At 33.7% G+C, this 72,089-nt stretch overlaps 4 protein-coding genes across 6 annotated transcripts in view; 1 reads left to right on the top strand and 3 right to left on the bottom strand.

Annotated features, from left to right (window-relative positions):
* LOC144571362 (sodium/calcium exchanger NCL2-like) overlaps positions 1–5,290 on the bottom strand; it is a 5,754-nt gene extending 464 nt beyond the window's left edge. Inside the window, exons 1-6 of the mRNA XM_078320637.1 lie at positions 4,784–5,290; positions 2,760–2,948; positions 2,451–2,632; positions 2,142–2,287; positions 1,404–1,671; positions 791–1,093 (exon numbers count right to left, since the gene is read on the bottom strand). Coding sequence (XP_078176763.1) covers positions 791–1,093; positions 1,404–1,671; positions 2,142–2,287; positions 2,451–2,632; positions 2,760–2,948; positions 4,784–5,177 — 1,482 coding nt within the window. The 5' untranslated portion in view covers positions 5,178–5,290. The remainder of the gene's footprint in view (positions 1–790; positions 1,094–1,403; positions 1,672–2,141; positions 2,288–2,450; positions 2,633–2,759; positions 2,949–4,783) is intronic.
* Positions 5,291–35,913: 30,623 nt separating this feature from the next.
* LOC144571473 (uncharacterized) lies at positions 35,914–38,556 on the top strand. Its single transcript, XM_078320763.1, has one exon. The coding sequence runs from the start codon at positions 36,056–36,058 to the stop codon at positions 38,210–38,212; it is 2,157 nt and encodes a 718-aa protein (XP_078176889.1). The 5' UTR covers positions 35,914–36,055; the 3' UTR covers positions 38,213–38,556.
* Positions 38,557–45,078: 6,522 nt separating this feature from the next.
* LOC144571906 (basic leucine zipper 6-like) lies at positions 45,079–47,903 on the bottom strand. Its single transcript, XM_078321302.1, has 4 exons — positions 47,302–47,903; positions 46,171–46,261; positions 45,714–45,840; positions 45,079–45,465 (listed from the first exon to the last, which is right to left on the bottom strand). The coding sequence occupies exons 1-4, from the start codon at positions 47,634–47,636 to the stop codon at positions 45,317–45,319; spliced, it is 702 nt and encodes a 233-aa protein (XP_078177428.1). The 5' UTR covers positions 47,637–47,903; the 3' UTR covers positions 45,079–45,316.
* Positions 47,904–51,751: 3,848 nt separating this feature from the next.
* On the bottom strand, positions 51,752–68,279 carry GSL04 (glucan synthase-like 4). Of its 3 annotated transcripts, XM_078321162.1 has the most exons (42): positions 67,905–68,279; positions 67,681–67,781; positions 67,506–67,576; positions 67,203–67,284; positions 67,011–67,112; positions 66,781–66,900; positions 65,908–66,000; positions 65,718–65,809; positions 65,499–65,625; positions 65,190–65,327; positions 65,004–65,080; positions 64,798–64,918; positions 64,010–64,117; positions 63,782–63,899; positions 62,757–63,076; positions 62,041–62,093; positions 61,891–61,951; positions 61,672–61,753; positions 61,329–61,378; positions 61,149–61,235; positions 60,495–60,629; positions 60,149–60,172; positions 60,078–60,118; positions 59,893–59,977; positions 59,642–59,802; positions 59,052–59,175; positions 58,851–58,945; positions 58,449–58,590; positions 58,111–58,262; positions 57,875–57,990; positions 57,273–57,371; positions 57,094–57,168; positions 56,537–56,726; positions 56,162–56,273; positions 55,931–56,050; positions 55,731–55,846; positions 55,553–55,636; positions 55,348–55,460; positions 54,649–54,878; positions 53,113–53,961; positions 52,478–52,663; positions 51,752–52,055 (listed from the first exon to the last, which is right to left on the bottom strand). In XM_078321162.1, exons 1-42 carry the CDS (start codon positions 68,140–68,142, stop codon positions 51,825–51,827), a joined length of 5,721 nt encoding a protein of 1,906 aa, XP_078177288.1. In that variant the 5' UTR covers positions 68,143–68,279; the 3' UTR covers positions 51,752–51,824. The 3 variants fall into 3 exon arrangements, with proteins under 3 accessions (XP_078177288.1, XP_078177287.1, XP_078177289.1); XM_078321161.1 differs by having other exon boundaries at positions 60,078–60,172; XM_078321163.1 differs by lacking the exons at positions 67,203–67,284; positions 67,506–67,576; positions 67,681–67,781; positions 67,905–68,279 and having other exon boundaries at positions 60,078–60,172; positions 65,908–65,996; positions 67,011–67,111.
* Positions 68,280–72,089: the final 3,810 nt, after the last annotated feature.

Genomic DNA, 72,089 nt, shown 5'->3' with positions numbered 1-72,089 from the left:
TGAGGTTTGAGGATAATGTGCACTATGTAATTCAGTCCAGATGAGGTCCACTCTCGGTCTGTAAGGCTTAAAGGTACCAGCTCGACAAAAAATCATAATAACTCATTATTTATATATGATTTACTTAATCAACTTACCGAGTCATTTATTCTTGAAAATACTTTATGTTTTATTCTTAATTTTTTTTACTTGGCTCAGCTTTTCCATAATTATACAAGGGTAGGATTCCAATCTACATTTTTGGTACCATCAGGTATCACATTCTCTATTTTGTATTTACATTTATAAATTTTAAACCAAAACATCAAATTAGAACTGTTGATCTTGCTCTTTTTTTTCACGAGATATGTGTCCAAATTTTTTTTTTTTTTCAGATCTCATTTTATACTTAGATCAATAAGCCAAAAGAAAACAGATTATTAATTAATCACTGTTAACTAGATTCATTCATTTTATGAACTCTTAAATCTTGTTCGCAACAAATTAAAAAAATTATAAAATTTTACATTGTTGCATTTCTCATGAAAAAGCACAAGCTAAACATTTTGGATTAAATTTATAGATATTAATTTTTATATATAAATGCTAAACAGAGGTCGTGGCATTTGGTGGCACCAAAACTTATGGCCCTCCTCATAAATATAAAGTATGAAAAATATGATTTTTAGTTGAAGATTAGAAGTGGAGATGGAATTGCGAAATTGGAGTCAAATGAGACAATTGGTACACTTTGACCATTAATTTAACAATTGAAAGTTGATTGAGGGTTATTGGCAGTGCATAATCATACCTCAGAGAAAGTCAAGGAAGAAGTCTTCTGTTTCTTCCTACTTGCAAAAATAATGGCAGAGACAGCCTCACTCGAATTCGTAGCCAACGGCATTGCAATAAAAGATATAAAAAAGGAAGGTATGCTTGTGGCTTGAGAAAAATTATGAACAGTGTCTACAAGTGGGTCTGCAAAAGCAGCTGCCATGACAGCGCCGATAATTAAAAATAGGACAGCTTTAATGGTGATCCATTTTTTGTTAATGACAATTTCCTCCTCTCCGTCTTCGTGGTCTATTAATCTGTTGTGCTCATCTCTAGTTCTCTGAAAATTTAAATTTGAATAAAGATAATTACACTATCAGAGAACTATTTTAAACTAATCAACAATCAGAGGATACTATATTTAATCAGGAATTCCTCGAAGCAATAAGAAACATAAGATTGAACTAACAAGACCACAATTCTACAAACAAATGGAAAATTGGTAAGGCATCTGTTATAGCACCGCAGTACTGATATGCAAGACTCAATTTGTTGAGAACATGTTTAAGAAAACTTATAAGTTGGTAGATTTTAGCTTTAAGTTACTATGAAGGGTGCAGAAAATTCATATTGAAAATTTCAACAATTACCTGGTGAAAATCACTTAGAAAATTTGATGAATTACTGCCGGATATTGAGACAGTGCGCCTAGCTTCTTTAAGCCATTTTGATATGCCTGCAATGAACTCTTTTTCTTCGATAAGGTTATTATCTGAAGTGTCAAAATCCTCCATTACTTGGTTGACAGCTCCTTGTTTTTCCCAGCCCATCTCCTCAAACTGGACTCCAACCAGAAATGCGTGCAACTCATCACGGGATATATGTTTGTCTTTGTCAGAATCTATTGCGTCAAATAATCTGTGGAAAGAATATAACGAGTTGATATTCTGTAATGAAAAAACAAATCTTTTTATGCCATTGAAGAAATTACTTAGGTCATCACACAAAAAAAGGAAATAGTTAAAACATTTAGACCATGGTTCCATTGCAATTGATAGAAGTACATAGTGGTTCTTAGTTGATACATACCATTCCCAGGTGCATCCAACATTGTACCAAGTACCAATACAGAGAGTAAATTTAAATTTGGAGCGAACAAAATTGGTAACCAAACCTAATCAATGATAGAAAAATAGTACTCAAATCTATAGCAAAGTTAGCTTAGAGATCCTCCACTATCCAGTTGTTTTTTCACCAAAACACAAAATAAAAAGGTAAAACCATGAAGTTCAGCTGCATCAAAATCAGAAGCAGTACTCGTATATGGTAAGTTATCCTTGATATGGAGATATGAACTTAAGTTGAGATTAAAATCTGAAGAGACCAACTTTGATATTGCAGGTTCATCTGGTGTGCCATCCTCTTTTGTGAGCTTAGTGACTAATTTACTCTCAAAGTGGTGCAGAATTCCAGACACCACAAGCTTAAGTCTCACATATTCTAATCTTCTCTTCTGGACCCACGGTTGAAATATCTGACCACAATATAAAAAAGGATAAACAGATGAGTTACATGTCCATTTTCTTGACATACTAGAGATGAGAACATAGAAAATTAACACACTCTTTATGATTTTTCATGAATAAATAGAAGTATTATTTGAAACCTTAAATAACAACTTGAGGCCATCTCTTTACCTGATAAAAAGCATAAACCAAGACTAGCAACACCGAGATTATTAAACATATCAATATAACCACACGCTGGGCAGAGTCAAACTTGAAAACTTTTGGCAGTTGGATAAGGATAAAAGGTAAAATAGAAATTGCCATAATCTTTGCCGCATCGCTTGTCTGCTTATCAGTGGACACGCCAGATTCTGTGATACATGATCATTGCCATAAATTTTCTAGTCAGAAAAAAGGAATTCCAAAGGGAAAAAAGATGATTTTGAGAATGTCACAGAATAACAGAAAAATTGATACGAGGCAAGAGAAAAAACATACTAGTTAGATTAAAACCCTTGGTATCTTGTGAATCAATGGAAGTAGAATTCTCCGAAAGGTCGGTCTTGGCAACAACAACACAAGTTCCCCAAAGAAGCGTCAAAAGAAAGACAGTCGACCCAGCAAGGAGACCCATTCCAATTAAAACCTGACTTTGTGCAGTTTCTTTGCTCCCAGATAGACCAGAAACTGTAGACAAACAGATCATTGATTATCTATCATATCAGTTATTGAGTGTTGAATTAGAAACATTCAAGATCACGATAAATAGTCTATCTATTAAAAGTTAAAACAGGTCTTTATGCATGTGTATGGAACCAAGGGCAAAGCCAGGATTTTTACCGGGGGTAAGCAAAAAAAAAAAATATTATGAATTCATTATTGATTGATTTTATTTAATTTAATACTCCTACCATAGTTCAGTTGTAATAGAACTATAGAAGAATCTGTATGTAGTATCTTCAACTGTATTCTTATTGGTAAATTGGAATGACAAATAATATATGCAGAAAGGATCAGACAGAAAGTGCCAAGTAGGCCCCCATTAGGCCCACATGACACTTGAAATCTTGTCTATCCATTTCCCAAGATCCAACTGATGATTGAGACTACGCTGGTACGAAGATCTAGGGTCAAAATATAGTATAATTTAGTCAACATTAAGCACAGTGCATAGAGAAAAACTTGCAGATGTGCAATTTCTTTTCCGATTAAAATAAAAATATTTGGTGGCTTTAGATCATTTTGAGGTTGTTTAATGAAAGCACTCTGATCCTTAAATTGTTCAAAAAGGATGGTACTTGGCGCGTTCAAAGATACATGCTTGCTTTTACAGAATAGGATTATGCATGTGACGTGTCCCCAAATAAGAAAAGCAGCTATATTAATTAATAAAAGTTAGCTAATTAAAAAAAGTAGAAAGTAGTTTCTGTTAGATTTGAAACTTTATTCCCTTCAAGCTTAGCTTTAACTTCTTTTGAGCTAGATTGCAAAAGGAATTTAAAAGGAGAAGGCAACTATTTTTCAAGTCAAAAGGTTTTGTACCTAGTTTACCCCTCAGCCCTTTACTAAGGCTTAGTATTAGCTTCTTTAGCTTACTTTTGGAACTTGGCTATTTCTAGGATTTGGTTAATATGTTGTTTGCTTGGTTGTTTTGTCAATGTGTTTTTGAGAAACGGCAAGACCAGGGGTTTCCCTGGCTGAACTGATGCTTGTAATTATACTATTTCAGCAATGAAATGGGCTTTTCAGCCTTTTTTTTTTTTTTAAGGTCAAAAGTAGGAGTGAGGGGGGTGTCCGATGGGCATCGGACCAAATAGGGTTCGATGAGGGGTTAAAACCGTCGGATCTGCTTTAAGATTCGCACTCGCAATTTCGCGTCTGCTTTAAAATCCGTACACACGAATCCTAAAGCAGATCCGACGGTTTAAACCCCTCATCGAACCCTATTTGTGTCCGATGCCCATCGGAAACCCCCCTCTCCCCAAAAGTAGAAGTGAACAAATAAAAAGATTTATCGGGACCCTGTGCACCATTTTCCTAAATTTGGGGACTGAAATAGAAAAGTTCCATTACTTTTGAAGTTAGTCCCACTGTACACGTTAGATGGAGAAGCTGAACTGGATAAGTGGAAGCTCCCAATAAATTCTATTAATTATAATCAATGTGACCCGACTAGAATTAATTTGGCGGTTGAAGAACAAGAAAGTTCAATCATGAAAAGCATTTACAGCAACCAATTGAGAATAGACAATCAATTATTTGGTCCCACCAAGCTGGCAATTCAGAGAAATGGGGCCAAAACTACCAAAAAAAATACTGATGCAAAACTTGTAATTTTTTCATGACAGCATTAACAGGCAAATTTCCTCGTTCTCAAGTCTCAACTGTAAAACGAAGTTACTAATGTGATCAAAGTACGAATTTTTCGTTTATACCCTTCCATGAATTTTAATGCTATTTCTGGTACCTGGAATTGGCATGCTAAGAAAAAATTTCACAAAAACATCAAATCCGAAACATACCAAGTATGAGCAGTGCATCAGGCAGAGCTCCAAGGATGGGAAGAAACAACCCGCCGACAATTCCGGGGCCGAGAATCTCGAGCAGCAACTCACTGCCAGAGGAGAGAAAAGTTGCGGCCTTGAACATGAGAAAACCATAAACCAGAATCAGGAAAAGGTTTCCTAATACCGTCTCAGTGCAGGGAAGAAAGCCATAGGTTTGTTCGCATCCAGCGGTTGAATTTCCACCGTCGGATTTGAGATGCCGGGCTATGTGGAGAGAGTGGGGCTGTTGGATGATTGGGTTGGGGGTAAAGCGAGAGTACACCGGAATGGCGAGCGCGCAAAAGAAGAGGAGAGAGAGGAGTTGGTGCTTTCTCCTAGCCATTGGTGGGGCTGAGAGAGATGAAACCATTATTCTCTGGGCCAAGAGGGAAGAGAGCTAAGAACTTCGGTGAAGAATGAATGAGAGGAGAAGAGAAATGGCGAGCTTTTAACTTACTGGGTCTGGGTTGATCACTTTATTGTGAGAACGGCTTTTTAATCGCACGCCTTTCCCGTTCTGTCGATTAATGGCTTTATTTCCTTTCCTAAAGTTTGTTTCTTAATTCCTTTCTTCTTGAAAATAATTTTGACCAATTTTGCCTCCAACTAGTGAAATATTATTTTTTTAATAACTATTACTGGACCACTCATTTTTTCACAAAAAAAATGTTAGAAGTAGGGTACATTTAAGGGCTGCTCGGTAGTCAGCACACATCAATTTCACCTTTTTAGGCTACTCGGTACATGTCAATTTCATCCAATCTCATTTGTACCGAGTGAATGCGTATCATCTGCATTAATTTAAAAAGGTAATATTTTGATTTAATAAATTTCAACCATCTTATTTTAAACGGAATTAATTTGATTTCTGCATATAATATATGAGGTCTATGTCTAATTTATACGAATTTTAAAACATATCAGATGGTTTGAGATTCATTAATTCAAAAGATTCATTTTTTAGTTAACATAGAGGATACGAATTTGTATCGAGTAGCCTATTCGGTGTCCTCTTTTATGTACCGAATAAGCCAATCTGTTCTTATAGTCTTTTTATAAGAAATCAATCACATATATTGGTTCAGTAAATTTTGCTTTCTTAATTATTAGAAAAAAAAATACCCAACTTGTACTGCGAGATTTGGGATATAAATTATGAATAAATTATTTGAACAAATATATGAACAATGTACAAATCAAATTATCACACAATATATACATACCTGCTTACCTAAATACCTAATCTAATATAGAAGATTTGGAATTAAAATCTGCTGCAATCCTTGACTCGTGAACAGTATTTCTGAAATCTCTAAAATTCTAAATCTAACCGTTCAATTTTTCCTTTGCACATATTTCAAAATAGCTGAATTTTATGTACACGCATCTCAAAATAGTTTAACAGCTAGATTCAGAAAAATAGAGATTTCAGTTCACATACCATAATTTCAGCAGATTCGTTTCCGAAAATTTGTGAATAGGCTTTTGTGACCCAATCTTTTTGTCAGGTTGTCAACTTGTCATAATCTTTCGTCTGCGTCAATATTTAAATGTTGGACTCAAGCAATCAACATGATTTTCTTAGCTAGCAATACTCTTTTTTTTTTTCTGAAATCTTGTCAGGGGCTGACAAGGCCACAAGGGTTTGCATTAATGAATAATGATAGCGTTTTACAATCCTGACCAAAGACATGGGCACATGGCCATATTCAATCCTATGTTTTTTTTTTTTTTTTTTTTTTGAGGAAAAGCCCGTAGGCGATATTCAATCCTATGTTGGAATGGTACCACATGCATGCACGGGATCCAAATCTACTGCTATTTTAAAGGTGCTGCTGTCCACTTTTCTCTCTATCTCTCTCTTAAAAAAAGGAGGAGAGAGGAGAGCACACATATATAGATAGAGGTGCTACTTTTACCCGATTACCCGGATCCGATCCGGAACCGACCCGGATCCGATTAATTTGGATAGGGTATAGTTTAAAAAATATAACCGATTAAATTATGGGTATGAATACAAAATTAATAATTTAATATCCGACCCGAATCCGATACTGTAATGGGTAGGATATAGGTATCATTTAATTATCCGATCCATAACCGGACCCGACCCGATACCCGTATAAATACCCGATAAAATATATATTAATAACTCTGCATCAAGTTTTTGTGTTAGATAATATATTTCAGCTGAGCTATAATTTGATAAAACTTAACCAAATTTATACTACTGTTTTACACTACCCTTTAATTACATCCTTAACTAGCCCTTTAATTTTTGTTCTATATTATACACATGTGACACATGACACATGATTGTCAAATTTATTCTTCCATATATAACCAGCTTATTTTATACCTTTTTTCTTCTATTACATTCAATTCATAGATTTTTTTGAATTATAGAAAAGGAAATCATCATCTCTAATATTTTACTTTCTAAAAATTATATCTCATCCATCCTCCTGAATTCAAAAGCTATTAACAAAAAACTGAATTCAATATTTTTTGTTACACCATGAGTACTCCAAACAACCAACAACCAACAACCAACTAATAATTTAGAGTTATTATTTTTATTTTGCTATGTAGCATGATATATTTTATTATTTATAAACATGATTAATAGTATAATTTTTATTTTGCAGTAGATTTTAATTTATATTGTAATGATTTATTATATGAGATGTTTAAGAAATTATAATTATATTTAAATGTAAATAATTTCTCGAATACTTTGGAGTTGTGACCTATACCCGCTCTGGATCCGGAACCGCCCCGTATCCGAACCGGACCCGATAATCCACAAACAAGTTACGGGTATCTATCTACCCGGAACCGAAAGACTGGACCCGAAATATCTACGGGTAGATAGGTATCCGGATCCGGACCCGACCCGATATGAAACAAATAAGTATATGGATCGAAATTTGTACCCGAACACTTTTAGGCTCCGGGTCCAAATATAATAGTACCCGGACCCGACCCGACCCGATAGCACCTCTATATATAGATTGGCAGCCTCTGTCAACATTCTCAAAAAAAAAAAAAAAAAAGAGGAGAGCAGAGATAGCGAATTTGTATCCTCTACATTAACTCACAAGGGAATATTTTGAGTTAATGTATCTGAACCGTTCATTTATTTTAAAATTTGTGCAAATTAGATCCACACTCATATTGAAGATCCAGGTGTTAAAATCAAACGGTCAGATTGGTTCCGTATAATATTAAACGGTCAATATGCATTAGCTCAAAAGATTCCTTTTTGAGTTAATGCAGAGGATACGCGTTCAGACTAGGGCTGTAAATGAGCCGAGTTTGAGCGAGTTACCCCCAACTCGAACTCGGCTCGTTTAATAAATGAGCGAGCCAACTCGAGTTGAGATGATAATAACGAGCTGTAGAGCCAACTCGAACTCAGCTCGTTATCAACTCGAGTTGGCTCACAACTCGTTTATAACTCGTTTAATCAATGATAGTATTACAACACAAGTTCAAACACATTTTACACAAATCTCAAAGCACAAATAACAGTCTAGAGATTCATGTTTGATTATTTTGAGATTTATTGTGACCAATACTATGTAACTTTATGTAAGTCGAGTTATAAATGAGCGAGTTGGGGCCAACTCGAACTCAGCTCATTTATTAAACGAGTTGGCCAACTCGAGTTGTAAATGAGCTGAGTTGTAAATGAGCCGAGTTAAACGAGCTGTAAATGAGCGAGTTACGAGTTCGAGCTTTTTTGCCCAGCCCTAGTTCAGACATCAAAGCGAATTCGTATCCTCTGAGATATCTCAAACTTTGCACGACTTTGTGGAAAATCCCATCCGTTTAAATATTTTCTGCATGAATCTCAAAGCACACATAATACTGACCCCCACAGCACCCAGGGCCGGTCCTGAAGATTTTGGGGCCCGGGGCGGAATAAATTTTTGGACCCTTTATATATACCCGTGTTGTAAAAAAACGGACTTAACGGCCTATTATATGCCTGTTTAATTGTTAATGACTGTCAAACAGTTATGAATACACTTATCGAAGGTCTATTAGTGAATTTTTCTAATTAATTGGCCGATTATTCTCGATTATTCCCAATTATTTCGTTTATTCTCTTTTGATCGTCCGTTTTTTTTCGTTTATTCCCATTTATTTTCGTTTATTCCAGTGATTATTTATGTTTACATTTTTTTTTTCCTGTAACTGTATGATAATAAATTTCATAAACATGTATTGCAATTTTATTTGTACTTGGCTATACATTCAATTTTTTTATATATGTTTTTTCTTCTTACTTATTTTGAATTAATTGATTAATTCCTTTATTATATATATATCATATATTTTTCTTACTTACTGATGTAATTTTTTCAATTAGTACATCATGTTCATATATTAAATTAAGTTGTTATTACAAACTAACTTTAATGATTTTATGTTGGAATGTTTCATGTCTTTCAAATAATATATTGTTAGTGTTTGAAAATGCTTAATTCTCGAATTTATTTTTTAATTGAATAAATGTGTTACTTACACATGTAAAGTGCGTGTGTATTGTTAAGCATAGTTTCATGTTATAATAATAGAACTAAGTTAAATTAAGTTTATTTGATAAGTTTGATGAGTTAAATAAATTATGAATATATACACATAATTTTAATGAAAATACAAAATTGTCCGCATAATTCTGATTAATCGACCGCATACCAATTAATTGCTTGATAGTATCCCGTTCATTCGACAAGCGCATACCGTTATTTACAATACTGATATACACAATTTTTATTGATATATAAATAGATCATACCTATTTATAGAAAAGTTTGAACCCTTTGAATATTCAAAGTTTGAGCTCTAATATTTTATTTATTTTTAATATATACAAATTAATTTTTTTTAATATATGCAAAATATTTTTGTTTCTTTTGGGACCCCATAAATCTTGGGGCCCGGGGCGGTCGCCCTGGCTGCCCAGCACCAGGGCCGGCCCTGACAGCACCGAGTGTGTATCCTCTGAGATATCTCAACTTTTGCGTGACCTACGTGTCCGGTGCCTATTCGGGGGTGAAGTAGGGGGTCCGTATTTTGTGTGCTTTGAGATTCGTGCAGAACGTCCTTAAACTGTTGGGATTTTCCATAAAATCAAGCAAAGTTTGAGATATCTCAGAGGATATGAATTCCACAGCACCCCAAATAGACACCTAACACGTCGGTCATGCAAAAGTTGAGATATCTCAGAGGATACGTACTCAGAGATAACAGAGATTTGGAATAGCAGCAGATCATGTTCCTCATGCACGTGTATCCCTACAAGTCTACAACTCAAAACTGACATTATATAATATACTACCTAATTGTAGTATATAAGGAAAAAAAATAGTGCAGAATTAAATTTAGCTAGCAATACTTGCACGTGAAAAAATTATAACTTTTAGATCATTTCATTGAAAACCAAAAAATATTTAGATTAAACTCGTTGTAATAGGAAGCGTCAATGTCTTGATTTTTAATTAAATATAATTGAGGAGGAATCTCATTACACTATTTTATGGCGATACATCTTGACACTATATTTTTATAAGTCATTTTTGTGATTTAAAAATTCAAATAGTCGATTTAAACCGTTCAACATAATGTCCATATTAAAATGTACTTGGAGACCAAATTTTACATTTTTTTTTAATTTATAACTATTTATTTAGAATTTTTTTAATTGTTGTTTTTCAATGGTCCAAAATTGCTTAAAAACAATAATTTTTTACACATCTTAATAAATACTAAAAAAATTCCAAAAAATGTAAAATTTGATCTCCAAGCACATTTTAATATGGAGATCATGTTGAACGGTTCGAATCATCTATTTGGATTTTAAAATCGTAAAATGACTTATAAAATATGGTATCAAGATATATCACCATAAAATAGTGTCATTGGATCCCTCCTCAATCATCTTATAAAAAGATCTCAAAAGTTTATAAATATTTTCGTGTGCCTGTATTAGTTATAAAAATATTCATATCAGCAATTTAAATTTATTATTCGAAATTTCTTGAAGAGATATCGGCCATATAAACAACCAAGTATTATGACAATTAAACCCTTGTTGATATTCATTTCTCACTCAAGAAAAAATTAGTTTCAACATTCCATCCATCAAGGATTCAGGATATTTCAGAACAAATCTAAACATCAATTAGAGAAAGAATCTACAGATATGAGAAAGATTGTGGGAAAAAATATTAAAAAATATATATCCGGTGAATATACTTTCCATGAAAATGTGTGATATTTCTAGGAATTTATGGAAAATTCTACTTACTAAACACGGGAATAAATTACTTTGAATTTGATTCGAAAAGTAGCATGGGAAAAATTGTCAAGTGATGCTTGAGAGATATTTTATATTGGATTGAAATTTTTCATATATTAAAATATGACACACTGAATACGCCCTACTTACGTTGGTAACTTGGTGTCTTACATGAATCTCAAGTAAAAACCGCTCAGGTAATTAATCTTTTTTTAAATGAGAAGTCATTTTTGTTTTTCATTGGCACGATTTTTTATTTATAGTTTAAGGGTTTTATGTAGATTTTTTAATTCGCCCAAGGGAAGTAATAAAGGGTAAAATGGATATTTAATAAATTTAAAATGAGTTTTGATATAAAAGATAATAAAATAGGTAAATTTGTGTGTTTGAGAGTTTAGAGGGAAAAATATGTAATTTTCAAGTTTAGAGGGATGAATACGTAATTTTGAAGCTTTTGAGAGGTATACGCGAAATTCCTCCTAATTAAAATGCGTCCCAGTTGTGACCTTGTCATTATAAATAATAAATTTTAACATTCATAAAAATTAAACTCTTAAAAATATATGAGAAATGTTCTGGTACCCCAAGCCATAAAACCTGAGCTCGTCCCCGAACTGGTTTAACTAGGTTTAACTGTCCGCTAATAACGAAAATTTGTTAATTTGCCATTAATTAACGCATCAATGTTTTAACGCATTGTTATTTTACATTAATTGCTTTAAATGTTAGCTTTGCACTGTTTTGTCTTGTGCTTTAATTTCGTGGACAGTCTGTTAGGAGGAGTTGTAATCACTAATCCCCGAGCTAGTCCCCCAGCTTATTAACAGTCATGTAATCATTAATTAACTACTTACTTGAAATTTAAATCCAGTTAGCTCGGGGACGCGATGGGGGATTGGTTCTAATTTTAATTATGCAAATTAACAGCTTTTGATATTTAATAACTAAAAATACAGTCTTCATTTTAAACAAGTAATCCATTAAATGAAGATTTTTCAATGTTTGTAAACACAGGTTTATATGCTTTAAAATGTGTTTGAAGAATAAGCTTTAAAATGTGTTTGTAAACACAGGTTTATATGTTTGTAACATAGATTTTTTAATTTGTGTAAACACAAGTTTATATGCTTTAAAATGTGTTTGTAAACACAGGTTTATATGTTTGTAACAAATTTTTCAATGTTTGTAAACACAGGTTTATATGCACAAATTTTCATTGCTTTATTTATGTTGTTTTCTTGCTAGTATATATTGGTTTACTTGCTTTACACACAAGTTTATATGTTTTAAAATGTGTTTGAAGAATAAGCTTTAAAATGTGTTTGTAAACACAGATTTATATGTTTGTAAACACATATTTTTCAATGTTTGTAAACACAGGTTTATATGCTTTAAAATGTATTTGTAAACACAGGTATATATGCACAAATTTTCAATATTTTGTTTATATTGTTTGCTTGCCAGTACATATTGGTTTACATGCTTTACTTGTTCACATGTACTGTTCCTGGCACATTCTGCATAAATGAAGAAAATTTGTACTGGGGGACGCCCTTGGGGATTAGTACAAATTTAGAGGTGTAAATTTCGTGCTCGGAGACGCACTTGGGGATTGGCTCCAATTTAGATCTGCAAATTTTTGCTCGGGGACGAATTCGGAGATTCGTTTTTGTTTTGAAAAATGAAAATTTAACTCATTTACAATGAAAGTTAAACACTTGAACGTAGTAAATTAAACGCTTTCATTTATATGTTTAACTTATACGATTGTTTTGCTGCATTTGGCGATGCTTTTGTTAAATTTATTTAACGGAGCATTTTTCTCTTCATGCAGCTAAATTCTATACAATAAAGAAAGATAGGTACTGTTATTGCGCTGTATGAAGTAAAACCTGATCTTTTTGTCGTTGATATTCTAGAATGTTGGAAGACGCGCACGAGTACTTTGTTTGAGGTACAATTATCAGCTTCCAAAATATATATATATATATATAGAGTTAGGCTGGGGTGCTAAGGATAGCATAGTGGCCTCTACGCTACGGCTCGATATTCGAGTTTTCAAAATCCAAACGGTCGATCCGAACCGTTCATCTTATTCTCCATATTAATATCTGCTTGGAGACCAAATTTTATAATTTTCTGAATTTTTTTACTATTTATTAAGCCACTTTGAAAATCGTTAATTCAACGGTTTTACTGTTTTGTGCAGCCACCGTTGGATCAACAATTTTGTAAAATACTTAATAAATAGTAAAAAAAATCAGAAAAATGTAAAATTTGGTCTCCAAGCAGATATTAATATGGAGAATAAGATGAACGGTTCGGATCGACCGTTTGGATTTTGAAAACTCGAATATTGAGCCGTAGCATAGAGGCCACTATGCTATCCATAGCACCCCAGCCTAACTCTCTCTCTCTCTATATATATATATATATATATATATATATATATATAGTCCGTTGAAGTCTGTACTTTTTCTTTTCTTTTCTTTTAACGCGGACTCGAGTTCACAGAATTGATTCAGTTTAACGCAAGATAAAGTGAAAAGTAGGAAGTTACAAAAAGAGCACAGGTTCTCTGCACATGATAATGAATTATTCTAACTGGAACATGGTTTTTCAGATACTGAAAAGTAGTGTATTTATATTCAGGCGGGTACGGGTACCCGGGTATACCCGTCTCGGGTACGGGTACAAGGGTATTCGGGTACGGGTATGGCGGGTATAATTTTCAAAACCCATACCCTACCCGTCCTATATCCTTACCCGTGTACCCTTGACGGGTAAGGCGGGTACGGGTACGGCGGGTACGGGTATTTTTTTTTTGCTGTTTTTTTTTTTCTGGTTTTCCTGGTTTTTGTTTTTTTGTTGGTTTTTTTCTGATTTTTTTGGGGGAAAAAAATACAAATTTTGAATTTTGAAATGGCATGAACAGTGGTCGGGTATACGGGTACGGGTAGTCGGGTACGGGTTTAGTCGGGTAGGGGTATAGTCGGGTAGGGTATGGTCGGGTATTGATAAAAAAACTGGGTCCGGTTCGGTTTTTGCCCTTACCCGCGTACCCGAGTACCCGACCCATACCCTGGCTCGGGCACGGGTACCCCGGGCGGCGGGCACGGGCGGGTAGGGTAGGGTATACCCGTTAAGGGTATTGTTAATACTCTACTGAAAAGTAAGCCTAAGGCATTTCACCTCAAAAAGATAGTGAATTATTCTAACTGGAGCATGGTTTTTTTTTTTTATAGAATGAATGTTGAATTTGACAATTTGGAGATAAAAATTTGATTCTATTCTATCTTATCTTTATAGGGATCCTAATCGCTATTTATATTACATTACTAAACTAACCGTTTATTGTACTGTTGGTACTGTATATATTATCAGTAATTTGTTGGTACTGATGCTGTACTTTTTTCTTTTCTTTTTCCTAAATATAAAAAAAAACATATGTTTTTTTATTTTATTTAATCCTAGCCGTTTGATCAACTATGAACAAACTGAGATCAATGCTTCGTTTCTTCATTATATCCCCGATGAAATTTACAACCATATACTTTAATTCCGTTAGAATCTACGGTTCATTAAAATATACGAAAATAAAAAATAACGTCGAATATATTATTTAAACTTTAAAGTGATCAATTGAGAGAGTCCGTGTCCCCCGGCATCTGAAGTGCAATTTTAGAAAATAGACGGTCCATATTAACTTAGCTGGGCCAAATTCAATCCGAAATCAGTTGAGACTTTAAGGGATCTGCTTTGAGATTTGTGCCACATGAAAAAGACGACTTCGAATCCTCTGTTCCTCTAGTTGCCCAGTCACTGCGTGTGAGCCAATCACTTTAAAGGAGCTAGTCACTTTTAATTTTTGAACTGGGGATCCACCTCAGATCCACACACAGTGACTTTGAAGACATAAATTTTCTACCCGCAAGTAGACAGAGGATTTGATTCCAAAAAGAACAGTCCAAATATATCACTTTTACCCAAAACAGAGGATTTAATTCCAAAAAAGACAGTCCAAATATATCACTTTTACCTCATGTATCTAGGATGATACGGATTCCAAGTGAGACCTGGTTACTCAATTTTTTTTTTTTATAAACTATAATTAGAGAAAATTTTTTTATGAAACTATTATGATTATTATTTTTTTTACAAAAAATATAAGAATCAAGATATCATTTTGGTTCTGAATTAAAATTTTTTTTGGACCGAAATGACAATTCGATCTCAGATATCTTTACAATTTTTTAACGTATTTTTTTCTCAAAATCTGTAAAAATAATTAGGATTAAAATGACAATTCAGTCTAAATTTTTTTTTTATCCTCCCTACTAAATAGAGCGTTGAAAAAATTAGGATCCAAAGCTCTATTTGTCCAGAGAAGATCTGAGCCGTTGATTGTATAAATCTCAGCCTCTCATCAAAAACACAACTCAATCACAGCCATTAACGAATACTTTTGATTTTATACACCTGTTTCATGTAGTCAAGCGTGTAGAAACCTAAATTTAATTAAAGAAGTATACACCACATGAAAAGTCACATAGTAATGGTTTCATTTATGTATGCTTTCCTTCCCTTCCCCACGCGTTTTCCTCTTCTCTCCACGCGTTTTCTTTCTGACGCATCTGTTTTTTTTTCTCTTCCCGACGACACCACACATCGAAGAACACCCTAAACTCTAAACAGCGCCGCGTCTCCTCTTTTTTCCTTCTGTTCTTCGAGATTTTGGGTTAAGGGTCTTGTGGCATGCTAATTTGTCTTCTTCTCGGCTTTTGTGTGCATGTTGCATGGAATTCATATCATCTAAGGTACCACAAATTTTGATCTTCGATCCCGACTGTCCCATATGCTTTGAGTTACTTCAGGGGATCCGGACTCTGTGTGCATGTGTGTGTGGATAGACAAAACACAAAAGACGGAGTACACATCTGTGAGAATTTTTTATTTATAGAAATTATAATAAAAAAATATAGGCTATTAGGCTGATTTCTCTGAAAAAAAAAATTAATTGTCCCGCCATTTGGTTCTTCGATTTTTGCTCTGTAAAAAATTGTAGAGATATCCCGCCATTGAAAGTTCAAACGACATTGGTGAAAACAAATTATTTACTGTGCTGCCTTCAAAAGACCAAGTTAATCCCGTTTTCTTTCTTATATTTATGGCTGCGATTTGATTTTGGTTAATGGTACTATGTTTGGTATTAGAGTGCGATTTCATTTACTTTTGCATTATGTTTTGATTTCTTAATTGAACAGTATAAAACATACGCCAATGAGGAAGTCAAGCAAGAAATAGTGTTGAGGTATATATATTATGTTAAATTTAGTACTTTCAATACTTTTGTTAAAACAAATTTCCATCTGATCTTTAAAACAAATTTCCATCTGATCTTTAAAATACATATCTTTGTATAATTGACTACAAAAATTCAAATAATTGCATTTACATTCATTTCATAAAAGTGAGCAAAGTTAAAAAGATGAAATAATTGTATAATTGATTTTTCAATCTCCATGGCAAATGAAAACATAATGAAGAAATTAATTAAAATTAATTATATTTAAAGAAAGTGATTAAAATAATATTTCACTCTCCGTTGCAACGCACGGACACTTAACCAATAGTTTTAAAAAGAATCCTGGTTACTCGGGTATTTTGTGTCAGCAGTGCTTGAGGTGTGAGTGTGACACGTTAGGAACAAGAGTCGCTTTCCCGCGGCGGTACAAAAGGGATGTACCGCGTCCGTGCCGCGGATTTGCACACAGAGCGACGTACCGACTTCTGGATAATGAAAGGACGCATTTTATATAGTAGTCACATCAAACACACCCTCCAGTGAAAGGAAAGAAAAATAATAAATAAAGAGATCATTAACCTTGGTACACGACTAGGGTTGGCAACGAATCAAACTTTATCGAATTTATTATAGTTTGAGTTTGATTTGACTTTGAGTTTGAATAAGATTTAAATTAAATTGAGTTTAATTTATTTTGAATTGAATTAATTTCAAACTATATATTTTTTAAATTGAAGTTAATCGAATTACGAACTACAATTTTTTTTGACAGCTCTAGTTATACACTTATACTGATAGTTTATGTATTAGTATTTTTCTCGTGAAACAAAATTCACATGATTTTCTTTTACATTTGACAAATTCACACTAATAAATTATGGACCAATTTAAGATTTTCTTACTTTTTACGCTGCTGGATTGATTAAAATCACAGCATAGGTCTAGTCAAATGGAACTTATTCCATTGTTAATTTGTTACGCTACTGAAATATTTTTCGATTATAAGTTACCATTATATTAATAATTTTGAGCTGTGATATAAGTTTGGTTCCTGCATTATTAAAGATTAATTGTTGAATCCATTAGTTGTATTATTAAAGACTTAAAACTATATAAATAATTAAATATTAATTTGCAGTGATAGGCCAATCAAAAATGTCCACTGCAGGAGATATCCAAATTCTTGGACTTGATTGCTTTTGGAAAATGCTTGTAAATCAGTTTTGTTGAGTGTTGCTAGTCTCCGAAATTATTAAACAATAATAATAGATTTGGAATGTTTATTTAGGATCAAAAAGTAAAAAATGATCATTTTTCTTTGTTCGCATCGTTGGATTCTAATAATAAGAGTTACGATCTGATTTGAACCGACCGATTTCAAATAGATGGTCTAGATATGATTAGATGTGTTTGAGATCTCATATTTTCCACGCAACCGTGAAGGAGAAAATACAGATTTTCTGTGGATGCAAACAAGTAACTTTATGCAAAAAAAACAATGAATATTGGGTAAAATTACTTCTATTATTATAAAGTTGTTGGTTGCTTACGATGTCAAATTAAGAATAATTCTTTTCTTGAACTCGCTTTTTATCTTAAAAAAAAGAAGTAAAAGGTGGAAACAATAACAAAACAACAAATCAACTATAAATATAAAATGATTACCTATCAACCCTCTAGAGCGGTAGGCATTTCCTTCGTTGAGAAGTTAAAGCACAATCTAACAAATATCTATCCAAAAGCCCAAAATTATTAAAAAGTTTAAGTTCCTTTTATATATAATTAATTATATGCTGGATACTTTGACTATTGTGCTTTCTTTTCTTTTATTTTTTTTTATTTTTTTTTACTTGAGATTATTGTGCTTTCATCTACGTTCAGTGCTGATTCGTACCAGTATCCCAAGCTACACAACCACGAAGAAAACTTGCAACGGACCAAAATCAATTTGGTACCCATTTGAAACTTAGAGACTTTGCTTTAAGATTCGTGCAAAATTAAAATGGACGGTTCTGATATCATCATACACGGTCAGGTATTTCACTGATCTGAATTCCATCCCTATTTTGTTGGAATATGATGTGTTCATACTTGTCGCTGTGAATCAGATTAGGGGTGTTGTATCGGGCCGAATTTTTTATAATGTCTAAAAAAATAATTAAATTTCAAAAAATAATTAAAGTTGGACAGAATTTCGAAATCTACTCAAACCGGAAAAGTTTTTTTTCTGATAATTCAGTCTAAAATCGGACAAAAAATTTCCGGTTTTAGAATTCTAAAACCAGCGGCTAAAAAAAAAAAAAACCGTAAATTTTTTTCTTTTTTCAGATTTGTTTAATTTAAATAGAAATATTTATAATTTATTTATTTTTGTATTGAAATATTAGAAATATTTAATATATTTATTTGAAAATAGATGTAATACTATATAATTTGATTTATTAGAATGATTGCTACAAATAACTCGGATTAACATTTTTCATGCTGGATTTTTTGCGACCGTAAGAAAAACTAATATATTTATTTATGTGTTATTGAAAAACAAAATAAAAATGTTTGGATTCTCGGTTATTGATCCCGGTTCAAAAGTCACTTCTAAGTAAATACAGAAAAATTTGTCAACTTTCTAGTACATTTAATTTTTAAAAAGTGGTATCTATTTTTGAAAAAAACCAAAAATTTAAGTTATTTAATTATTGTTATTAAAAAAAAATCTCAAAATAGATACAACTTTTTATAAATTAAATGTACTAGAAGGATCACAATATTTTTTGTATTACCTAGAAGTGACTTTTAAACCGGGATCAATAACTCAGAATCCAAGCATTTTTATTTTTTTCCAATAACTCAAAAAGAAATTGTTACATTCTGAAATTTTAAAAAACATGATTAAATTTCTAAATCGATCAATTGGCTTAAATAAAAAAGTTAATTAATTTAACGATCGTGCAGAAATTTTCTGACCGACTAAAACGAAACTAAAATTTTGAAATATAAAGGAAGTATGAAATTATGTATATTAAAATTTAGAGTTAAACATAAAATAAAATATAGCACTATAGATAAATTGTAACTATTCGGTAAATTCATAACTTAGAAAAATTTGTTACAAGTTCATGGAATTTTAGAAAAGGAAATAAATTGACTCGTTAAGTAAATGACCTAGTTGAAATCTAGATTTAAAATATAACAATACGAATTATTTGTACACATAAATTATGAAATTTATAAATCTTGTTTATTAATGAATTATAGAAGTTTAATTAAATAAATATATATATAAATAGAGATGTACAATTAATACCAAATGATTTGAATATTAGAATAGAGAAATAAAGTACAAAATATTCATACGAAATTAATTGCAAAATTTTACGAAACTTCAATTCGAATTTATAAAAGAAACAGACTTTAAAACCAATTAAAAGAAACAATGTTTAAATTATGAATTGTTTAGACCATTTGATTCATCTAGCACGGATCTTAAATGCTGCAATTTAAAGTTTGGAATTATATCAACCCCTCATCACAATCCAGCACGAATCTTGAAGCAGCCCATTTAAATCCCACCCCCCTCTCCCTTCTCTCTTTCTCTCCTCTCCCTCTACGTGACAGAACCGAACCCCCCCCACCCGTCCCCTTCCCCTGTCTACGCCAAACCCAGGAGGGTTCCGCCCTCCCCTCTCCCGTCGCCGGCGAACCCACCAAAACCCGCCGCCGTTCTCTCCTCTCTTCCTCTCTACCCGTGAGAGCCCAGGCCGCCCCCTCTCTCTCTCGGTTTCTGCCCCCCCTCCCCTCCCATGAAACCCTAGTTTCTAGGGTTGAGGTGGTGGTGCTGCCTCGGTGCTTGGCTCGGTGCTGACCCGGTGCTCGCTGGATGCCGTGCTGGTTCGGCTTGGTGCTGTTCTGGTGCCGCCTTGGTGCCGTGATGGTGGTGGCTTGGTGCTGCCTTGGTGTGCTTGGTGTTGTCTGGTGCTTAGTTGGAGCCGGCCGTTCTTTTCCCAATCCATCCCATGCGAGCTCAATCGGGTAGATTTCTGTAGTGCTCGTGTAAATTGATCGGATTTTGTCTTTGCACGAGTTGTTGATTTTCTCGGCAAGGATCTGACTTGGGTTGTATGCCTTATCCTCATGGCCCTTTTCCTTTTTCCCCCTTCCTTTTTCTGTTCTGGTTCACTCAGACCAGTATGTGTATGTGCTTGTGTTGCTACGGCTGGGTTGATGCTTGACTGGTACCGTACCAGTACCTGTTCTGGCCTGTTCTGTGGTGCTTGATTTCTTGTTGCCTTGCTCTCTGCTCTGTTCTGTTGTTACTGGTACGGCTGGTGCCTTGTTCTAATCTGAAATGAGTTATTTCTCTCATTTTTCTGGTGCTTGATGCCGTGCTGACATGGTGCAAATTTCCTCTTTGAATTGCTATGTTGTGGTTATGCTAATTACTCTTGTTTGTGTAAATAAATTAAGTAGAGGGGCCTCTATGCGAGTCTGAAAATTTTGAGTATATATACGGCCTTGAATTGTAAATGATAGTAAATTGGGACTTTGAATGTTTAATTGGGTAAATAAGGTGAATTGGGCTTGTAATTTCATAAGCCTTGAAATATTGAAATGAATATGACATGATGTGTATGTGTAAATAGAATTGGATTTGGGCTTTGAGAATTAAAATAATGGACTTGAAATGAATTGTGAATTGTTAATTAGAGGCTTAAACCTTTGCTAAATTATGGGCCTTTAATTAAATTGAATTGGAATAAAATAATTGATACGCCAGAAGGGCCAAAGTGTAATAAGGTGAAAGTTTATATAAGGGCCGACCATATATATATAATTTTGGAATTGGACTTGAATTAAAATGATTATAAATGAGCCGAAAGGTATAAAAGAATTGACGAATTGAAATACGGCTTTTGAAATTTAAGTTTTGATAATGTAACCGAATTAAACCAAGTATACGTATAATATAGGTGTAGGCTCGGCCGAGCAAGAATTAGCGAGGCAATTCGAGACGCCTGATCTTTAAATTAAGCGGTACGCTCGTCATAATAAGGTGCGGGATTCTTGGACTTGTTTGATACTTTATTTTCAGGAATTAAATTGTTATTCGTTTGTCATGTTGAATCTCATTGATTGCATTATTGAATTGTGTAAAGCATTTGCATAGCCCAATCAAATTAAACTCGAATTGATATGACTTGAGTGATTTGCATGCTGGTATGGTTGTAGGTTGTGTCGATCTATCATGATCTGATTTGATTGAAAGTCACCACGATTTGATTTGGATATGTATGTGAATGGATTTACGAAGTTAAGCACTTGGATCCAATGAATTTGCCAAGTCGGGCTGTATGCTGACTTGGATTCCCAGGATCCTAATGGCCTTAGGTGAACGGCCCTCGATATTCCCAGTACCGGTTGGGACGAGGGAGGGTGATTATGTGATGATATGAGATATGTTATGATATGTGATTGGAGATCGTGGGTGACATGTGTAACGTCTATGGTTCGGTGGCATTCTCGTACGTGTTAATGCATTTGAAAGGTCAATTGAATATTACGACTATTGGAATGATTCCAAAGTTGATTTTCTTTATATGATTCGAACCAGACCTAAATGAACTGTTAAGCCAAGCGATTGCAGATGAGTGTCAGATAAAGGGTCCAGCGGTTGGCCATCTGTAGGTGTCAGTAATCCTACAAATGTGGGTTTGATAAAGGTCCAGCTCGAAAGAACATCTGTAATTGCTACAAGCCCTAATGAACTGAGTTATGAATCGAGTTAAGCCAAAATATATATGTTGTGTTTGAAATTCATCTTGGAAATTCCGTAAACTGTGTTGCAGGTTGAATTAACTGTTGTCGTGCATTGGCATTCTGTTATTTATGATTATATGTATCTGTTTGCATTGTTTATTGTTTGGGTTTCATTTTTGAATATAGAGTTTGATTGCAAGTCCAATAGTCTGAACTGTGGCAAATTCGCACTGAGAATTTATTCTCACCCCCTCTCCCGATTATTTTCAGGTTTATTACACGGACGCAACAAATGAGGATATTGGTAATGCATATAAAAAGATCCACTGCCTTGCGTGTATATGTGACACTTGATAGATACACGCGGCAGGCTGTCACACCCGGTGGATTTGGGGTGTGACAGAAATATATTAATTTTTCTTACAACCGCAAAAAATCCGGCATGAAAAATATTGATCCGAGTTATTTGTAGCAGTCTTTCTAATAAATAAAATTATATAGTATTTCATCTATTTTCAAATAAATATATTAAATATTTCTAATATTTCAATAAATAAATAAATAAATGATAAATATTTCTATTTAAATAAAAAAATCTAAAAAAAAATTACGGTTTCTTTGTTTAGCCGCTGGTTTTGGAATTCTAAAACCGGAAAAAAAATTTCCGGTTTGGAACATTTCAAAATCCTGCCCAACCTTGGTTATTTTTTTAAATTTAATTATTTTTTTGGATATTTATAAAAAAAATCAAAGTATCGGGTGGTAGCATTTTTATATTCATTGTACCTGTTATGATAACAAAAAGAATATTTATTTTTATCTATTTTTTCAAATACAGTACAGTTCGGATAAACAGATATTAAAGTACCATTAATATTTTAATTTGCGATTTTGATAAAATATTTAAAAAAAAAGAAAACAAACAATAATAATGAATACAACTAATTTGTATTATGAAAATTTAGTAAAATACAAAAAAAATTATTATATTACATATATATATCTATGTATATTTTACTGTTAAAAATTATATTATAGGATAACATGTAAGCATGGCCGGTCCTGATGCTGGGCAGCTAGGGCGACCGCTCTGACCCCAAGATCCAAGGGGCCACAAAAAAGAAAATGTTTGTATATATATAAAAAAAAAATTTGTATATATTAAAAATAAATAAAATATTAAGGCTCAAATTTTGTATGTATAAAGGGCTCAAATTTTTCTTTAAATAGGTATGATTTATTGGCATATCAATAAAATATCAGAGCGGTTAATCGCTTCCATAAGTACTTCAACACAATATGTTTATAAGTTATTTTTGCATTTTAAAAGTCTAAATAGTCGATTCAAACTGTTCAACATGATGTCCATATTAAAACGTGCTTGGAGTCTTGGAGTCCAAATTTTACATTTTTTTACTATTTTTAAGGTAGGTAGAAAATCATTCTTTTTTATGGTTCAGAATCTTCTGAATCAATGAATTTTCTACCTATCTTAAAAAATAGTAAAAAGGTTCCAAAAAAATGTAAAATTTGATCTCCAAGCACGTTTTAATATGGATATGATATTGAACGGTTCGGATCGACTGATTGAACTTTGAAAATGCAAAAATAACTTAATAGGCATATGGTATTGAAGTACTTGTGAAAGTGTATTAGCTGGTTTCATAAAAAAAATTGTATATATAAAGGACTCAAAATTTTCTTTTGTCCCGAGCCTCAAAATCTTCAAGACCGGCTCTGCAGATAAGCTAACAAAAAAAAAATTCATTTTCCTTGTATTCAATAAGTTAACGAAATAATTTTTTTTAATTTTACCGATCTTTCCAGAGACAATATGAATCAGCTAAATAGATAAAAAGGTTGTCACCGACACTCCTGAATCAGATTGAATGATTAGAACATAATTATTCTCAGGGAATTTAACAACCCTTTGACAAACAAATGGCTAAACAAATAGCTAAAGCACCGCGTCTTTCTTTACGTAAAGAAGGTAGTACGTGTCGCGGCCTGGGATTTAAAAATTAAGCGCACCATTTGCTGATATGCAGGATATATTATAGAAAAAAATAAATGGCAGGCCCATTTGCTAATGAGAATTATATAGCAAAAGAACAAAACAAAACAAAAAAGCATATGCTTTTTCCTCCAAATTGCATGTTAGTTACAGGTGGGATGCTTTAATTTGTAGGTATGCATAAATTTCAAGTATGATGGCAACAGAAGCTAATGGCTTTTGAAAAATTGTCCAAGTTATAGCTACTGTAATAAAAAAAAAGATAAATGTGCAAGAAAAATTAAGGGCATGGAAAGTGATCTATACAACTTATAAATTGTCAAAAATGGTTCGTTGAAGAGTCCGTTGAAGCAAGCAGGGACGGATCTACGTATATGTCAGGAGATACTAAGTCACCTTATAATTTTAAAATTCTTAATTATGTATATTAAAATTTAATTAAACTTTTAAGTTTTTTTTTTTTTTTACTTTTATATAGTCTAGCTCCCTTCATAAAATAGCAAATCTATGTTTGACTTCTAATTATTTTGTGTGAGGTCATGGATTCAATTCACACTAATTTTGTCTTGTTCACATATTACATTTTATATATAGATTAGCCTTTCCTATTCAAATTTTTAGTTCTTCCCCCAAAAGCAAGAAGACAAAAATGTAATTATGTATATGACTGGAAACCAGATAACATTCTTCTAAGATCAACACGCTCACTAGTGGAGAACTTGGAATTAGTGTCGGCTGTTTATGGGTATTAGTGTCGGACATTAGGCGACACTAATCGGGCTGATACTAATACTTTGTAAATAGCCGACACTAAAAGTAAGGCATTAGTGTCGGCTGTTTATTAAATGGCCGACACTAATACTAACTTTTAGTGTGGGCTATTTATTAAAAAGCCGACACTAATACTTATTAGTGTCGGCCATTTAATAAATAGCCGACACTAATGTTTTTTTTTTTTTTTTAAAAATAAATTTCAAAAATTCACTATAAATCATAGAAAATTCTAAAAATGAAAATTTTTGTTCTAGAATGCTCATATATTTTTGCTAAACTATATATAAAACAAAGATATCAAATAATTCATCATAATTTACAAATAACACTCACTAAATAAAATATCATCCAAATTGCTCATTTATTGTAAAGAAAATGTAAAGAAAATTCGAAAAACTCTGAAATTGTAAAACCTAACCCTAAACCTAACCCTAAACTATCAATTCGAAAAACTCTGAAATTGTAAAACCTAACCCTAAATTATCATCCAAATTGCTCATCATAATTCATCATACAAACCCTAAAAACTCTGAAATTGTAAAGAAAATTCGAAAAATCTATATCCGACAGTCGGATCGGGCTGGAAAATAAGTTAGCTTGGATTTGGGGTTGTGGAGCTCATGTCAAAATTTCAGCCCGATCCGACGGACGGATCAAAAGTTACGCCCCTTTTCGTGAAGCATGCGCAGAAGAAGTGGCTGAGAAGATCAGATCAGAGAGAAGCGCTTTTCGTGAAGCATGCGCAGAAGAAGCGGCTGAGAAGATCAGATCGGAGAGAAGCGTGAAGCGAAGTGAATGTTTAAACCCTAGGCATGCGTTTGAAAGAGATGCGCGGGACTTAAAATGAAATTTTTTTAGCTTTAGTGTCGGCTGTTTATAAATAGGCGACACTAATAACTGAGAATTAGTGTCGGCTGTTTACAAAAAACCGACACTAATAATATTAGTGTCGGCTGTTTATAAATAGGCGACACTAATAACTGAGAATTAGTGTCGGTTGTTTATAAATAGCCGACACTAATACATTAGTGTCGGCTATTTATAAACAACCGACACTACTAGAATCTCGGTTTGTTGCATGGATAAAATTTGGTTTGTTGCATCGGCTTACCGTTGCAACAATCCCTAAAAATGTCAGTTGCATGGGTTACCCATGCAACAAGCCCCAAAAAATACCGTTGCAATAACCCCCGTTGCAACTACTCAATTTCGGACTTGTTGCATGGGTTTACCATGCAATAACTTCTGGAATACTTGTTGCAACGGTGTGTCCATGCAATAAGTACTCATGCAACAAATCAGATGCAAGAAGTAGTTGCAACGATATAGCATTGAGTAGTTGCATGGATGAAGTGTGTGGGTCCCATGGATTAGTTGCAACGATAGGGGAGTGAGTTGTTGCATGGATAAAGTGTGTGGGTCCCATGGATTAGTTGCAACGATAGGGGAGTGAGTAGTTGCATGGTTAAATGTCGTGGGCCCCACATGGTTTGTTGCATGGATAATTAACCTATTAGTTGCATGGACAAAGAAGGTTATTTGCTAAGATATTGTCTGATCCACATATTTGTATAGATTTTACGATGCAAAAAATTGTCATTATCAAAAAAAAAATCCAGACCCAATTCTATAATTTATCCCGTACCAATTTGGTACCTGTACCGATATGGTACCAACTCATAAGCAACCAAGAAATCTTTTACATTACACATTGAAACATAATAAAAACAACAACACAATAAAACATGGAGAGTAACATTTTAATTATCATTAATCATTATAGTAAAGTCAAGTTTTCCTTGAATCATCAAACCAAAAAGAATTGCAACCACATAACTATAAATAACTTGTTTCTATAACCAAAATATACACACAACCCATCTCCAAAAAATCCACAAATAGAGGCAACCTTTTATAGCTGCAATATACTATTTTTCTGTTGCCAATTATTTGAAACTTCTTCCCAAACCTGCTGCAAAATTAAATAGGTGAATCAATTAACAAAAGGAACACCAAAAGTCCTCTAGCATGACTACAATTGAAACTTTTCAAAATTTGGGGTTTTCCTTTTACTTTTCAAAATAGCTAAAAATTAAGTATGTAAGAATAAAAGTCTCAGATCAACAGGTTCTGGCAAAACTTACAACTAAAATATCAAAGTATCTTTCTATATTTTGATAGCAAATACTAAAAAAATTGAGTGAGACAGATTATATCAAATGCTTTATCTTTTTACATGCTTTGCGTAGTGCTTAAATCATGAACACCATACTAAAAAAATTGGGTGAGACATTTTTTTGTTCTAGAAACAGTAGGTTTCTGGTAAATGATGCTCCACTTTAAAAAAAAAAAAAAAAACTAAAACAGAAACCTAGAAACATTTATGGATAATGGTATTTACCAACCATTGGTGTTGCTTTCCACCAGTGCAATGGTTTCCTGTGGAAAGAGTTTCTCTTGATGCCTGCACATTTTGATTTTTATACCAGTGTGCATTAGCATGTTATCACCTTTAGACAATAAATGATACAACCCGAAGGAGTAAACAACAGATTACCAAATTTTGTACAAAGGGAGTAACACTAGTATTAGAAGAAAGGTTGATGGCACAATTGACAACACAAAATCACACTTTGCTAATTAATGGTACCAACTACCAATTGACAATGTATTGAATAAGAATACAACTAATGGACCTGTTGAGGCTGACTAGTGTTCTCCAAGGGTTGATATATGCCAGGAGGCACAAATTTGTGATAACTTCTAAGAACTGGTTTCCTAAGCCTAAAGCCTCTATGAAACCCTTAAAAACATATATAATACTGAAATTTCTCACAAAACTAAGTACATATACAATCAGCCATCAAAGATAAAAATAACTTGAGAACAAGTGATAAAAATGAAAAATTTACCTTGTATGGGAGGTGAAGTTTCCTATTGCGTGTTTGATGCTATGTTACAGGTGTCAATTTCTACAGAAAATAAAAGATTGGACAGAATTAATTAAAGTCATACGAACAAGTAGAAAGGGAAGAAAAGTAGAAGGGGGGAGAGAAAGAGAAAGAGAGAAGGCTTAAACGGAGGGCTGAGCCTGAACGGTGGGTTCGAGTTGGGTGAAGTTGTGTGGATCGAAGCAAGGCCCTTTCTATTGACCGCCATGTCGGTTCTGTCTGCTACCAAGGTCTGTTCTGGTAGAACAATAGCTGTTCATAAAAAAAAAAAATTAAATTGTTAATTGTGACAAGACCCTGCATTTCATTACAAGTTAATTCTTGGAATGGACCTGTTATTTAGAAATTGATATTGGAAATTAACTTAATTGTGCGGTATGTTACAGTTTTTTCAAGTTGGGTCAAAAGTTGAATCCTTTAGAAGTATATTAGTTATACAACACTCAACAACATCACACCAAATGGACAACCCAATACAAAACAGAAAGCTTACCACTGCAGACATGCACAAATGTATGAACAATAATGTCCCAATCTTTTCATTTCTTTTTTTTCTGAGAAAGTAGCAACAGCTACCTGTTTCATTAATGAAACAAACGACATACAATATTCTGAAAATAAAAAAAAACAAACAAATGCGAAATTACTAAAACCTACATTAGGGAGCTTATTCTCAGCAATGAACCAGTACCATATCTTTACTTATACCTATTCTCAAATCAGTACCAAGTGGCCTACAAGACTGGTATCAATCCTATACCAGTACTTATTTTATGACAAGTGCATCATAACAGAAATTTAACAGCAAGTAAAGAAAATATTTTGTAAAAATAATTTCATTAAGGCAATTCGTCGAACACCTTGTAAGCAAGAAGGATATATGTATGAATCTTTTGACATTTCATAATTTATAATGCCTTTGTAAGATTACTAAACAACTAGACCAAACTAAACGATTTAAACACGAAGGCTCAACCCACTATCACCATGAGTATCACTGAGGCAAGGAAAAACAAAACGGTTAGGCAGATTTACTGTAAGTGCTTTCGGATCGTAGTTTTGACGAGGGTGGAGAAGGTCGTGCCGACCAAGCCTTGGTACTGACCCGCCTGTCAAATTTCAAATCGCAGTTTTGACGAGGGTGGAGAAGGCCGTGCTGACCAAGCCTTGGTACCGACCCGCCTGTCAAATTTCAAATCGCAGTTTTGATGAGGTTGGAGAAGGAAGTGGAGTGGGTTTTGACAAGGGTTTGAACCGTAAGAGAGAAAAAAAAAATATGAAATTGGGAAGAGAATAAGTGGGGTGCCGGGAGCCGTTGAATGGGGACCTGAGAGGAAATGGTTGGGCGGGGGATGGAGTAAGGATTTAGGGTCGGGGGGAAAATTTTTGTGACGAAAATTTGAGAGGCAAATTGTCAATTTGGGAGGGATAAGAAATTAGTGGGGATTTGAGGGTTTGGCGGGGAGAGGAATATGAGTGCGCATCCACTATGAGATACCTCATATTTTGCGTGACCGACGTGTCCGGTGCCTATTCGGGATAGTGCAGGGGGGGCCTATTATTAGAGCTTTGAAATTCGTGCACAACTTATTTAAACGGTTGAGATTTTCCAGAAAGTCACGCAAAAAATGAGATATCTCAGAGGATGCGAATTCGAGAAATATCAGAGGGAAAAATGAAAAATGAAAAATGAAAATTGAGGCGGGGAACGAAATATCGGAGAGGCGGGAGTGAAAATTGAGGGAATCAAATTTTTAGTGAAAATCAAATTTTGAGAAATATTTTTTATATAAAATCAAATTTTGAGAGGTTAATATTTTTTATTTGAGAAATATTTCTTTCACTGTAACATTTATATAAGAATATATATTGTACATTTGATATAAATTTTGTAAAAGTTTTAACAATTATATTTTCTTATTTTAATTAAATTTGTATGTGTCATGAATATTTGATGAACAAAATCAATTTTATTATGTGTTATTAAATTTTTGCATAAGCTGTGAAATTTACTAATTAATGAACAAATTTGGCAATTTTTTTGTTAAAAAAATATTGAAAATTATTATTAGTAAAATTTACAAGATAATAAATGTTAAGACATTTTTTTGTGTCTTAATAAATGATTTAGACACATAAAATAGCTTGTTAGTACATGCATGTTGTCTTAACAACTCATATGCTATACACTTGTCATGCAACAACAACAATAGTCGTGGAAGCTAATGAAGGAACAAACAAAAATGTCGTGCATTGGTCGATCGGAACCGTTACAATTAAAGATTACTAGCTTAATTTGTTTGTGTGAAAAATTTGTCCAAATTTACGTTGATTTTTTCATCCATCCAGCTTACGGAATATCAAACCATCGAATGGCTATAATCACATCATGTCGGATCAAAACTTAGACATAATCAGATTCAAAATCATTTATGTTGTATATGTTAAGAGTTCTCACTTGATCATTTAAATATTAACTTTGAATCATTTTATGAAAGATTAACCGTCGATTTATAACGTGAAAATGCACGGTCCACATTTAATGGCACTATTTTAAGAGGCAAATAATAATGAATTGTATAAAGTCGACATTTGTAAGTATAATTTGTTTATCCAATATGCTAAAATGCAGAGTTTTATTTTTTGGAATTTTGTACATATAATCTGCTGTGCAATTATTATCTAATCGACTACTGGATTAATCAGAGCCCTCTGATGTGTGATGAACTGTTATGATTTAAAAGGAGGCCTCCATTTTAGTAAATGAATTGTGTGGGGATAATGTTTTCTTAGGTAATACCATCCATCAGGTTTGTATCCGCCCCAGGTGGAAAACTCTATATCCTTCAAGATTCGTGTTGTATGGATCAAGCGGCAATGACCTTCAAGATTCGTGTTGTATGGGTAATCCATGCAACAAATAGTTCGCAAATAATCCTCCAGACTTGTTGCATGGGTTACTCATGCAACTGTTTAGTCTAGATTTTGGAGAATTGTTGCATGGACAAGTCCATGCAACAAATAGTTTTCAAATAATTGTTGCATGGGTTATCCATGCAACTGTTTAGTCTAAATTTGGGAGACTTGTTGCATGGATATGGGATGAGTTGTTGCATGGACATTCATTAGAATACACTTTCTATCCTTGCTAGCGGGTCACGGGTCATCAAATATTTGTTGCATGGATAAATAAGAGGCAGCTGCATGGATAACCATCAAACTTGTTGCATGAGTAACTGTTGCATGGGACTACCCATGCAACAAATTTAACTGTGTCAGAAATGCCAATATTTGTTGCATGGACACTACTTAACCATGCAACAATTATTTTTAACCATGCAACAAACCGAGATTCTAGTAGTGCGACACTAATTCTCAGTTATTAGTGTCGCCTATTTATAAACAGCCGACACTAATATTATTAGTGTCGGTTTTTTGTAAACGACCGATACTAAAGTATTAGTGTTGGTTTTTTAAGGCGACACTAATTGTATGTTCTCCACTAGTGGCTCTTTTCTTTTATCTTTATCGAAGCACAGAAAATCGGAATTAGAGATCTGAACAAGTTTTAATATCTATGCAGGAGCAATTTCACAATATTTAAAAGTTAAAACCGTAATGAAATAGAAACATATACACGGGTTTTTTATTATATGGTGCAGTCAACACCAATCATTTAAAAAAAAAAAAATGTTTCAATGAAAAATAAATGAACAGAACATTTAATAAAGAACCAGTCATTTAGGATATCTTGCAATCACGAACATAAAGGCACTCTTATCCTCAAGGTCCAAAATTTGGATGATGATGATGATGATCATCATCATAATAATAATAATAATAATAAATGCTTGTCGACATGGCTATATAGTTAGTCTCGTTCTGCTCATAAAGAAAGAAATAAATCTCTCTTTTTTTTTTTTTTGAATAGTAGCTCGTAGGCATCTCCATTACCAGTAAGGTACTTACATGAAAGCCTGGTTACAAACATCAGAATATCTATTTACAAGTCCAATCTCCTCTCAGACAAAATAAAAGGCAGCTCATGAGGAAATACAGAGGACAGGCAAGTGAAGGGATCTTTCATCCGTTGCCAAAGAGAGGATATGTATATCCCACATATGTGACCTGATAAACACGAGCAAAATTAGCCAATTGATGTGATCTTTGATTTTCCTCTCTTGGAATCTTCTTGCAATGGAAACCAGGATTATGTCGTAGCAGTGTCGCAATCTGAATCAGCTCCCCATACACTCTCCAATCTGGAGCCAAGATCTTATGCAGTATGACAGGTTGCCTTAGTGAGTCAGCTAACAGTTCGGCATCAGTATAAAAAACATAATGTCTTAATCCCAATTGTACTACAGCCTGTACTGCATGTAGGAGTGCGATGACCTCCATTTGAAAAGGTGATACTGCATCCTGTTTATTCAAGATTTCATACTTAACTAGACTTCCCTGGTGCTCCAACAAGTGTGCTGCTCCCCCCCAAATTGTGATCTTGAAACGAGCCATCTATGAAACAAATAAAGGCCTCATCATTATGCTGAATCTCTGAACTAGAATACCTGGTGGAAGCTCCTGTTATTTGCAGTACTGACGGAAGGGCTGTAAGATAGATTGATTGAGAAAGTGCATGTGCTAGCCCTAACGTATTCCTGGGGCTAGGTAACGATGTGTCCCAAGGGTGTTGCATTTTTGAAATAAATCTTATTAGTTATTACATTCAATTTTACAGTATTACATAAAATATCTTTAAAAGATTAGAAAGATCTTATGCCAGAAGCAAATCCCGCATTCGTGTTGTTGCCGGTCGTTAACACTACAACATTCGTGCTGTAGGAAAGCATGCAACTGATCCAGAACTTCAATATACAATTACCGCAGAGAAGAAATGCTGAAAATCTAGGAGAACAGAGAAATCGATAAGGATCAATTGACCCCCTGTACTAAGTAAATCCGCCATTTGCACTTCGACACGAGTATGTGTATTACGGTGATCATTATCTCGATTGGAGCGCGATGCAAGTAGATTCGATTGCTGTCGGACCGCAACAGTGATCGAAAAAGGAAATCCGATATCATGGAGCGAGATGAAGATTAGAATACTAAATTAGATTTTATGAAAATAAAAAAGTAAATTTAAGAATTACGGTTGTTTGATTTATTTTCACTCAGATGCATTTTTTACAAATTACCATAGTATATCCGCCTCACGGAGAAACATGGAGAAAAATCGAGAGAAAATAAAACAGAAAATTCAAGAAGGAGAGACTAGAGATCTTACCGAAGTGGACTGAGGCCCAAACATTGCTACATAGTAATTTTCAAGTGGGTTCTGGCCTAAGATGAATCATTGACCTTTTTCTGAGCTGTTTTTAATTTTATCGATTTATCTATTTTATGCATAACTAAAAAAGCTGCTGGCATGAATGATATTTTTATTTTTATTTTGTAAGTTATCGAAATATATTATTTTTCAAAATATTCTCATAAAAAATTAATAAGAAATACCAGTATGAACGCAATGCTCCATAAAACTATAATAAAAAATTAGGTAGAACGAAAGGTTGCATCGTGATTCGTGAGATACCATAAAACAGATATTATTGGATATTTGTTTGTAGTTTATTAATTATAAAGTAATAATGTTACAAGAGATTAATTGATGAGATCTGGAATTATAGGAGCTATGGTGGTAGGGAACAAGTTTGAGATTAAATATTCCTGTCACACTCAGGGGCGGATCTCATGTAGCACAGGGGGGCAGCCGTTTCTCTTGAATTTTGAGTTTTAGTGATGATTTATTGGTACCAATCGACTTTGTTCATCTCTGAAATTTTTTTTATCCCCCTCTGAATGTTTGATTTGTAATTCGGGTTAAATTTAGTGTTAAAATTAAAATATTTTTTTTGAATTATAATTGGTAATATTAATTATAACTTATAAGTTATAGGATCATAAATTATAAGTCAGTGTATTAGAAAATATAAGTCAAAATATTATTTTTTTATCGAGTACCCAATTAGTTATTTAAATCCGATAAACTATTTAAATCCGATTTGATATTTTTTTGTCCCTCTGACGAAAATTCTGAGTCCGTCCCTGCTCACGCTAAAGGAGAACAAATCGTGCTTGTTAACCAAAAGGGATGAGTTAAGCAGCAACAAATACACCAAAACATTTAAGGGGAAAAAAAAAATCAATTCATGATTTCATGGCATCATCTTCAGAAATCTCACCAAAACATTCGCATTACCGGTTTTCATGGGAGAGGAAAATCACCAGCTATGCTAGCGTTTTTGCAACAAGGGCGTGCAAACATATGATTCCGTGTCCCCCCGGTACCTGAGGTGCAATTGAAAAAATGGACGGTTCAGATTAATTTTATTCATGCCAAACCAATCAAGTGGCTGTTGAGATTATAGGTTCTACTCTGAGATTTGTGCCAAGTTAAATGAACGGTTCAGATTTACCACTTGCACCTCAGTTACCTGAGTGATACGGATTCCACGCATATTGACTTTGCCGGTGTTTTCTTTTGGAGGATGAGAGAGTTTTTATTGTGTTAAAAAAGTGAACGGTACTAACCCTAAAAGAAATATATTGCTCAAGTTAAAAGTTCCAGTAGAGCATAACGCAAAGAGTAGAACTAGAGTTGGCGAACTAAAGTTGGTGAATTAAAGTCTAAAATTCATTGAATCGATTTTAAACGACAAATTTGAACAGTTGAAACTCATCTACTATACAAGTGATGTGTCTACATGTAAAAAATAATAATTTTTAAATTAATTTTATATAGAGTCAAGTGGCCAAAATACGTTCAAAAAATGAATGCATTAAAATTAATTTATTAACTTTTTAATTTTGATTGCTTGACTTTAAACTAAATTAATTTGAATGTTTAAAATTTTCACATGTAGACGTATCACTCATAAGGTAAACAGATTTCAACGGTTTGGATTCGTCATTGAAACCAATTTAACAGATTTTAGACTTACGTTCACGAAGGACTTGGTGAACTTAAGAACACCCTAGTTCTACTCTAACACAAATCTTGTAAATCAATTTGATCATAAAGTTGTTCATACCAATATATCTGATCACAATCAAACAAATTGTTTAATATGCAATCAAGTAAGGATAATCAAATTAGTGTCTATATGATGCACATTCTTGTTTGTTTTTAGTTTTTTATAATTGAATGCTTTAAAAGACACTCGTTGTATAATATTATGTCTCAACTTAATGCTCTGATACGTAATACATGTTGTAAACACTAAGATGTAACTTTATTGATATACTATTATTATAGAGTATGGCTAGTATAACATTACTGTCATTTAAGTCAATATAACACCAACTTCAAAATCTATCGAGTCAACTTTAAACGGTAAATCCAAACCGTTCAAATTGATGAAGTAGATCAGTTTTTAGTTGTGCGTTTACATTCAAATGAGTGAGTTTTTTTACACCCGTTTACATACAATAATTTTATTTTAACATATAAATTGTAATTTTTTTGTTATTATAAAATTCAAAAATAGAGACACAACGACGAAGGTATAAAATATAGAAGCCTTATTTTAGAACAAAATAATAAAAATGGCAAACTATCTCTCAAGAAAGGAAATACTTTCCAAATAATAACCCTAGTTTTACCTAAATATTCCAATACCAATAGTCCAATACCATCCGAAATTCACAACAGAGAAGAGCAAAAGATGGAGCAACCTACCAAAGCAGTGATATATCTTTCCATCTTCATGCCGAACCCTAACCCGAATTCGTATCCAGTAGGGTACCGCACAAGGGAATCTTTTAGAATGATTTCCTAATTGATGGATCCGGACCGTTCTTTTAACTTGGCACAAATCTCAAAGCGCAAAAATAACGACCCCTATTGCGACCCGAATCTCAAATCGGTTGAGATTTAATCTCAAACCGTAAAGTGAGGGTGATCCTCTACAATACTACAGAGGATACGGATTCACCCGAACCCTAGGGAAAAAGAAAACATTTCTCTTCCGTAGTCTTTCCATTCTCTCGCCCAAGTTGAATATAAAGAGGAAGAAGAAGCACAACCAACTGCTCCTCTCTCAAATCTAGCCGAATCTCTGGGTCGCAATCTAATCCGACAATGTCTCAATCCCCAGATCCACAATCCCCTCTACCCAAATCCGCACCTGAGGAACCAGATGTCGTCCCGCAACCCGAATCCGCATCCGAGGAACCAAACCCGCAACCCGAACCCGAACCCGAGTCCGATCCGGCGACGATAGACTTGGCCGTGCCTGAGAAACCATCTGGGTCAGCTCAGCCGACCCGTAAACCGGGTAATAATCGAAAGAAATGCAAAGCCCTTTCAAAGAAGTACAAAGCCATGGGAGAAGAGAAGCTTTCCATTCTCAAAGAAAACCTAAAATTGGTGCCTTTCTCGCCTTTATCCTCTCTCTCTGACTTCTCCAAGCACGAACCGCTGTTTCGTGCTCTGGGCCTGTGGGATTTTGCGCACCTTAACCTCGACCAAGATCTTCGTCCTGATCTAATCGCATCTTTAATCGCTTTTTATGATCATCCAAATAAAAAGAGTTGGATAAACGGGGAGAATATCTCTGTTACTAAAGCTGCTTTAGTGCGAGCTCTTTCATTACCTGTTATTGTTAAGAAGACAATTGAGGAACCAGACCATGATCTTTTTAGGTCAGACGAGGCGGGGTCCATCTTGTCAGAGTTCATTTCAAGTTACATGCTTTTTCACCTGCAAGAAGATGAAGATGCATGCATTCTTCCGCCGGAAGTGGCTGAGGCCACTCAGCTAGTGAAAGAGGGTCAGGCTGGTAAGGTTGATTGGGCTGGGTTAATTTGGGGTTTTGTGGTAAAAGAGCTAAAGGAGGTGCCCCAAACTGGTACATGTTACTATGGACCATACCTCCAGCAACTGATCAAGTACCAGAAACCCCAATTGCTTGAACAGTTACCAGTGGAAGCCCAGGATGTACCTGAACTGGTACCAGAAATAGAAGCATCTGCCGATGTAATAATGGAAGAGGCTGAAGATGAGGAAGAGGAAGAGGAAGAGGAAGAGGACAAGGATGAGGTTGAAGATGGTGTAGAGAAAACCACATCCCTGGAGGAGTTGGCAGATGCGGGTGCTGATGAAATGGTCGAGCCTGGACCCGAACTCGGACCCGGCTTGAGCTTAGGATTATCAGGTGAAGAAAACAGCGGCTTCGAAGGTGGCCCACTTAACTGGGGGGTCACACAAGATAAAGGCGAGGCAGGTTTTGAGCACTCTCTTCGGCCTTGTGGGTCTAGCAGGTTCGGGTTTGAAAGTTTGAGCAAACCCGGTATGGATGGTATAACAGAGGTTGACGAGGAAGGAGACCAGTACATGCACTCTTTTCAGAGGATGGATTCGTCCACTGATCTCCTACAAGCAATGGAGAATGTCAACAGTGTGAACCTGTATAGTACAGGGTCAGATCTCAATAACCATGAACTGAACTCGGGTGATTTTTTGTCTATGAATGGAGAGGCAAATAATACCGGTTCATTCTTCTTTGCGAACAGCAGTAAGAGGCCGCTCACAGAGGTAGATGAGGACAGGGAAGAAGAGGAAGATGATGAGGAAGAGGAGGAAGGCAGGGATGACATCCAAGCTACCAAGCGCATGCGAAGTGAAACAGACAACTGGACCTACGAGCAACCATCTCCTTTCGATGCATGCATGGCTAGGGCCCGAGCACTCTACAATGAGAGAAACCAAGATGTCGTCAATGCACAAATGCAAGTGCAGTACCTCACCACTGTGATTCAAGAGAAGGATCAGGTGATGCACCAGCTGGAGAGGTCCAGGTTTGAGGCCCAGCAGAAATACAATGCCCAACTGTCCCGGTACGAACAAGAGATGAATATTATGGCCCAGCTTGTATCGGGTTATAAGCGGGCACTGAAACAGACCCGGCATTCCTTTTCTGAGTATAGGAAGAAACATCCAAAAGGGGAGGAGAGGGAAAAGCCAGTGTATGGAGATGTGCCACAAGGGGGCGGTTTGGTAATTTCCACCAAGGAGGTTGAGAGGCAAAGGCTAGAGAGAGAATTTGAAATGAAGCAGGTGGCACTTGGTTTAATTTCGCAGTTTCAGAGGGACTGGCTCGAGAAGTTTGAAGGATTTGGGGACCGCGTGTCAGGGTTAGAGAGGAAGGCAGGGGACCTTGGTGGTGGGATTGAGAGCTGTAAGAAGAAAGAGGAGAGCAAAGAGAGTTTGCCCTCTGTTGAGGGCACAGAAATGTAGGTTAGAAAATGGATGTAAATGGTTAAATGATGTTTCTGTGTTTTGGGTATTTATTGCTAGGGATTCTATGCAATAAAATGAACATGAGAAAGCCTAATTCGTGAGGAATCTCTTATGCAAGTAGTAATTATGTGCTGATTGACTAGCATCATCTTTTGTTCTGTATTTTTGTTTATCTTATGCCTGCTGATCATAACTATAGTGTTTAGTCTAGGTTATTTGGAGTCTCAATTATATGTTAAGTACAGTTTCACCTTTTTATTGTTGATTTGCATGCAGAACTGTTCTTTTGCACATCTATGTAAGAAGTTTGATATAAAACTCTCAACAGGTTTGGAAATAAATTGGTCGTTGAGTTTCATTTCATTGATGAAATGTGATGGGAAATGGGACTGTTCTATTATCGTTCAATGTGCTTAATGGTGAAGAATCTTTTCTTATAACATGGTTTAATATAATCCCTTGCCATTATTTCTGTGCTTGTCTTGAAGCTAGTACAATTATGCAGTTCTGGTAGCGAGCATCTAAGTTTTTATGCAATTTTAGTTTTTTTTTTTTTTTATTTGGGCCTTTGTGGCCTCGTTTAATTTTGTAATTGAGCCTTTGTCCTACCTAGAATACCTGAGTGGTTGCCTACACATCTCAATGAAGCCTATTGCTACTTGTTTACTAGATTGGAAAGTTCTGGTAAGGTCATGTTTCCTTGATGAGACCTAAGGTGGCATTGGCCAGTATTTGATGGTTTGAGGGTGTACGTAATATTTGTGTGAGTACAAGGAATAACAATAAGGTTTAATATCAGAAAACCAAATTTATGAGGAATATACTACACTAGTGCAAATTTTGTACCAATTGACATGTATTGTCTTTTAATTGGTTATTCTTATTTAGCTTATTGTTATTCCATTGCTTCAAGATTAGTGAATAATGTTCTCTTTCAGTAAGATTTAATATCATCTCTTTATGGCTATCTCTGTGCTCAACTTTTGGGAAGCTAGTTAAATTGATGTAGTTTGAGTAGCTAGTTAATTGATCAACATGGCAATCACATGTTGATCTTAGTACCAGTGCAATATTTCTGTACCATATTGTCTGATTTTACCAAGTTTCAGGTTACTTTTTGTGGTTTGTTGAGGTTTAGTTGACCATAAACATTATGTTCTGATTGCCTGGCACCAGTGCATGCTGGTACTAAGACTAAGAAGATGGTAACTTTGGTCTGGTATATTGCTGATTTGAGACTAATCCATAGTCAATCGTATGTCTCAGTTGTTTTACCTTGTAATTTGGCTTTGCTGCCTTTTAAACCACAGACACCAAAAAAGAAAAACGAAATGAAAAGAGAAGTATAGAAAAATGCAACATACATCAAGATATAAAGAAGGGACACTCTTAATACAGATCTGAACTTATGGTAATATATATGTACAGAGCCGACTGACTGGTACAATAGTAAGATCCAAATGTAATTCCTGGTCTTGCAGTACAAAGTTCCATAAATTGATATTTCTTTTTTTACATCCATACACTAACATGGATATTTGTTTGAGGCTGGGACACAATCACATGCCAATGATTATCATCTGATGGTCTCAAGCAAAAACTTGCATTACCGTGTGGGCTCAAACAAAAGGTAAGAAAATGGTTTCTGGGACCAGCATTCATTTTTTGCTTTCTTTTTGTTTTATTTTTTGTAAGATTTTGAACAGCTGGAGGCCTGGAGCATGTTGGATACAAGGGATGTAAGGCCAATTTGAAACACATGCCTTCAGACTGGCATGTCAATTGTTGTTCCAATCTGACGGATCGACCAACCCAGAACTGATCTAGTTTAACTGACACCATGCTTTAGACACTTGCATGAACACCCAACACCTTAACATAATAATTGTTAGGATTTTTATACAGATAAACCAGAGTCATAATGATAATGCGTGCTGGTCCTTTTTTTTTTTTTTTTCCTGTTGTTTTGCAGTTAATATGACCCTATGCCATGGAATCAAGTGCAGGGCAAGATGAATTCGTATCCTCTGCATTAACTCAAAAGGGAATCTTTTGAGTTAATGCATCTGGACCGTCTGATCGGCTTTAAGATATATGCAGACTAGATTCACATTAATATTGAAGGGCTCCCTAAATTATAGAATGTGGCAGGATTAACTCTGTTTAAAATCAGACGGCCAATATGCGTTAACTCAAAACATAATCTTTTGAGTTAATGCAGACGATGCGGACTCGGGCAAGACTTGGTAAACTACCAAAGAGAAAAAGAAAAGAGGGGGAGCGGGATTAAAAATAAAGGTCTATTTTTTCTGTAACTTTTGTACAGCTACAGACTTGACTGTACTACCTAATTTACTACCAAAATGATGATAAAAGTATTTAAGATTGGATCTGTTTGGTCACTTTCTTCTCAATTTCTCTCTCAACAAACAACTCTTAGAGCATATAGATCAGATTCTAACTTCACATTTTTTTTTCCTTTTATTATTTTATTTTCTTTTAAGAAAATGATAAGGAATGAGTTCTTAGCAAAACAAAGCTCAGAAACCATGATTACAGAGAAAACAGCCCACCCAGTACTGTCAAGTCCTATTTTTTACTTGCAGCTATAGTGACAAATGAATTATTTGAATTTGATTCGATGAGGTAAAAAATTCGTGATTCGGGAATAATTTGGAAATGATGCAGAATTATCTGGATCAGAGATCTTAGTCCCATGTGACAAACGAAAAGTTCGGGTTCGGTTCGGTAAGTTCAAAAATTCGTGATTCGGGTATAATTCGGAAATGATTCCATACAATAAGGAAGCCAAAAAAAAAAATCCCCAAAAAAACCTCAGCAAAAAAAAAATTTCAAAATGAATTTTTTGCCGTTTTTCTTGCGAATAATACGTAACTCGTGTTTTATATGCATTTTATTTGCGAATAAAACATATTATACGTTTTTTTGCGTTTTATTCAGAGTTCAGTTCGGAAATATAAAAAAAATGTTTAATACGCAAATAAAATGTGAATATCTCGCGTACTTATGTCACTATGCCCAGTCTTGCAAGAGAGCAAAAAAAAATGTTATGAGAAAAAATCAGGAAAAAATTGCGAATTATTCGTAAAATTCAGGAAAAATTCGTAAAATGCGCGAATTATTCAGGTTTAATTCAGTCAAAGTTTGGTCAACATAATAATTCGACGTTCAGTTCGGCATCACAAAAAAATGAATTAACGAATTTAATTCGGGTTTAATTCGCGAATCTTGTGACTATGCATACAGCTAGGACAATGTTAGTAGATAAGGTAGTTACATAAATGAGTTTCCTTGGAATTGCCATTTGATGGTTTCTTTCATTGTCCTTCAAGCTTTTCCGGCCATTTAATGAGTGCAGGCATTTTCAGAAAAGAGAAAAAGAAGAAGAATATAGCAATAGTAAGTAAGTAATTCATTAATTGTTTGATCTAAGTCAGGTATGGCTTTTGTGGACCTAATACTCGGTTCTAGTGTCATTAATTTGGGGTTTTATAATGGCCGAGATAGCGACCTAATTATATGTCAATATCAACTAAGTCCATGACCGTGCAAAACTAAATCACACCGTACCAGAATTAATATATGAATTGGAAGACCCACTCAATATTATAGCACAATAATTAAATTGCTAATTGTAACATTTGTTTCTTCACATTGATTTAACCAAAAATGATAACCCGTTGCACTTTGTACACTTGACAGCCCTGTCAAGCTTAAAAAAAAAATAATAATAATCTAAGAACTAGCATTTGGTCTAGTGGCATAGGCATATCAGTACATGATCTCTATGTAGAAAGTCATGAGTTCGAAACTTAGATGAAAAAAATTATTTGTTGTAATAACAAGAATATTAAATAGTGAGTCCGAATCCCCTAAAGTAACTCAATCTTTAGCTTTTTGGATTGAGACCGTCCGATTCGAATCAATCGTTCGAGATTACTTTGCGATTTGAATTCAACTCTCGGGATGTGTGCACTCCACTTCGGATATATTATCACGGATTCAAATCGGATGGTCCGGATTTAAATAGTTGGGTTACTTCACCTCCAACTATACTAAAAAAAAAAGAAAAAAAGAAAGAAAGAAAGGATAATCCGTTGCACTTGGTCAGACAACAATTTTCAGTTCCATGTTGAGTCAGGTTGAACTGGGGCTGTTGGTTTTTCAAAATCCCTCTGGTTAAAAGTGTGTATTAAGGCTGTCACAGCTGGGAAGCATTTTTAAGCCACATTTGTGAGTTTTGAGTTAATTTTCTGTCAGGTTGTATTGTTATTTATACTCTTTTTGAGGACACATTGACTTGATCATGTCAACTTGGACTAAATATGGATCAATTCAGTCCCAATCATCTCTTTCCCTTAACTTTTCTTTTGAACTTCTTTGATGCTTAATTGCATTATTAACCTTATGTTATACGTCAAGCAATCAAGCATCATGGCAAAACAACTCCAAAACAGTTCTTTGTAAGGTCATGTAAACTTTGATTTGGGTTGAAACGGGTAAGGTCATCCAATTGTTTTTCTCTCTTTTTTTTTTCCCTGTTTTTGTTACTTTTACCCATCAAGGCATAATTGAGGTTGAACCTTATGCATCAAATTTTGGCCCACAAAAATCCTCCAAAAGTAATTTTTGTATCTATCAATCAGGTCTCAAAACCATCAGTACGCTTATGTACAAAAAAGAAAACATGGAGGTGATTAAAGAATAAACTGGCTGTAAAGCTAAGGCATGCAAAAATGGAGGGAATAAAAGCAAAAAATGGAGGGAAGAAACATAAGGAATGAATGCATGAGATCGGATTTCCCACAACCCACATGGCCTCAAGCTGCCCTCAAGCAGGGTGTGGGCTGCATGCTGTCTCTCCTTCTCTCCTCTCTTTATTACTTTGTTTAATCTTTTTATATTTTTTTTGCCTTCTTTCTTAGCTTTTATTATGCTACAATCTTCTTTGCCTATTTTTCTCTATCATTCCCTTCTTTCCTTCCGAACCCACATGCACTGGTGATTCGGTTTCTTGCTAGTCTATTCCTATAGCATCTGTGCTATAAATATATAACACAGTTTTTGCTATCATGCATCTTTCTGTATTACGCGGTTACCACTATTAGTTACCAAGTTTCGGTAAATTGTTATTTCTTTTTTCTTTAAAGAAAAGAAATCCTTATTGATGACAACCGTCATAATTTTTAAGTAAGCTATAGCTAAATTTGTCATTCATGAAGAGCAAATTAAATCAGTCACTAATTAAGTTTTTGCGCTCTCTATATAATTATTATATAATTTAAGCACTATATATATTCTGTTAAAAAATTTAAGTACAATATTTTCCACAATTCAAGAGTAGCAAAGTTATAAAATTCGATAAATGCATGTTGTACAAGTTTCATCAGGACAACATGTTACATGTGTATGTTATTATTCGTGGTTTTGCCATTCTAGTTTGTACTTGTGATTGATATATCAATGTAACCTCTCAGGTCTGGTTTTAGTAAAAAAATTCGATATCTTTAAATCTATTTATGAGGACCACATATATATAAGACGACCCCCCACCCCCAAAAAAAAAAAAAAAAGTTTGATGCATATGAATATATTGTATACCATGTGCTATGGAATATTGTATTCGGTGGGTAGAAAATTAAAATTTCGTACATGTACTATGTTATAAATAAATAAACAAGAAGTTGCTCTAGGTTGTACAATTAATTGACCTTCCTTCTTTGCATGTGATTACGGGTTACCCCTATTAGTTACTAAGTTTTGGTAAATTATGATTTCTTTTCTCTTTAAAGGAAAAGAAATCCTTATTGATGATAATAACTGTCATAATTTTTATAGTGAGCTATAGCTAAATTTGTCATTCATGAAGAGCAAATTAGTCACTAAGTTTTTGCGCTCTCTGTATAATTATTATATAATTTAAGTAGTACATATATTCTCTTCGAAAATTTAAGTACTATATTTTTCATAATTCAAGAGTAACAAAGTTACAAAATTCAATAAATGCATGTTGTAAATTGTGTCTGGTAACCTACAAAACAAGTTTCATCAGGACAATATGTGTATGTCAGTATTCGTAGTTTTGCCATTCTAGTTTGTACTACCGATAAATATACCAATGTAACCTCAGGAACCCCCCTCCCAAAAAAAAAAAAAAAAATCTTCAATATAATTTGATGCATGTGAATATATTATATACCATGTGCTATGGAATATTGTATTCGGTGGGTAGGAAATTAAAATTTCGTACATGTACTGTGTTAAATAAATAATCAAGAAGTTGTTCTAAGTTGTACAATTGACCTTCTTTGCATGTGATTACGGATTGCCTTTACTACTAATTATTTGTATGCTTTTATTCCAACTTAATTTCTCGTAACATTATTTTTGACATATTGCATGTGACAAAGCCAGTTTATTTGCAATTTAGCCCCTAAATTTTCTGAAACCTTGTTCTCCATCCTTCTACATGTAAACACACAACTAATGAAGTATAAGTTTGAACGGTTTGGATTCACCATTTGAACTCGATTTAATAGATTTTAGAATTGGTGTTATATAGACTGAAATGACACTGATGTTATATTAGCCAAACTTTATATATAAAAATCATCGTAGATTAATTTAATTGCAGGAAGTGTACTTCGATGTTCATTTTAGTGAATTAATTAACTCACACAAATTAAAGTAAAGAAGTAGCAACATTTATTTATTTATTATTTTATTTATTATTTTATTTATTATTTTATTATTTTTATTTTTATTTTTATTTTTATTTTTATTTTTGTGTGAGAGAACTTTACAGTGTGGCAGCCAGGTGAAATTAATGGGCTCAGAAGAACATACCCAACAAATCCTTAAAATTTGATCAACTCAATTACACTTGAGAAAAGAATCACAAAAATGTTAAAGAAAAAAAAAAGAAAAAAAATAAATTACACCAAAGAATGCAGCTAGATTAAGCCATCTAATTAACACCACCAATGGTACAATTGCAATCCTCTCTACTAATACAAGGATGTTGGATCAAACACACTTAATCACAATTTAGTCCCCATAGAAGTCACAATTAGTCGAATTTCAAGCGGCGAGATTGACATGCTCCTTCTCGAATTGTATCTGCATAGAGTCTGAATCGTTGTCGGTACCAGTTACTTTCTTGAGCTTATTTTGCTGTTGGTACACTTCACGCAGCCTTTCTATTTCCCTCTTTAATGCCTCTTGATGAGCTGCAATTTTTGTTCCTTGCATGCTTAGTATATATATACAACGCAATATATAAATTTGCAAAATTTGGAAGAAATTAAATCTAAAAGGATAACTCTAGTAGTACACACCATTTTATATGCAGCTGATAATTAAGAGATAATTCTAGAGCAGTGGTTGTTGTTGGCAAACAGCACTAATAATATTGGAGTACATAAAACAAGAAACAGAAATGCAAAAAAATGAAGATTAATCAATGGTTATTACGCACCATCTTTAAAAATCTTATCTTGCGCAAGAGCAGCGATCCTTTGTCTGAGATGGCTATTGCCTACAGTTAACAGTGACCGCTGGTGATCTAGAAATGCCACTCGCGGAGACAACGCAGAAACCTCCATCTGTCCACCAAGAGCAATAAAAAGTGCACAGTTAATAATAAAATTCATGCATTTAATTAATTGGTTTTTGAGAAATTTTGATTGTGATTGATTGACTTGCTGGGTAGTTGATAATTAATTACAAGTTCACGCGTTTTTTAATAGCATAAATATTAATTGATTGCTTCAATTAAATTCCACACTATATGCATAGAATAAAAAAAAAAAAGTAACCATAACGGAAAACCCATTTAATATTTAATGAGCAAAGACATTTATGAAACGGTCATTTGGGGATGCAAATTAAGCTCTTTTTTTCTTTCTTTTTTTTCCTTTTAGAAGTAGAATTACCTGTAATGTAGTTACACTGCGCTCTAGTTCAGAGATGTACTGCAGTTTCCTCACTCGTGACCTCTGTGCAGATTGTCTGTTTGCCAATATTCTGTAAAAACAAAAAATGGATTTCAATTTTTTTCAAGGATTTAGTTTTTTTAGCGTAATGAATTACTCTTTAATTTACTAGCTTTTACAAACCGGGGACGTTGGTCCAATCATGCATATCATGAAGTATATATATAAATCGATTTCTATTAAATTTTCAATAAAAAAAAGTATTGAATTATATGTTGTAGCAATTTAATATTGTGAATTAAAAGAATTCCTGAAAACTTAAGGGCTTTTCATGCAATTTACTGTAGCTAGATCCTTTTACGTACTCAACTCATCATGTCCTTGCAAGAAAGGTAAAGGAACTCCAAGTTGACCAAACATAACATGCACCATTATAATGCATGTGACTGCTTGTTCATTGCCAGCTTATTTTGTCTACCAAATTATATCTCCATGTCAAATCCAAATTTAAATTCTCTGATCTAATTACTCTAACAAATTAACTTCAAATTACCCATGTAAAAATGGATCTTTTATGTCTATCTCAGTATTAAATAAAACAATAATATTTCGTATTCTAAAAATTTAATAACACTGTATATCTAAAGCCAAATACATCTTCGCAGTACACAAAATGAATACAATTATCTGCATGTGTACATGCATTGATACTATGCGTTCAGATAGAACATTTGGAATTAACGTATACATTTAAGTTTGCTGTCTCATCTCATGCTTATTAAAAAAAAATTATATTCTAATGCATTAGAATAAGAATATCCCCTACTCCAAATTTTGGCAACAATATCATATTAATTTGATTTTCGGATGCATATACGTTCTTTTAGATTGCTGAACGCATGCATTCGAAAATGAAATATGATGTTGCCAAGATTTAGAGCAAGGATTACAGTAATTCTGTACAGAGTCTTGAGAATTACAGTGGCAATGCAAATATTTCCACCCGGTAGTACAATACCTACACCAATGTACTATATATAATTAAAATTGCATTTATATATTTTAATTTTAATTATTTGGTACTTGTTTTTTTCTGAAGAAAACTTAGTACATTATTATGTGATTACTTACCTCTTAACCCTTTTGGGATCCACAAATTGTGTGCCGCCCTCCTCGGCCGCCCCATTTTCTGGTTCGGCCTTGACATTTTGCGGCTCTTCGGACCCGCTTCTGCTATCACTCTCCCGCTTTGTGTCCCCAACAGCTGCTGCCATGTCATCTTCAGTATCGGCAAACATGGACATGAGCTGTTCGTCGTCAAGACGGTCAAATTCCTGAGGTCCCTCGAGGAATGCCACCGAGTCACTTGCTGAGCGACGGTGGGCTCCACGCCTGACAGCCGAGAACTCAAAGAACTCGTTGACCCATGGCGCCATTGTGGGGCTTTTTGGTGGCAGTTGCGCCATTTTGAAAGAGAAAGCTTGATTTGAAAAAGCTAGCTAGAAGGTATATGTATATATATGTGTGTGTACTAGCTAGGTCTTTGTTGGTAGAAGTGTAATGCGATAGCTTGACAGTTGATATATGGAAAGGGATATCAAGTAGAGCGACTGGATTTGTAGTTTTGAGTAGGAGGAGGTGGTGGGTAGTTTGGGAGGTCACATGCGAAGGAAAAAGAGACAGCTAGCAACAGCTGGGGAAGGGGGCAGAGAGAGAGAAGGTGGTGGGGAGATGGGAGGGAAGAGAGAGAGAAGGGGGAGGTGAAATTTAACTGGAGGAATCGGCGACCACGTGCTGACCTGACGGTAGCTTTTGCACGCATTTCAAGTAGGTCGGGAAAATAGGATTCAAATCTGCTCCTTTTCTTAAGAAAAGGAGCACTCTCCTATTCCTCTATCCGAACCGTTCAAAATTGATCGTACGGCTTCAATTACATCTAATTTGTTTTAATAGATTATATTGATATAAAAAAAAAGTAATTGAAACCGTCCGATCAATTTTTAACGGCTCGGATGGAGGAATAAGAGGGTGCTCCTTTTCTTAAGAAAAGAAGCAGATTTGAATCCGGGAAAATAGTAACTAGCAAGGCATAAGCGAAGCCAAATGGAGAGTGTTTTATTTGTTAATGGCAAAATAAAAAAATATATACATTTCCATGTTTAGTGTCTCCACTTTTATTCATCAACTTTTCTCTCCAGGTTCTAAGAAAAAGCTCTCTCCGATTTGCTTATAGGGGTGACACCCTTTATTCGTTTATCCGACCCATATTATATCCGAAAAAACAGATAAGGATAAGATTTTTTTTTTCATTAGTTTATCGGGTACGAGTAAAAAAAAATTTTGTTATCTTACCGTTATCATATAAGATAATTTTTAAACATAAAATTATATATATATATATATATATATATATATATATATATATTGTATAAAGATGATATATGATACAGTAATGTTTTTACTTTATTAAATTTTATAATACAAATTAGTTGCATTTATTATTATTATTTTTTGTTTTAAAAAATACTTTATCAAAAGCACAAATCAAGATGTCAATAACACTTTTTTATCTGTTTATCCGATCCGTACTATATTAAAAAAGATGGATAAAAATAAAGATTTTTTTTCCATTATCATTACGGGTACGAGTATGAAAATACCTCCATCCGTACCGTATCTGTTGATACCCCTATTTGATTACCTTTTATCTTTTAATTTGCTCTTTGAAGTTTAGATTGATTGATTGATAACAAATTATTATTAATAATAAATGTTAAAAGTTAGTGAAGAAAAACGTAATGCGGTTACGTGACATGATTAAAATGGTGGATGACAATCATATTACGTGAATTGTTATGACGTGATGAAACTAGTAATAGTGTGACTAATTTTTTTCACTATTCAAAATTTCTCAGGTATAAATGCAACACTTTTGTTTCTAAATTTGTTAGCAAAGTTCATATACAAATATACATAATTTCATTGTGATATTATATATGATCAATATGCCAAAATATATTTTACTTTTCGAAAGTAAAAAATCAAGAACACAAGTTGAATTAACATTTTTATTACAAGTATCAGCACCCTTTATCTCTCTCTTTGGTGCATGTGCTTTTATCAGTAGACAAACATGGTCAAAACCATTATATGTAAAGAATTATAAAATGCTCAATAACATGTGAATATGAAGAGAGAAAGTAAGCTTCATTTCCATTCTAACATACTACTGCAAAGCGAAAAAAAATTAAAATGCTTCAAAAATATTGTGTATGATCCTATAGTTTTTTTAATAAAACTTTAAAGCATTATATAGTTTTTTTAATAAAACTTTAAAAATGCTTCATTTCAATTCTTTAATTTTGTATGATCCTAATAAAAAGTTCTTCTTGTAAATATAGAGTGAACCAAAGTGTGAAAGGTAATCTGACAGAAAATAATATAATATATTTTCTAAAATATTAAAACTATATTTATTTAAAATAATTGTAAAATTAGAGTAGAACTCGGATGTTTTAAGCACATTAGTCGAGCTAAACTCTAAAATCTATCAGAATTGTTTCAAACAACAAATTATCCTAATGTGCTTTCAAATTATAAGTTTCAAACAACAAATTTTGTATATAAAATTGATTCATTTACATACAAAATTTATAAACTTTCAAATTAATTTAGTATCAAATCAAATGGTAAAAAATGGATTTATAAGTTAATTTTAATGCATTCATTTTTCATTATATTTTGACAAGTTGACTTTATTCTGAATTAATTCAAAAATTTATAAATTTTATATATATGTAAACACAACATTTTATCATTTGTGAAGTAGATTGATTTAAACTTTAGACACTATACATTTATTGTTTGAAATTAAGCTCATCATCAAGAAACTTAATGAGCTTAAGAACACCCGGTTGTCTTATTTTTTTTCTTTATTGTATGTGAATATGCATCTATAAGACTATCCGGCTGGAGTATAGTCACAAGATTCGTGAATTATACTCGAATAATTTATTTTTTGGTGATGGCGAACCAAATGTCGAATTATTCGGTTAACCGAATTAAACCGGAATAATTCGTAAATTTAACGAATTTTTCCTGAATTTTACGAATTATTCACAAATTTCTCCCGAATTTTTCCCAGAACAATTTTTATTTTTTTTGTTTTTTTTTTGCTCTCTTACAGGACTGAGATCTCTAATCCGAATTATTCTCGAATTATATCAGAATTATTCTTGAATCACGAATTTTTGAGCTCGCTGAACCCGAATAATTCATATCCTATGGGCTGGAGACGTGAAACCATTATATGCCTTTTTCTTTCACTCCTCTTTTGCGTACTGCTTTATTTTAATAAAAGAAAAGATTGAGTGAAGCAGAGTGGGGATTAAATGATGTCTGCCCATGTGCTCTGCTTGTATGACATTCTTTCCTTATCCCCATTGAGGAGATTATTTCACATGCACGTCACATGCGTCTCTCTTCTCTCTCCTTGTTGCTTTCATCTCCTCTACTAGTTTATTCCCTTTGTTTCTTATACGCCCTTTTTTAATTTTACTATTTGGTAGCTCTGCTGAGATCAAGCTTCATGTAAATCTTCTTGGCAGCTTCCCCTAGACAGTTAGCTAGACCGCTAGCTATATATTCTTGCATGTTACGGCGAGAAATATGTAATTCTGCACTTGTAATTGATTGACATAGGTACTAGTTAGTAGTTATATTTCTTAGTTTCTTACCAAGGATGGTAAATATTTTATTTCGAAAGCAATCATGCTCTTCACGCTTCCTAAATTGCTCTATTTAAATCACTTTTTTATTTTATTTTTTCTTCCAATGAGAATGTCAACCTTCAATTTCATCTCTAGCTAGAAGCACCAATTCACTAATATATATGCATTATTTGTGATTTACAAATCTTTCTCTATCAACAAACACTTTTTCACTGACACTCAAATAATTATATGGGATGGGAAATTTCTATATCCAATTAGGTTCGAAATTCGTTCACATGGTGATGCATTAATGAAGCCACTAGTTGTTTCTAAACACGAATATATAATTGGTGCTTTATGTTTTAATTTTTGTGGCATGTTTGTTAGGTCAACTATGACCATTCTCCTCTGTAGTGCATACTGTATACACAACTGCCCATCATGCTACTTCTCATGCTAGATTCTTTACTATATTTATTTATTTCTTTTTACCATTATTAATTATCCGATTCCAATAATTTCAATTCTCTAGTTATTCTTTTACTAATACATTCTCTCTACAATCTACATAAGGTTGTCCTGTCTCTAGTTAAAGCTGGTTCGGAAATCAACCTTATACGGACAATGCAGCGTAGCTTCCATTATTGTATCCACATGAAAAGTGATAAACCAATTAAACAATTTAGCCTAAATTTTGGAAGAATATACAAACTCATCAATAACCATCAGAGTTATGAACAAGAATACTTCCAAGATAGAACTTCCCTACAAATAATAATAATTGACTCCTAATCTAAAAAAATAACATTAATAATAATACATAGTCTCAAAAATCTTTAAGGGCTCCGAGTTAAAGCACAAAAAAATGTTAAAACTAACTTCATCCTTATGATTATCTACACATGAATCATATATGTCAAAACAAATAATCACTCTTTACATCTACTTATATTTACTTTTACCAGCAACAATGGGTTGTATCTGCAACTGTCGGTTGAATGCCTGGTTAAAGAGAACCCGTGTTTGAATTGCTGAAACAACCGGGAGCCATGCCAAGATGGCAATTGGAGCAAATAGTAGAGAGCCCATGCCATAGTCGTATGCATGTGCTATTGCTTGAATTGGCTCCCATATGCTGTAGTACTCTATCCTCGGTCTCAACACTTGCACTATCTGCACCAAATTATAGAAAGATTTTGGTACATTGTTGAGGTTCAACTAAGCTTGGAACTGTAAGTTGTGGAGATAGACAATAAAATTATTCAATGCCTTTGGATTGGTATTCTACTGGCTTTCTTGAATCAGCTCTTGTCCCAGTATGTTGCTAACTAGTAGTATTATAACCATACGAATGGTCTAATTCTTCTGGAATACTTATTTCATTTTTAAAAAGAAAATCAGCATTTACCTATAGTATTTGGGAGAATTAGGGGTTAAGTATGAACAATGTAGCCAAATATGCAATGGGAAAAGGCACAATCTATGACGTTCTATTCATACTGGTACAAATGCAGTTTGGTAAAGGCAAAAAATACATACTGGCCGTAATGTCAGCATTGAAAAATAAAAACAACTAGAAGTATGCTTAAACGTACCGATAGTAATCCCCAACCAGTTGGAAGAAAGGCGAAGCAACATATAACCATGTCCATAACAGAAAGCTTGCATACAGTATACAGAACAGCGATGCTAGTTATAACCACTAGAAATATCATGAGCTTAAAGAATCTGAATACAAGTTGATGATCTGAGCTCAGCCTTCTTCTTGCCTCATAAATAACCTAAAAGGAAATCTCATAAATCATTTTTACTTCTCACAAGAACCAAATTTTGATATCAGCAAACTACACTTGAACCACATGCAATCTTATTTTTCTTTCTTTCTTTCTTTTTCTTTTTGCTTTTCAAACCAAGATATTTTTTTATTCAAGTGTTGGCAAACATAGATAATTCTTTATTGACCAAATTAACCTGTTATACTGCTACCTAATCTTTATTTTCAAAAACCACATTGGGTCTAAATTAATCCCACTTGAGTTACACAGTAAAGTTCCAAGCTTTATTTTGTTTGTTTGATATAAATAATACAAGTAATTTGATCTTCTTAGTGACTTGACATTGGCTTTAACAATCCAGATCCAAGTATGAGAAATACCAGTCAATACTTGCAGGACAAATGAAAATCAGGTGTGAAAAAATAAGAAATAAGAAGAAATTTTCAACAACATACCTTAACCAGTGCAATAATGGCGATTATCACAACCCAAGAGAGTAAATAGACCAAGAATGTCTTATTATCCCCCGATATATCAAGGTGGTACACGAGCCCATACTGGTAAATAAAAAATCGGAGTGACAAAACCACTTCTAGAATTTTTGAACCAAGACCTGAGTATCTGAGATGAGCATTTTCAGTATTCCACCATGACTCCCAACTTTTATCAGGCTGCACTCCAATCCCACCTGGATTCTTCATCCAAAAGTTCCAGTCAGCCCAATCTTCTACGATTTTCTTCCATGCAAATCCCATTGGATTGAACAAAAATGGTGTGAAAAGCCATGTAAGTGCCATGAACCAAGTTGAAAAAGTAGCCAAAAAATAGGCAACCCCATCCTCATATGATTTTCTAAAAAGATTATATACAATCAACAAAAACGTGATCTCAAATCCTTTTACAAAGTGGCTCCGCGAGTAAAGCTGGTAATTCTCGGTGAAACTTGCATGGAAAACAACAAATTTACGCCCGGTAGGACGGTACTTTGCGCCACCATGGAGAATAGTACGGCCAAAATAGTGGGATTTGGTACCAAGGGAGAAGGTGAAGAAAACAGAGGCAAGCTGCATTTGCATGAGAATGAAATCTGAAAGAGCAACACGAAAGCCCTTTTCGAGGCATAGCTCCATAACCATGGGGAGTCCAGTTAGGAGTCCCAATTGGATAAAAGATTGGGAAGCAAGTGCAGTTTCCAAAGATTTCATATTTTTTGTTCTGGCCTTGATTAGTAGGGATCGCTCCAGCCCACTAAGAACGAGGTATAGTTGGCCGTAGAGAAATACATACACCACCACGACTGAGATCTGCAAATTTGTAGTTGGTCCCAAATAAGAAATTATAACTAAAAATTCAGTTCGTCCTGATTCAAGGCAAAATAGTATCGATATATCACACTGAAATTGAAAAGAGAAGGGTTAAAATGCACCCTCTTTTTGTGCTCCTAACGTGCACTCTCTCCTCATATCTTTATTTTCAAAGTTCAAATAGTCGATTTGAATCTTCCAATGTGTTCTTCATATTAAAATGTGCTTGGAGACCAAATTTTACAATTTTGAAAATTTTTTACTATTTTTTCAGAATTTTTGAAAATCATCACTTCTCCGAATTTTTTATTATTGTTTAGTTTAATAAAAAATTCTGAAAAAATAGTAAAAAATTTCCAAAAAATGTAAAATTTGGTCTCCAAGCACATTTTAATATAAAGAACACATTGGAAGGTTCGAATCAACTATTTAAACTTTGAAAATGAAGATATAAGGAGAGGTGAACGTTAGGAGCACAAAAGGGAGAGTGCATTTTAGCCCTCCTCAATTGAAAAATAATTTCAGCAGCCTTTTGCACATTTTGTAATAAAGTTCTTTTCAATTCATTTTACCATCATATATAATTATTTATCACAATTTTTAATTAGAAGTGTGGTTTTGCAGTAATCAAACAGTAACATGTGTGCGTGTGTGTGTGTGAGAGAGAGAGAGGGAAGATGTACATACAAGGCTATTGAAGTAAAACCCAACAGTGCTGAAATAACATGACAGCATGCGAAAGAAGTCAAAATGTTGGCCAAGCCGGTAAATATCACGGCTTAGGGCTTGTTCACTATTGCCATTTGTGACCTTTGCTTCGAATTTTGAAATTTGATTTAAACCCACATCACGGCCCTTTCCCACTTGCATGTATTCTTTGTATATTACATTTCCACGGCGCAGTGTCGAATTGTATCCTATAGAAGTGATTGACATAAGATGTAACAGAGAAGAATTTAATGTCGAACATCATGCAGGTAAGTAGTTCTGTATTTAATAAGTGGCAGGCTGAAAAAGAACAAATGCCCTTATCCTTTTGAAATAGCCATTTAGTATTTTATGAATAAATACTTTCTGTAACACATTTTTCCCTGGGTTAGGAGCCTCCATATTTCAGGGAAATTTTTCGATAACAGCAGATGGAAGTAGAGAACTTTCAAGAAACCCCTAATAATTGAAAATCACAAACCACTCCATCTTTAAGAATATTACACTGGTGCATTTGCAAGCTGCTTCAAATGTTCTAAGATTTTGGTGTTGATAATCAAGTGTATTAGTTTAATAATCGTTTTTCAAATAATGATTTCCAGAAAGCAGGAGTGTTTTGGCTATGTATGTATGATTTCCTTTAAAACACTAAAAGTCTGATCGCAGATAGAATATTACCAGCAAACACATCCTCGCTTAAATTAATTGTTTTAGAAGCTTTGCTAATACCACCTCTTGTCACATGAAAAAGCCTATCAAAAATATCTGGATGCCCATAGTGAAACCGTACCCTTCATATTATTATGAAAAAGAAACTGTAAGTCAATGTATTTGTCAGAGGAGAAAATGATGTCAGCGATAACTTATTCGAAAATATTCATACCTGAGAGGATTTGCAAGAAACCTCTGGCCAATGGTTACAAAGCTGGTCTCTTGGTATGACATGAAGCCAGCAAGCGACGAAACACTGAAATATATTTACATATTCCTTAAGAGGTTTTGCTTAACTGCTTTTATAGATAACACCTGTACCCACTGCAACCAGTAATTCTCAAAAGTACCTGCCAGTAAATATGTGTTCCCTTAGCCCAACAATTGTTGGCGCATGGCCTCCGCTATGCTGGACAAACTCTTGCAATACATTTCTCATTTTATAGGCTTCTTCCAGATAATTGTCCTTTGGAAAAAAAATACATCCAACAAATTACAAATATACAATAAGTATGAAAATATCATTTGTGCCCGAAAAAAGAAAGCATACTTGGTTCATATCTATTGTCTGAAGAGCCTCTCCACGAGTGAAAATAATTGCATGGTTTTGGTTCTCTGGTTTGCCTTCTCCAATGATTGGTGGGCCCGGTAATTTAATTCGGTATATTTCCTGCACACACACTAGCCAAATTAGTTCCAAGTCATAATAACATCCTATGATGCTTCATCAAGGTAAGCTCAGCTATACATTTAAAAAAAGGGCCAACTATGAAGAAATTACCTGGTCAAGGTTATTTTCAGCTTTAATTAAAACTGAAGAATAGACCGGATGATGGGCACCGCGTACCATCACTTCTTTCTCTTCAATATAAGCAACCCGCAAAGCTGGATACCTTCAGTAGCAACAGAAATAAAAAGAGATTAAAGTAAGCCAGTTCAGCATTTACTTTCTATAATTAAAATAGGTTATTTTACAAATTTAAGAAAAAGAACTCACAATAAATTGATTTGAACATATTTAATTTATGTTCAATGTTCTTTAATTGATGAACAAGTTCAAGAAACCCTAGTTGCCAAAGGGCCTAATTTTTTATTCATGAACAACTCGGGACCCTTTACAAAGTTCCATTTTTCTATCATTTATAGTATAAAATACCTTGTCATAAGATCAATAATATCCTGGGCACGAGGATCACCATTAGCCTTTTGTTCACCGAATTTCTGACATGAAATTACATATGTGAATTTCATATTGGCCAAGGCATCCAGCTGAGCTGACAAGTTTGGCTGTCCTTTCTTATGATCTTGTCCCTCCTGGTCAATTGCAGTGTGGCCCTTGTATATATCTGGCTAAGAAAAAACGAATTTGTTCAATTTGTAAGGGTAACCAGAATGTTACATACATAATTTTTTCTATTTCTTACTTTCTGTACAAGCTTTGAAATTTAGTATCTACAAATTTGATGTTCCAAGAAACTCTCGTTCAAATTGAGATATTTATGTGCAGTAATGGGCCTGATGCGGTGATTATCAGAAGAGTGGTGCCAAGTATTTTTTTTTTTTTTTTTGATGGAACTAGTTAGCCTCAACCATGCAATCAGGACCAAACAAAGTCAGGAGACAAAAGAAAAATGTGACACATAATAGTACTTCATAATTCATATCTTTGGAATTTGATATAAAACTCTCTCAAAATGTGCATAACACTGCTACCTTCTTCACGCAGTTCACGCTTATCTAAAAATGCTTGCAGTTTCAGAGCCTTCCTGTAGTACATCATTCCCCGTACTACATATCATTAATTTAAAGGGGGAGGCAAGCTTCATCAGTAGGTAATATGGGAATTCTTTAAATTAATTATTCAACATGGTATGCTAATACTAATCAATTACCTGTGCGGCTGAGTGTTTGGCCACGGAAAGAAGCCCAATACTTCACCTCTTCACTTTTTGGGTTTTTCCCAAGCCTTTCTTTAAAGTTCTTCCATTCATCTAAAAGTCAAAAAAATTAAATTAATTTTAAAAAAAGCATCTCAGTTGGGAACCTAGACTGAAATAAAGGCTAACAACAAGCATAACAAATAGCATATGGCCTTAACAGAATACAGCAATGATACAGGATAACCTGCATTATGAATGAAGGTGGTAAAATCTGAATCAAAAAATTAAGAAAGAATGTAAGTGTCAACTATCACAAACCCATAGCAACCCAGAAACCAAATCAGCATCAAAACATACGTTGTCATGAAAACCAAACCCAATCGGACCGTGACCTGAGACTTTACTCGGAAAATGACCAAACATGAGACGGACGAAGCTGAACAACCTGAGAATATAAATAAACTCCAAACTGACCAGACCCAATGTGATGCAACTTATGTTTAACCGACCTTGAAGCAACATTATGTTTAACGGATGAGACCTAATGTGATGCAACTTATGTATAACCAGAAAGCTTTTCTCCATCGATGCTTTAATCCACTCATGTCACTGACCTGGATATATTTTTTGCATGTAAGTTAGGATGGAGTCGTTGGACGCGCTATCTTGGATTAGATGAAGCTCTTCCTCTGAGAAATTTACTTCCTCCATGAAGTATGGGGTTATCACACTAGCTCAGGAAAGATGTAATGTTAACTTTGATTTTGCCTATGATTTGATTATTGATCAAATGTAGTTTCAAATTCTATGGAAATAAGATCAGTCCTGTGAAGCTAAGAAAGATTAGCACCTAAAAGAGAGCATATTGCGAACCCTAGGTGCAAAGGGCATATCCATAAAAAGTGAAGTTGCAAAAAATGATATTCGTCTCCGGGCTTCTAAATTTGATGGTACATCCATGGCCTTCTCCTTAGTTGTAAGCAAGAGGTAAAGTCTTTTGACCTGATAATAATAATGAGTTTGCTGAATTTTCTTCTTTTGAATTTTCTAGATAAACTGAGGTACAAGTACAATACCAGATCTTGTTTAGACTTAAACATCAAGTTCTAGTCCATAAAGGATAAAGGAAAACCTTTGTACAGGATATATACTTGTTTGATTATGGTTAATGCCAAAAACAATCTGTACCTGCTCTTTAAGTGAATTATCTTGTGGTAAAGGAAAACATATTGAAGTTGATGCGAAGAGTTCAGGTTTGTAATCTCCAAATAGACAAACATAATCCCTCTCGCACCCTGCCATGCAAGATGAGTTTATGACTTCCATTATTCTGCATAACAAAAAGTAACTGAGTATTAAATATTGAAAAATTGCATCGAACAGGCTGATCATAATTGTGTGTGCAGGTTGGCATTTAGACTCAAATCATAGCAGAGATGTATAAAGTAACTGCTATTATTTTCAGTTGATTTTTTTTCCTCTTCTGGGCTTTATAATTTTCTTTTTTACTTTTGCACTTTTTTTTAATTATTTGTGCAGCAAACATCTACCTATTGGCTAGGTAATTTTATATTAAATGTTGAAATATACCTTTTGCTATCTAGCACCATATCTTTGATCACAATTTCGACTATATCTTGGAGCAAAATTATAACATTGTACCTGTCTTTTTCTCTATTTTCAAACTGGAAGAAAAACATGACAAACAAAAATTCATTACGACAGTCTCATAGATCAAACAAACTAGAAAATTAAGCAATATAAAATAAAATCTTATAATGTGGTAATTACCAGAGTTTGAATGAGATGTACAAGCTTGTTGCACAGCACTGGTAGCTGATGGAAATTGAAATCCTTTAGTAGGTCTGAGTTTTCAATACTTGCTTCCACATGTGTATATATTGCCTTTAGAATGCTGAATAAATATAAGCAGTGTATCAAGTAATATGCTAAGAAACAACAAAAAATTACCAAGAGAGTGATATGGACAAGCATTCAAGTACCACGTCTTTATATTTTATTTTCATGATTTTATTTGGTTCTTATGGATATTAATGTTCATTTCTTTATTTTCTAATTGACTTTTTATGCTGGAACAATTGTTGTGGCTGTACAAAGTGACATGATCACTAACTAGACCAGAAAAACACACTAAAAACTTATCAAATCCTTGGTAGCATCTACCAAGTTACTCAACAAAAAAAAAAATTAACATAAAAAAGTAAAAAATATCAATATAAAAATCAATAATGATTATCAAGACAATAGTAGAAGCACCTGAAGAGCATACTGCTAAAGTCAGATCATAAAGTACCAGACCTTGCACTACAATCCTTAGATGGCAGTAATAGCAAGAAATTTGATGGTAATAATATGATTACCTCTTTTCCAGTTCACCAATAATGAGAAACTCGGAGATATGCTTCAAGGAGATATAACACTCAGTAACAGCACAAAACATGTAATCATCTTTCATAATTTTTTGGTAGAATCTCTCACACTTCCCTTTAAATTCAGCAGCCATGTTAACTGCTGTCGAAAACTAAACCCATAAAAAAATTAATTAGATGTTTCTACAATTGATAATTTAAGTAAATTTACATCATGAAAAGACTTAACAAATATAAATAACCTTAGTGGCAAGTAGAAACAGAGGCCAGCGCACTGGGCCAGAAGTCAAGTCAGTTGATAAAGGCATTGTCATCAAATCCATCTCTCTACAGTAAAAATAATAACACTGTTAATAGTAAGTAAATAAACTTCAAAAATATCAGATAGGAAACAATGTAGCAGAAAAATTAAGAAAAAATGTATGACCTGTTACTTATTAAGTCCTCTGACCGAAAGCTACTTATTATCTTATTCCAAACCAAAGCAAACTTGGCAACATCATGCCTTTCCACCTTTGAATCCTGGTCCAAAGGATTCACCATATCAAAAATACAGAAAATAAAAATAAGAATAACAGGGTCCGTTTAAATATGTTTGATCGCTTTGGAAACCAAATAACAGCTGAAGCACTCAACAGAAACTCAACGACATAAATGACTCAGATCAGTATGTGTACAATGATATCATCTTCTTGGTGCAGTATTTTATTATGTGTGGGTGTGTGATTGCTGGTCCTTGTTCTCAAACTTAAGATTGAAGATCAGTTAAGTCTCATATATGGCAGTTGACTCCAAACAAAGGAAAAGAAAAATCAGACCAGCAGGACAGAAAAAAGAAACTTACCTTGAAAATTTTCTTTTCCAAGAAGGTCCTTAAGCTGGTTTTCTTTTCCTTGGGTGAAGAACGAGGCACGAGAGAGAAATTAAAAACAGACGGTAAAGTGTGAAAGCGGCTTCTCACCATACCCATTGTACGTATCTATATATTAAACATAGTTACAAAATAAATCAAGAATAATTAAACCTGAGATTCTAATTTTCTACAGAAAGGGCCACCGAAAAGAGAACAAATAGACACTCTCACAAACTACATTCAATAATTTACAGTACCCAAGTATAACACCCAACACCTATCATGTTTGCAATGAGCACACAAGCTGTTTTAGGGTTTCTGAAAAAATAATTCAACTGGTAAAGCCAGTATCAAGCAAGAACAAAAAAAAATAACTAAGCCTGGGCTTGTCACTTTAACCTGTACAAATTGCCTTTCGGGATTGGAATAGATGTCAGGTTTACTTGCAGAATAACTAAGAAAGAAAAATCTGTGGTAGGTGCAAATATGAGAATGTTTGATGTTAATTTGCAAACAACCAGAAACAATATTACCATAATTTAAATAATCCGAAATAGAAGACCCAAATAAGCACATGCGAACTTAAGTAAAAGTGTAAAAATAAAAATATATTGAAGTCCCTGAACATACAAAAGGTGCCATTACCTCACCGAGGTGATGAACAATTCCATACATGCCACCAAAGACCGTGCAATATATGGAGTACCATATTTGTGTATCCATAAAATAGACCTGTTCATCAAATATATAATGAAATAGTTTAAACTGCTTTATTTTATTCAGTTGTAAAAAGTAAAATTTTGATATTTATTAAAGGTTACTCACAAGAATGATCGGTGCCCATGTTGCAAGGATTGCACCAAGATTTCTCTTCACTGAAGCAAGTTATATGAGAGTTAGCTATCAGTAATAGACTCAGTCCGCAAAATACCAAATAATTTGGTACAGTCCCTACTAATGAATTATTTATATATTACTTTTTTTTTTTTTAGCTAGACTTAATATTTAAGTTTTGAGTAAGTCAACTCCACACCATAAAGCTAAAGCAGCAGTACAGCAAAGATAACCCAAAGAGGGAATAATTGAAATATTTAGACCTGTAAGATACATCTTAATGTAGATGCCAAAGTAAATAACAAAGAAACATATGCATAACAAAGAGAAAAACCATGGGGAAACAACTCGTGCCAATCATACTGATTTACATTGAGCTTCATAATCAGCTTGGTGGGCCCCACCAGCGGTTTTATCTGCATAGTATCAAATAGAAGTAAAGGAAGGTAATAGAAATTTTAACAAAACAACTGGACCAAATTCACCTTTTTTTTCTTCATTGCTGCTTACTGTGTAGTTTTGAGATAGCTAAATAAAAATATTGAATACTAACCTCAAAATAGAAGCTGAATAAAAATTTGCTTGACAGAAGAATAACCCAGAAGATGGTATATCTGAGAAATATGCAAGAATAATATTACTTTACAGAAAAATCAATCAAGACGCTTAAGAAATAGAATAGGGGTTTTTGTTTTCAAGTTACTTCAATACAGACACTTGGCCTTCTTGCATTCCTCGACCAACATATAACCTGGGCTGTGTAGAAGATTTCACATCAGAACAACATTATGATGTAGTTAATTCAATGAATATTTACCATATTTTCCCAGGTATCGAACATTGGTCAATTCTCATATTTTCTAGGCTCCTACTAACACCAAAATTAGCCACTTGGAAAAATTCAAACTAATAAAACCATGGCCAAAAGTTGAACAAAAAAATGATCAGTATCCCTAACATTATTCAAATCAATCAAATTGCTTTGGAATCATTCCCAGAATACAAACCAGGAGGGAGGACAATTTTTTTTATTTTTTTGGTCTTAATTCAGTTCAATGAGAATATTAGAGAAAAAGGTTCACATTTGGATTGGTGAGATTTTATTTATAACATCTAATGGTTCACATTAGTGATTTTGACGCTGATTGATTTTCAGTTTAGTACAGATACAATAAGCTTGCAGCTTGCAGTTTGCAGTGTTTTTCTTTCTGTTTTCTTTTCCTTGTTAACTGTAAAGTTTAATTTAATTATAAAAATGTTGGTTGACCCTATGCCAACTAACCTTCAGGAAAAAAAAAAAAAAACTTTGACACCACACCAGTCTAATATGAAAGTTGTTGTATGTTTCTTACAAACAGGTAATTCGTAGGTTTAGTTTGTTGAAGGAAAATTCAAAAGAATAAGACTAAAATCTGCTACCTGAAACCACCAAGACAAAATCTTGCATATTCGTGAATTTGAGGTCTCAATATAGCTAACAACCGCTGGTACAAGAAAAAATGCCATGCCTATTACATTGGTTGTGAGATGGATGGCAACAACCACCATGTATTGAGTGAGGCACAACCTTCCTATCACATTTTTGGCCGAGCAAACAGGGTATTTCTTCGAAATGTTATAAGAGGCCGGCAGTGTAACTGCCCATATACAAGCTGATAAGAGCTTAAGACTGTATCTTAGTTTATGGCTGTAGCTCATGGTGTGTCTTGCTTTCCATGAAAAAATTATGTCCATAACCACTGAAAAAAATAATAACAAAGTAATGTGAAATTTTGCAGAATAGAAAATTAATCCCTTTCTTTACTAGTTATTTGAGCATAGAGAGATAAAGAGAGAGACATGTAGAGGTTGAGTGTGTGTGTGTGTGTGAATGAGTGAGTGAGTGAGTGAGTGAGTGAGTGAGTGAGTGAGTGAGTGAGTGAGTGAGTGAGTGAGAGTGAGAGAGTGAGAGCAGAGTCAAGGATGGAAGGCCAGGTCGGGCATTATTTACATATACTACGATGCAAGATACTTGAGGTACTTTTAGATCCTACACTTAGGGGCACTGTCTGAGGAACTTGAAGGGATAAAAGACAAACTACTAAAGTTTTTCATGCCAAAGCTATTATATATGGCTGCTCAAAGAACAAGAAATATCAAACTACCAAATGGAATTCTCAGTAAGAAACACTTTTCTTATCCCTTAATATAACAAGAAGTGTCTCATTTATTTCTGAAAACCTAGAAAATAACTTCATATGTTTCATATCTGACAACATCCCTAAATTCACCTAATTTCTATGTCATGAATGAAGAGAAAAATATTATATGAAGGAAAGCTGGGCATTTTTGAAGCAAATGGAGAAAGGGGGGAACAGATGGGATGTTTCTTTCGATTACTAGGGCAAGTGTGCTATTTTCCAAAGAAAATTAATTTTGTATCCTGAAAGAGATCAGCTTTCAACCTTCTACAAGTCTCAGAACGGCATTTGTAATGAAAATGGTTAACAAATCTTCAAAAGTTTGTGCGTCAAGTAAATCAAGAGGAGAGTCTAGTCCATTCCATGCCATAAATATCATCACCTGACAGAATAAAGAATAAAATATCACGAAAATCCATCTCAAACTAATCACCTTAAGTTCAGAGACCACAGAAAAGAAAAATGAAAGGAGTGAATGATAAATTGAATAACCTGGAGAGCTAGCACATAGAATGTCCACATTCGGAAAAAGCTCCTAAAAAGGTGCCAAAAAGATCGTATCTCCACAAAATTTGTCTTTCCAAGCCACTTTGGCTTGTCCTGTATAAATAAATAAACAATCAATCATAAAAAAGAGTTACAGATGTCTTTTGAAAATGACTCACAGTTTAACCAAAAACAGTAGGAGTTGCTATTTTCCGAGTTATACCTATGCATAAAGCAAGTTCAGTATCGAACAGGTATGGAAGCAGATTTTTTTTAAATACCAGTTCAGTAATTTACAGTCCATCTTCTTTTCTTTTTACAGGTTACTGGTAGCAATCAATGCAGGCAGTATATTGACCCTTGCTTTAACCAGTCATTTCATACCAACTCTTCAAAAAGCAGACATAAAACTTGATAATATGTACAAATAGCAACTAATATTATTCCTCATTTAACCTTCAAAACATATTCCTCATGCTTTCAATTAACACCAATATTACTGAGATAATATTTGCAGCCAGCGTGAAACCATTATCTTAGTTTGTGTATCTATATTCCTTCCAGTGTTGACAATTTTTCCCCTACCCCACTGATAGATCTTGTCAAGACATCTAACTTTTTTGTAACAATAATATAGAGATGTTAGCCAGCCTTGTGTTGACGGGCTTTTTTTTATTCCCTTTGTGCAAAAGACCCCAAAAATGCTGCTTTCAAGTAACAAAATTAGAAGTAGATGGAGAAAAATATTAGGCTCCGCTGGAAAAAAATCCTATAAATATTAAAAAAACTAATACCTGGGCGCTGGTACTTGGGTTAGTGGAAGATTCTGAATTGTTGATGCTAGGTTTAGGGAGCGTATAAAAGAAGTCACTGTTGGTGCGCATCGGCCAACCAAGCTTGAAACAATCAACTGACCTAGAGACACACAACACATGGAAAGTCAAACAAAAAAGAACATGGTTTTCACAAAACCATCCTATTTAACTTTAATTTGTCTCACCAGAAAAATTCATTAATGTCATCATAGTTTCTCCATTTGGAGTGGTCAGAGACTCCATTTCTGTTTTTCTGGGCTTCCTTCATTAAATAAAGACAAATAAGATCGTCAGATTCAAGGTAAACTAATCAAAAGGATATCTTCACTGTTTAATTGACCTAAACCCTGAACTCAGGCGTTCTATCAGACCTCATCTATGACATTGTATATAGGCGTGACTACATTGGTAAGGAATGATTCGGGTTCCCCTCCATAAGCTGGCTGTACCTTCTCACCTGTATTTAAACTAACTGCACCAGAGAGTACTCCATAAAGTTCATATGCCATCTGAAATATCAGTGGGAACACACAGCTCATCAACCAAATTAAATTGTGGATTATCTTGCATGTAAAATACCTGGAACTGCCTTCTGCATACAGCAATTTTAAAAAGAAATATGAAGTTGCAAGGTATTTATAAAAAAAATGAAAATAGAAAAGGTACCGCTTATTACATACATGGTGAAATATGTAGCCTAAGCATTCTGGCATCAGTCTAAGATTTGAAGCCTCACCCCAAATAAGGAAATAAAGCGCTATATATAATAATTTATGCTGTTGCACCTCTTGCTTCACAGAAGGTAGCCTGTCAGACCCAAACCAATATAATCCATCAATGAGTGGAAAAAGATGTCTGCATCTGTGTGCACTTAAAAATATGTTAGACCAAAACTTTACCATATATTGCTTTTACGGCTCAAGAACTTGCACCAACTCAAGTAATTTTTGAAAACCTTCATCAATAATTCATTTACTGCTCTGTCATCAAGCTGACCAACAAAAGATTTCATGATTAATTACAAAACAAAAAATAGCAACAAACCACAAATTTGTGGACAATCTACATCATAGTATCCAGAAATTCCACCTTTGTCATAACAGAAGGCTTTGGATTCAATCTAACTTGCATATTAGCCAGTAAGAGAATTAAATGCTCCCTTTGGTTTGCTACATTTCCTTTCTAAGCAATAAGAAGAAAAAAACAAATTAGTAAGAACATGAGAAGTATTTTTTTGTATCTTTCCAGCATATATACAGTCCAATACAGACAAATTTAATCACCTTAGCAGAAAAAATAGTTCAGCTTAATAGGCCTCAAACATTAAGACTCCACTAATATAATACAGATTCACCTTTTATTTTTTCTCTTATCTCTTATTTTTTATTTTCCAAATTCCAGCAACTGTTTTGCAATATTTCCGGATAATCCCCAATTTTCTAACATGAAATAAAGTCTTTTTTTAATAGGATATGAACTAAGCCATCTCATTCAAATTATACAAATTGTTTCAAACTAGTGTAAATATGGGCTGTAACAGCTAAGCGTGGCCATAATGGCATTTTCAAGCAATACCAATGAACTAAACATGTTTTCCTTTTAGATAAAAAAAACTATGAACCAAAACATTGCCCTAACATTGTTCAGTGGACCCAAAACAAAAAATTATGGTTCCACCGCTGCTGATTAAAAAGCTATTTAAGTCAGGATGAGAGATAATAATCATTGTTATTAATTGATTTTTTAATGCTGAGTTATTTGAATGCATGAGAAATAAATGCAAGCTTCAGATGGATACATAAGAACCATTTGGCGGCTTTGCAACCATGGCATAAACCTAGGTTACAATTGAAGAAGCACAGATATCCAAGACAGAACCACAAATATTAATGTCCAATTAGCCCTGTATGGTACCACTATGTATTGGTATAGCTCAGGACTATGATATTCAATTTGTTGTACCTGGAAGCCAAACCAAGTTTGAAGCCATTCAAGCAAGTCAGTTGCGCTAGTTGTTTCTTCTTCGCTATTAACAGAAGGCAATCCTCTAACATTATACACAGCAGAAACTGCAGCTTTGATCTATAAAACAAAAAAATATTAAAGATGAACAAGTTATGTCATAACATCAAATTTACTAGATTGATGCGGCACAAATATGCCATTGTAAGAAACCAAAAATAAAAAGGGACCTCCAAAAAGTGCATTATAGGTTGTTGCCGGTCTCCTGTATGAAGCGGTAGAATATTGTACCGGCCATATTTTTCTTCAAGGCTTTGACCAGCCGTAGAACTCTGTAAAAACAAAACCAAGTTCAGTTCACAAAAAACAGATAGTTGAAGCTACTCATGTTACTTTTAAGCAGAGATTGATATTAAATGCACCTCTTGTGCAGTTCCTGAAACAACTGCTTTGAGAACTTCCAGAAGAACTGCAGTGATTTCATGTTCATTTGATTCCTTCTTTCTGCAAATGAGAGAGAGGTATATCACATACATATTCTAAATGTGGTTACTTTGTAGCAATTAGCAGTCTTTACCAGACCTGACCAGCATGCTTAGGAACCAGCAAATCAACAATAGGTAAACTACTTATTATATAGAATTGCAAAACAAAAGAAATTATTCAGTAATTACCATAAATGTCATAAAAAAGGTGGAGAAAAAAAAAAAAAAAAGTTACAACACCTTGCGAAGAAATTTCTGAGTTCCCTAGCATCACTCTTCTCCTTTCGCATAGGAGTAGTCGCCTTCCAATCCTGTTAACATTTGGAGAATTTTCTTTTATTCATGCCCGCAAACATACATAAACAAAAGAATTCCTGAAGCACTATACATAGATAAGAATTTCAGTGTTAAGGACCTGTTCAAGCCGTCGCAGAAGTGCAGTCTTAAACTGACGAATACCTCTGCCACTGGATAGTGGGTCCATTAAATGTGCCTTTTCAAATGCATGAAATCGACCTATGTTTGTACAAAAAGAACCAGGATCATAAACCATGCAATTACCAAAACCCCCTCTTAAGGAGCATTTTCACAAACACGTCTCAAGCATGACCGGTACACAATAAAACATATTTCACTCACATAAGTAAGCAACTCGAGGTGACTCGGCTTCGATCTGATTAGCCACACGAAGGAATGGCCTTATCTCTGACACAAGGGTAGAAGGCAACTTCTCACTGTCAAAGGGCTTTACTACATACCCACTCGTCCCACCAATCTGTGTTGCTCGATTGGAGAAGGACGGCTGTCTCCAGGGTTGTGATGTAGAGGTTGTACGAGTCGGCCGGTGAGATGGACCCACCGGTATGATCTCCTCCATTGTACTGAGCAGAGAGAAAGAGAAGAAGCGAGGTGAGAGACTGCAGTGGCATTTGTACAGATTTGTAAGTTGAGCTGGTTAAGTATTGCTGTTTGTTTGCTTTCTCTTTCTGGCTTTAGTCCTTTTTTGGGGGGTGAATGGGGTGTGGTGTGGGGGTTTCTTTTGATTTCTTTTCTTACTTTTTTGGTTTTTGATTTGATTTTGCTTTAAAGTTGAGTTTGGATCGTGGCTGTTTCTCTCTCTCCTCTGTGTCTGAGACTGAGAGTGCGGGAAAAAGGTAGGGTATGGCTTTTTTGAATGGAGAGGGAGCGATTATTGTCTAATTAATTATAATTTAATACTGGTTCACCTTTTAAGAAGGCGATTAGTATTTAATTAATTATTTAATAGTGGTTCGTCTTTTAACAAGGCGATTAGTGTCCAGTTAATTGCATAATTTGGACTTAAAAACATTTTTTAATCTACACGCATTACGAGACTCGTGTAGTATGTCAGTTTTAAGTTTTAACATATTTCACCTGTCATTTAAAATCAATCTGATATATTTTGGAATTATACTTATCGAATCTTTTGATGAGCACAGTTCACAGTTTTAATTTTTCATTTAAAATCAGTCTGATATATTTTAGAATTATGTTTATTGAATTTTTTTACGAACATAGTCCACGCTAATTTTGCTTGTTAGAAGAGTATGATAAATCAATGATATCAAGAGTCGCAGTTTGATGAGTGATAAAAGAGAATTATTCTTAATAGTATTTAGCCGTGTTCTAAATAGTGTGTTGTTGCGGCGCTATAGCGTTTTTGGACTTTAAATGCTAAGTTATGAAATAAAAGTGCACTATTTCAGCTACAACTGCTATAGCAGTAGTAGCGATCCGTTATTTGCGCTACACGCTATGCTACATATGTTTTTATTTAAAGGTCCAAACTGAAAAAAAAAAAAATTAAGGATTATTTTTTTCCAAGATCTGAATTGCTTTTGCTTAAAATATAAAAAGATTGATATTTTATGTCATGTTGTTTAGGTTTCTTTTAGCCGATTTTTTTATTTATATCCAAAACATAAATCAAATTACAAAAAATAACCACTTGGACGTTGAATTTGCAAAACTATCCAATCCGGTTACCCAGTAACCGGATTTTTTTTTTCTTTCCGGTTACCCAATTCCCGGAATTGGGAAAAATGTCCGGTTATTGGATAACCGGAAAAATGAGAAGGGTCCGGTTATTTGTTAACCGGATATAGTATTTTGGCCTTCTTTCTTTTCTTTTTTCTTTTTTTTTTTTTAAAAGAGAATTTTTTTTTATTTTTTTTTTGTATTAAAATATTAGAAATGTTGAATATATTTCTTTGAAAATAGATGAAATACAATATAATTTGATTTATTAGAAAGACTGCAACAAATAACCCGGATCAATATTTTTCAGATCGGATTTTTCGCGGCTGTAAGAAAAATTAATATATTTATTTATGTGTTATTGGAAAAAAATAAAAATGCTTAGATTCCGAGTTATTGATCCCGGTTCAAAAGTCACTTCTAGATAATCCAGAAAATATTATGATCTTTCTATTACATTTAATTTATTAAAAGTTGTATCTATTTTGAAAAAAAACAAAAACTTTAATTTATTTAATAATTGTTATTCAAAAATAATTCTCAAAATAGATACAACTTTTAATAAATTAAATGTACTAGAAAGTTCATAATATTTTCTGGATTACCTAGAAGTGACTTTTGAACCGGGATCAATAACTCGGAATCTAAGCATTTTTATTTTTTTCCAATAACACATAAATAAATATATTAATTTTTCTTACAGCCGCGAAAAATCCGATCTGAAAAATATTGATTCGGGTTATTTGTTGTGGTCTTTCTAATAAATCAAATTATATTGTATTTCATCTATTTTCAAAGAAATATATTCAACATTTCTAATATTTTAATACAAAAAAGAAAATAAAAAAAAATTTCTGTTTAAAAAAAAAAAAAAAAAAAAACACAAAACCGGTGCACCATTAACCGGACATATACCATACCAATTTTTTTTGCTCATTTCCGGTTAACCAATAACCGGACCCATTTCAATAATTCGGGAATTGGGTAACCGGAAAAAAAAAAAAATCCGGTTACTGGGTAACCGGATTGGGTAGTTTTCGAAATTCAACGGCAAATTGGTTATTTTTTGTAATTTGATTTAATTTTTGGATATAAATAAAAAAATCGGTTCTTTTAGCATAAAAAGATATATAGTTTATGCCATAATACTTATGTTATTTTGAATGGAAGAAGATAAATAATTTAGGATATTATTAAGAATATTTTGAATAGCAATATGGATTTTGTATTGGTTTAATATAAATATTCTAATTCATTAATCAATTTTGTATTATTTATCATTATATGAGACTTAATTAATTGAAATACATAACATATTTTTTAAAACAAGAAACATTGTGCATAATAGCTTTCGTTATAGCTACGCTATTCACGATAGCTTTTTTTTTAACCTTTCCGCTATTTCTATTTTTTTTTTTTAGAATAACCAACTTAGATTTTTTTTTTTTTAAATTTAGGCACCAACTAAACTTCATCAAATGGAACAAGCACAAGCATATCAAAGAAATAGTATAAAAGTATTTTTTTTCAGGTCAGCGGGTAAAAATAATAAGAACAATATTATTAGATTTAATAATTTAAAATGAATACTAGTTTCATATTATTTAATTATATAATTTTAAATAATATTAATTCGAAAAATACTAATTTAACTATTATCATTTCCCATAATTTTGAAACGCACAAACAAAGAGTAGAACTAGGGTGCTATTATATTCCGATTTTTTTATTTATATCCAAAAAATAAATCAAATTATAAAAAATAACCACTTCGGCGTTGAATTTTGAAAACTACCCAATCCGGTTATCCAGTAACCGGATTTTTTTTTTCCGGTTACCCAATTCCCGGATTAGTGAAATGGGTCCGGTTATTGGATAACCGGAAATGTGAAATGGGTCCGGTTATTGGTTAACCGGAAATGAGCAAAATTTTGGTATGGTATATGTCCGGTTAATGGTGCACCGATTTTGTTTTTTTTTTTTTTAAAACAGAAATTTTTTATTTTTTTTATTTTTTGTATTAAAATATTAGAAATGTTGAATATATTTTTTTAAAAATAGATGGAATACAGTATAATTTGATTTATTAGAAAGACTGCAACAAATAACCCGGATCAATATTTTTCATATCGGATTTTTCGCAGCTGTAAGAAAAATTAATATATTTCTTTATGTGTTATTGGAAAAAAATAAAAATGCTTAGATTCCGAGTTATTGATCCCGGTTCAAAAGTCACTTCTAGGTAATCTAGAAAATATTATGATCTTTCTAGTACATTTAATTTATTAAAAGTTGTATCTATTTTGAGAATTATTTTTGATAACAATCATTAAATAAATTAAAGTTTTTGTTTTTTTTTCAAAATAGATACAACTTTTAATAAATTAAATGTACTATAAAGATCATAATATTTTCTAGATTACCTAGAAGTGACTTTTGAACCGGGATCAATAACTCGGAATCTAAGCATTTTTATTTTTTTCCAATAACACATAAAGAAATATATTAATTTTTCTTACAGCCGCGAAAAATCCGATCTGAAAAATATCGATCCGGGTTATTTGTTACAGTCTTTCTAATAAATCAAATTATATTGTATTCCATCTATTTTGAAAGAAATATATTCAATATTTATAATATTTTAATACAAAAAATAAAAAAATTCTGTTTTTAAAAAAAAACAAAAAAACAAAACCGGTGCACCATTAACCGGACATATACCATACCAATTTTGCTCATTTCCGGTTAACCAATAACCGGAATCATTTCACATTTCCGAGAATTGGGTAACCGGAAAAAAAAATCCGGTTACTGGGTAACCGGATT

The sequence above is a fragment of the Carex rostrata genome, chromosome 19, assembly GCF_964058835.1.
Source record: "Carex rostrata chromosome 19, lpCarRost1.2, whole genome shotgun sequence".
NCBI classification, from domain to species: Eukaryota; Viridiplantae; Streptophyta; class Magnoliopsida; order Poales; family Cyperaceae; genus Carex; species Carex rostrata.
Note: the sequence above shows the minus strand (reverse complement) of the source record. Positions and strands in the feature narration are given on the sequence as shown.

Excerpts from the sequence above, each read along its gene's own strand:
- LOC144571906 (XM_078321302.1), bottom strand. The coding sequence starts at position 47,636 with ATGGCGCAACTGCCACCAAAAAGCCCCACAATGGCGCCATGGGTCAAC. Across the intron at positions 46,262-47,301 it reads GATCCCAAAAGGGTTAAGAG|AATATTGGCAAACAGACAAT; the intron begins GTAAGTAATCAC and ends TTGTTTTTACAG. Across the intron at positions 45,841-46,170 it reads GCAGTGTAACTACATTACAG|ATGGAGGTTTCTGCGTTGTC; the intron begins GTAATTCTACTT and ends CTTGGTGGACAG.
- GSL04 (XM_078321161.1), bottom strand. The coding sequence starts at position 68,142 with ATGGAGGAGATCATACCGGTGGGTCCATCTCACCGGCCGACTCGTACA. Across the intron at positions 59,978-60,077 it reads GAGGACTTAATAAGTAACAG|AGAGATGGATTTGATGACAA; the intron begins GTCATACATTTT and ends TTTTTACTGTAG. Across the intron at positions 54,879-55,347 it reads AAGCGAGGATGTGTTTGCTG|GATACAATTCGACACTGCGC; the intron begins GTAATATTCTAT and ends TCACTTCTATAG.
- LOC144571473 (XM_078320763.1), top strand. The coding sequence starts at position 36,056 with ATGTCTCAATCCCCAGATCCACAATCCCCTCTACCCAAATCCGCACCT.